Source organism: Eptatretus burgeri, chromosome 11 (assembly GCF_056783735.1).
Source record: "Eptatretus burgeri isolate ZD-2024b chromosome 11, Ebu_testis_v1, whole genome shotgun sequence".
Classification (NCBI taxonomy): domain Eukaryota; kingdom Metazoa; phylum Chordata; class Myxini; order Myxiniformes; family Myxinidae; genus Eptatretus; species Eptatretus burgeri.
The window spans coordinates 11422042-11494130 of NC_140971.1; the positions used below are offsets into that span (position 1 = coordinate 11422042).

General features: G+C 42.9%; 1 long non-coding RNA gene across 1 annotated transcript; it reads left to right on the top strand.

Moving 5' to 3' along the window:
- Positions 1–27537: 27537 nt before the first annotated feature.
- On the top strand, positions 27538–46001 carry LOC147016503 (uncharacterized). Its single transcript, XR_015049668.1, has 4 exons — positions 27538–27585; positions 41872–42133; positions 42604–42871; positions 43026–46001. It is a non-coding gene; the product is annotated as an uncharacterized LOC147016503 (long non-coding RNA).
- Positions 46002–72089: the final 26088 nt, after the last annotated feature.

Sequence of the window (72089 nt, forward strand, 5' to 3'; positions counted from 1 at the left end):
TAGCATTTATAACGGATTGTGGGGGTATTTTCACATTATGTATTATCGGGCATATGGCAAGGGCCACACTTTCGGCCACCAGGGGCCACCAGTGGCTCGCGGACCATGCAATGAAGAACGGAGAACTAGAGAGTTCATAGAACTCCTCACCCCACACAGTCATGAGGAAAAGGACATGGAAAGGGTCTTTTAGCCTCGTGCTTTGTGTTTCCCATCATGACCTAAATGAGCTTTGTTTGTGAACTTTGAACAACAGGTGTAATATCAACCAAACAAAACCGATGGGTCAAATGGAACAGACTAGAGCTGAATGTTCTGCCAACTCTTCTGGTCTTCGAGATGCCTAAAAAACAGAGGAGATGTCATTCCCTCCCCCTCAATCTCACTGTTACTCCTTCCTCAGAGCATAAATTTTGCCAAAGTACTGAAAAACTGGAGGTTTTTGGAAGTACAAGCAAGGTGATTTGTGTTCTACAGTGTTCAAATATATAATTCAATTGAAAACAAATAAAAGTTTTAAAGGTTGTAGAAAAAAGAACAAAAAAAAAAAGAAAAACAAACAAGAAAAAAAAAAAACCATTGAATTTGTTTACCGTTATTGATGCACCCTCTTTTACACCACCATATTTAACATGTTGAATTAGTTCTTTGTTTCTGTTGTTTGTGTCCTTTATGACGTCCCGAAAAAAAACAGTAAGTTTCCTGTTTGGAACGATTTTCACTTTTGTGTGATTGCCAGACTGACAGTCAGACTGAAGCAATTGCTTTCCCTTGTTGTGCACGAGCACTTGGGACAAGATTCCATACAATTATCCAAATTCAGAGCCAAAGTACTGTTACATGTTACACTGCAGGTTTGTGTAACGATTCATGTTCCGATTCGTGTTGTACGGCGTTCAAAATTTAAAATTCAATTGAAATGAAGTCGTTTCTTGATCATAGATTTCGGTCTGTCAGACAGAGTGAACCAAATGCTTAAACCCCACTTTGTGCTACACATGTGGAGTAACTACCCTTCTATGGGACTGGCCACAAACTCACACATACACTCACACACAGACTAGACAAGGAGTGTGGAGAGCTCAAATATCCTCAAGGTATCAGTAAGAAAGAATAGCATAGATTGTGACGCGGCAAAGCGTCCCTGATAGAAGAACAGAGCGTCAGATGTCCAAGGCGAAAGGTTCTCGTATTGCGGAGAATTGCAGAGGTTCTCATAGTCAACAGGTCCCATCAATAGCATGCTGCTTTGTTGCAGCAGTGGGAGGGTTCTCTCAGTGGTCTCGCTCCAGGTGACAACATCCACAGCAACGGCATCAAGGGCATATCTTCAGGCCCATGCTGACGTCGTGGATGGGGGGTTGGGTTCTAATCTTGGCCTAGCTACAAGCCGTCATCCGGGTATCTTGCAGGCACGGGTGGCATCAACATGGGTGCCATCTCCCTGATGGATATTAAACTGGGTGTCCCATCTGATAACATTAGTTGATGGACGTTAAAGATCCCACGGTGTTCTTAGCAAAGAGTAGGCAAGCAATTGGCAGCAGCACCATGAACAAATCCCAAATTCCTGCCATAACTACTGCTGGGAAAGGGATGGCAAACCTCCCAGCATGACCCCAGGCCAAGAAACTGCTTCGGCAGAACGAACGCTCTGTAACACAAAGTATGGTACATTGGGATATTTGGATATTCTCTCTTTTTCTCTGTCTTTTTCTTCCTCAAACACGATATGAAAAAGGAATATCAAGCAAGAGGAAGGAGATACAAAAAAGAACAGTAAAAAGAGAGGCGACAGAAGCAATGGAGGGTTTTCAGAGCTATCCCGTAATGCCATGCACGCCACCATGTTGGTTGTTTTCACTTCTCCAGCAACAGCAGCACCAGTATCTCTACAATCCTATGACGTTTGTCGTGTTATTCTAACTTGCTGAAATGGAAGGTTACAGTAATTCTTCTTTGTCCTTGTTAGGTCTTGTTTACCGTTTCTCACTTGTTTAGCTTGTCAACTAATACGGTGCCCAAGCACTGCATCATGGGTACTGAAACCCCTCTGGATTGACATGACACGTAAAGCAATAGTACTCCATGATTGCATATGTTTGGGAATCATGAACAGGAGCTGTGAAAAGTGGGAAGAGAGATGGGGAGGGGGAAAAGGAAGGAGATCAAAATTGAGATGGGTGCTGCCACAACCTTCCTTGGCAAAGGGTGAAGTGCAACACTGTGATATGGTGGTCAGCTGTGATAAAAAGTGATCGATTTTGTACAACAAAGAATGGTCATTGATGAATACAAATATTAGGATTGGTCGCAGAACACTGTTGAGGCAACGAGCCTCTCGCAGTAGAGCAAAGGATAAAATGTCTTGTAAATCAACCGCTGCTTACGAGTATGCAAGAAATATAATAGGCAATTCAAGGAGGAGTACTTGTATAAGATTAGCTGATAGTTTGGAAGGTAGCACAATACTGTTGTAACTAGACTAGAGAGTTCAGAGAACACCTTACCCTGCAAATTCTGCCAAACTGGAAGTTTTTGGAAGTGGTAAGAAGGCGATTTGTGTTCGACATTGTTCATGTATTTACATAATTTAATTGAAATAAAATAGAAGTTTTAAAGACGAGAAGTTTGTTTTTTTTCAGCAGTTACTGCCGTTTCTGCTCTATCTTGTACACCAGCATATTGAACGCGTTAAATTAGTTATTCGTGCCTGTTGTTTGTGTCCTTTGTGATGTCCCTAAAGATAGTAAGTTTCCTGTTTGGAATGATTTCAATTTTGTTTGATTGCCAGACAGGCAAACAGACTAAAAAAAAAACAGAAAAAAAATTAACGTACTCCTCTGTGCGCATGCACACTCGGGACGAGATTCTGTACAATTTGCTAAATTCAGTCAAAGTACGACTAAACTGCAAGTTTGTGTTCTGATTCATTTTCCGATTTGTGTTCTCGTGTTCAAAATATTAAATTAAATTCGAAATTAAGTTGTTTCTCGATCACAGACTGAGGTTTGCAGACAGACAGACAGACAGACAGAGTGAACCAATTGCATTACCCCGCTTTGAGCTTCACATGTTAATGAGGGGTTAATTATAAATTAGTCTCATAAAGAATGTTAGTACAAGTGTTTTTTAATCTCAGTTCGCAATGCTCACTATGGGATGTCTCAGAAGCTCCTTGTCACTCGAGTCCTTCAGCCCCCATCTGTCCTCCCCGTGCTCATTTATTTTCCATCTGATCTCTCTGTAATTAACACTGTTAATCGCTCACTCCCATTGAGTCGGCTTGGGCAACAGTGTCAGCTCTATGGAAAGGTGGGGTCCTGCATTTGGATTTCCCGTTGGGCCTCGGGCCTATCTAATGGCAAGTAGAACTGGTGCAGGGTGTAACACCAGATGTGCAAGAGCAGGGCTATAGAGTCCTCTGCGGTGATGTGGGGCAGTGGTAACGATTGACTGACAGGTGATAGTAGCAGAGGGGATGCTGGACCAATCGAAATTGATTTTGAAATTGTACGAGATAATTAGCATTTTAGAAAAGTGTGCGAAACTTTGAAGTTTTTCGAGATCGTATATGGGATGAATTGATGATAATTTGAGGAGTGATATGATTGGGGTGCACCTTTCTCAAACTGGAGGGAGCCTACAGCTTGTGGTCGGCTAGATAGAGGGGTTAGAACTTTTGAAACGTTGAAGCTCCAAAACTGCTTATCATTGGGCAAGGCATATTGGTAGTGGGAATCAATATAGTGGGAGTTTAAGTGTGTAGTTTGTGTGGCCTGGGAGTTTGAATGAGCGTTGTTATTGAAGGTACTGAGCATTGGGGCATCATGAGCGGTTGTGTGTTGCTGGAGATGCCAAGAAGGCAGGTTAGTTTAAGTTAGTTCAGGAATGAGGGCCCAGGCATCTTCATTTCACTTCATTTCATTTATATTTTGCAGATACATCAAGACATACCTAGCACCCGTGCAGGATTGCTAAAAAGTGAAACAAATCACTATCAAGTCGCTCTCCTGGTGTACCTAAAAGAGAGGACCAGTGGCATGCACAGTGTATACCTGGATGGACCCACAGTGGCAGCCAGGGGAGGAGGGGGCACAAGAGAGATAAAGACAGGTGAGGAGGCCAGAGTTGGGGCCACACTACCTAGCCAGATAATTGTACCAGAGCACAGAGCTCGAATTTATGATAGCCATGCCTGAATCTGTAGGATGAGGCCAGCAAGCTAAGCAGTGGGTAAATTATGGTCATTAGGACCACCTTAATGAGTTTAAAAGTAAAGAGGAATATGTGTTATCATTCTTCACGAGTCATTCGATTCGATGCTCTCATCTGCACTAGACAATGAGTGGCTGTCGCTGGTAATGACATAATGGGGTAATTGGCATCTGAGAGAGCCCATTGAGTCCCAAATTGTTAGATCAGGGAGTAGGTGCCATTCAGCCACTCTCTCTCCACCAGCTTGCCAAGTAAGGCACCACCACATCAACCTGTAAGCTTCCTGGCCACTCCAGCATTTCCTCTCCCCAGAGGAAAAATATAGATTAGAGCTGGCTGTCCTCCCCCTTTACTGCCAAACCACAAGCTGACATCCCCAGCAAGCCAGCAACACCAGGATACAAGTATGCAGCCAAGCTTCGCCACTGCAAAACCAAGACCGAACCAGGCAAGGAGCCCTTAGTAACAGGCCTGGGATAGAGCAGATAGGGCAAGAGAAGACTTCGCAGGTGAATAATTTTTTTAAGATAAAGTACTATGCTATTGGGTCAACAGCAGTGGAGGAGTGAAGATTGGCTCGGAATTTTTCCACCTTGGTGGGTAGGAGGATTTCCTGCTGGGGGGTAATCTTCTGTGAATGGGATGGAGCGGTGGAGGGGTGGAGGGGTAAATGGGTGGAGGAGTAGATGGTTAGAGGAGTGGAGGTCTACAATAGTCGAGGGATGTGAGAACTTGTTATTGTCCATAAAGGCAATCGAGAGTGTGCACAATGACTCAGTCGAACAAGAGCTATCTAAAAAACAATCTAAAATATCTAAAATTAGATAAAATAAAAAACATCAATCTTTATTTTAAAAAAAATAAGAAAAAAAGGAGAGTGAATGATTAGATGAGGTGCATGCACAATTGGCACACTTTATCATCTGCTTTAAACCTTTTGCCTGACGTGGTGAGAGACCTGAAAGATCAATCCTCAAGCATGCCCGATATGAAACTGTTACACATCAGAGGACGGAAAGCCACCAATTGCGAACGTTATAGATACTCCACAAGTTTCAGTCAGTGGGTTTTGCCTTCCAGGAGGAAAAGGAAAGCAACTTTGTAGTAATTGCCCAATCTTTATGATTTAAAACTTTTTTTTATAGGAAATAATTTTGGCTTGAGATGGAAAATGTCAAATGCTTTTCTCTAATTGTATGATTGGGAAATAATGTTTTTTTGTTTTTTTCCAAGTTAAATGTTGTCCAGATGTCCAGGACTCCGTAGAGCTATGCCATCATCAAGGTTGACTCAGCCACTCCTTCTGAGGTCGGCTAAATGAGTACCGGCTTGCTACGAACAATGAGCGAGTTGAGTATCCTGTGTCCAGGTGCGGACCCGTCCAGGATTGTGATCCCTCGCCAATGAAACTTCCTTCGCAGCTTCATGCGGGGAGTATCATCCATCCAAATGTGTAACAAATAGCACCACCTAGTGGAAGCTGGTATTTTTTTTTTTTTTTGGTATACGTAGTCGAGGCTCGTGGAAGAGCTAGAATGAGTGCACTGAATGGATCAGCATGCAACAGCACAAAAGGAACAGTAAAGAAAGAGAGGGGGGGGGATAAACACAAACAGCAGAGTTGAGGTATTGCAGTCAGGAGAGGGTTGCATGGGGTGGACAAGATGGATGATAGAGAGAGGAGATCAAAGGATTTCATTGAGTGCCAGACATTGGCTAAGAGAGTGGAGGAAGTCAGTAAGCCATGTGTGGAGTTGGCCTTGGATGCCGCAGGCAGAGAGTTTGGAAAGTAAGAGAGGATGCCAGACTGAATAGAAAGCACGAGATATGTCCAGAGAGACGGCTCTGGTCCCATGTCAGACAATGAAGGCCTCCATCCATTGTTGGGTGAGTATAAGCAGCATGTCCAAGGTGGAGGTACTTGGTCTGAAATTAAATTGGGATCTGAGATGAGGTCCTTGGAGAAAAGGAATGATTTCATAGATGATGGATTCCATGACCTTGCTGATGATTGGGAGTAAGCTGATAGATCTTTAATTCAGGGAATCAGTTTTTACACCTTTTTTTTTACATAATGCAATCATGATGTTGGATTTCCAAGCAGATGGAATATGACTTAGGGCTAATGATTGGGCGAAAAGGCAGAGAAAAGATGTGCAAGAGCAGTTGAGCAGGTTTTTAGGACACGTGAGCTGATTTTGTCCACTCCAGTTGCGGAGTCAAAGTCGAGGGTGACCAGAAACTTTCCCACCTTCTCAGGTGCAAAAGACACAGAGTCCAGGAGCAGTTGGGTACGACCGGGAAGCGTGGGTACCGAGAGCGAGGGGTTGGGACACAATATCTTGAAGCAAACACAGAAATGAGGTATTCGGCCTTCGCACGAGCAGAGTCAGCTGTGGTGCAATTATTACAAGTGATAATAAAAATAGAGTTCATAGAACAAGATACCCCACACAGCATTCAAATATTTACTTCAATTTTAATAAAATTATGATTTTTAACCCGAGATAGGTCTACCTTATTCTTCTTCTTCTTTCGGCTGCTCCCGTTTGGGGTCGCCACAGCGGATCATCCGTATGATCCGCATAGTGATTTGGCTTAGTTTTTACGCCGGATGCCCTTCCTGACGCAACCCTGGTCGCCTCTTACGACACAGGGATGTGGTACACCTATTTTAACCAGGGTATACACCGGCCCAGTATACTGGTACTCCTTTCGCCGACCTCGGAAGGATGACAGGCTGAGTCAACCCCCTGGTGTATTAATTCAGTGGCCCAACGGGGCTTGAACTCAGGACCTTTTGGATCCCAAGCCGCTGCCCTAACCATTGTGCCAACACCAGGCTTTTAGCCTAGGTGACCGAGATAGGTCTACCTCTTGTCAAAAAAAAAACTTAAAAAAACACATTATTACAGACCCGATGGATCAAATTGGTGCATGCCATCTTACAGAGAAGCCTTTTCTGCAGGTTTTTCACAACCGAAACATCTACAAATAGGTTACATGGTAAATGTAAAATTTAATTTTGGAAAAATCATGAAAAAAAAATTACCTGTCTCACATTTTCTGTGGCAGAGACTTCTTGCCAAATTCCAAGCAAATTCATACCCAGCAGAGACAATGGATACAAGTACTTCGGACAAAAGAGAATAAGCATCATTGGGTCAAGTCATGTACAGTAGTTTACACGGGTCAGGTCATTGAATTTGAGGAAAAAAACCCCGTTCAGATTGCGGCAGTGTGTGCCAGAGTGGTGCTGAGATGTCGTCCACCAGAAGGAGGTCTCCTTGGGTTAACCTGAGGCGGTCCCTTCGGGTGGGTGACTGGAATGTCCGAACCCTCAGAGAGGATCATCACCTTCCTGTCTCTGTTATAATCTGAGCTCAAGCATTTAAACATCAGTATTGCAGCACTCTCTGAGGGGCGGAGACCAGATAGTGGCGAGATCGTGGTGGGTGGTTACACCTACTATTGGTCTGGTCACTCTGATGGTTACCATGTCCGAGGAGTTGCTGCAGCTGTGTCCAATAAGCTGACTCCAATGATAATTGAGGTAACACCGGTCAACGAGCGTATTATGAGACGAAGGATTCGTCACTCCTTGGGTGTCATTTCCCTGGTCTCCGTATGTGCGAGTGATCTCACCGTGAAGGACACATTCTATGCCACGCTCGAGTCTGTGGTTCATCAGTGACCCAGGCGAAATACACTTCTAGTCTTGGGGGATTTCATCGCATCGACAGGAACTGATAGGGATATTTACGAGACATGTGTTGGTCCCCATGGGTCTGGAACTGTGAAGCAGAATCACACAAAGTTCCTTGACTTTGTAAGAAGTCATGGACTTAGGGTGGCTGGTTTATGGTTTCAGCACCCACAGGATCATCGCTGGACTTGGTATTCCAACGTTGGCGGTGTGGCAAAGGAGATTGATTATGTGCTAGTTGATGGTCGCCGGAGGATGATCCAGAACTGCAGGGTCTTCCAGAGTGCTCAGCTCCTCAATACCGACCACAGGCTTGTGGTAGCAACTCTGAAGTTGAAGCTTAAATCCAGGAGATTGGTACCATCCCAGTCTTGGCTGGATGGTGGAAAGCTCAAGGACGAGAGGATAGCTGAGGAGTTTGCGAAGAGGCTGAGTGGGGATTTGGGGGGTCTGGTGCTTTGGGGAATCATGAAGAGTTGTGGAGTGCCTGCAAGACCACCATCCTTGATGTTGCCGGAGGATGTCTTGGAACTCACCATGGGGCGAAGAAGAATTTTGTCTCAATGGACACTGGATACCATTGACCAGAGTCACAGGGCCAGGCTGAATGGCAAAGCTGAGCTGTTCAGGGAGTTGAGGTGTAAAATTGCATGTGCTCTAAGGGTGGACAAGGAGGCCTATGTGTGAGGAATCTGTGAAGCGCGAGAGCATTTCCTGTGGTAATGTGATTCTCATCCTGCCAACAGGGAATTTTTGCATTGCGTTCCTCCAAGCCCATCCCTCGGTGCAGTGCAGGTAGAGTGGAGGGTTGTAGGCTATTGACAGGGGAGTCCAAAGTGAAGGCCCAACGGGCCGGTTACTTTGCCCGGCTGTTCCACCAGCTGTTGAGTTGGATGTCAGGGGTGTTACTATCCCCATTGCTGACCCTCCAATCAACTGTGATCCATCTTTTGCTTGTGGAGACACGGGATGCGGTGAACGAGTTGAAATGGGTAAAGCTCCAGGAATCTGTGGCATCCATGCTGAACTTCTCAAGGCTGGTGAAAATGCTGTACTCGTGTCGTTGCATGCAGTTCTGTGCTCTGCCTGGAACACTGGCATCATCCCAACTAACTAGAGGAAGGGTCTTGTTTTCCCTCTCTGGAAAGGGAAGGGTGATCGCGAGGATTGCAACAACTACCGAGGGGTGGTGCTGCTCTCAGTGCCAGACAAGGTCTTTGCTCAGACAATTCTTGATCGAGTTTGCCACCATCTACTTGAGCACCAGCACCCTGAGCAGTCAGGCTTTACACCAAAGAGGTCAACAATTGACCGTATCCTTGCTTTTTGGGTTCTCGCCAAACGCAGAGAAGAGTTTCAACAGTCGCGGCTCATAGCCGATGTTAATCTCTGTAAAGCGTTCGATTCAGTGAATCGGGATGCCCTCTGGAGGATTCTTGGTCTTTGTGGGGTGCCACCAAAATTGATTAATCTGATGTCTGAACTATACTCTAGCACTGAAGTGCTGTGAGATGTGGTGTTACCATCTCTGACTTATTTGCAGTTGTTACTGGAGTTTGTCAGGGGTGTCTACTGGCTAACACAATTTTCAGCACTTGTCTGGACTGGAATCTGGGGAGGATGTCAGAGAGATCAAGCTGTGGTGCATTGTTTGGGAATGTCAAGATCTCTGACCTTGATTTCGCAGATGATGCAGTCATCTTTGCAGAGACTGGATTTCCTTTTGGAGGCCATCGAGGTACTGAATGAGAAGTCGGAGCCGCTGGGATTACAGGATCCCTTGGTCAAAACTAAGATCCATGCTTTCATTGACTTATTGTATGCTGCTATCATCTCTGTACGTGTTTGTGGTGAAGATGTTGAGGTCACGGAGAGATTCACTAACCTTGGCAGTGATATTCATGTCTCTGTTGGCTGTGAGCCAGAGGTCAGTCGACATTTGGGTCTGTCCTGGGGAGTCATTGATTCGCTGGGTGATGGGGTGTAGCACTGTATGTACCTGTGCAGGAAGACGAAAGTCCAAGTCTTCAGGTCCTTGATGCTTTCAGTCTTCCTCTACGGATGTGAGACTTGGATTCTGACCAAGGGATCTGAGATAGAGACTTCATTCCTTTGGTACCAGGTCTCTTCTGAGAATCTTTGGCTATCGCTGGTCGGATTTTGTGTCCAAAGAGCAGTTGCTGAGAGACTCAAATGAGACTTGTTACCAGCATAATAAGTGAGCATCGGCTGTGGCTGAATGGGCATGGGGCTCATTTTCCTGACACTGACCCTGTTCACCAGATTCTCTCAACGAGGGAGCCTCATGAGTTGAGGAGGCCATTGGGCCGGCCACATGCTTCATGGTTGCAGCTGGTTGATCAGCATCTCAACGAGATGGGGATGGTCCAGGCAACTGTCTGGGGGATGGCCAGACGGAGGCCCCTGGCGTCCCAGCGGAAAGTGGACGCAGCGACGCTTTGCTCTGGTGCATACTCCCATACCTGGTCTGACCTGATCTGACCTCCATGATGGCAACCATCACACTTCTTCACACCGTCCTGATGGAGACATTTCTCGGCGCACGGTCGAACAAGTGTACCTCCTCGATCACTCATGAACTTGCGCTGTTTTATCCGTCTCTGGTGTCTGATTGCACTTGTTTCCACAGTGAATAACCAGGCATACAAGTTATATAACCTTATTCATAGACATAAGGTGTTGGTGGGTAGTCAACACCCCCAACTTACCTGATATCCCAAGAAGTACTGGAGGAGCGGACGAGGCACATGGTTCACTGATGATGGCTAGTCACACACACAGAAGGTACTGAGTGAGGCTTGGGTCTGATTCACGATGAACCGTGGGGATGTGGGGTGGAGGGTGAGAGGGAATGGGGTTTCATGTGGGGTGGTGCCTACCCTCGTACACCAGTCTCAGATTAAAGGCCATTAAAAACAAAATCCGGAAGTTTGGCACGATTGAAGCAGTCTTGTTCACCCCCCCTTGTATACCACCCTATTTTCCTTATATAGCACCGAGTAAAAATATTATCTCACTCCTCTCTGCGCTTACGCGACCAGGACAAATTCAGAGCCAAAATACAGTGCTGTACTGTTAAATGGTGGGTTTGTCTTCCAATTTGTGTTCAAATTATAACATTCAATTCAAATAAGTTGTTTCTTGATCATAAATTGATAAGACGGATGGACGGACAGACATGAACCAATTGCTTTACGATGCTTTCACTTCTCGTGCGTGGGGGTAATAGGTCATATGCATCATAAGAAAGTGGGTGTGGGGGCAGAGGGACTATGCATGGGTTCTTTGCTACTTCCATATAATGTATGTATATGTTTGTGCACCATTTTATCCATCCAACAATCCATCCATCGGGACCATACTCTGTGCAGAGCGTCGGTGCTGCCGAAACAGTCTCCTTGGCTCCATGATGATGGTGACCTTGATTGACATGAGTGGGAATTAAAAGTGGGTACAATCCTGGACAGGTCACCCCTCTGACACAGGATACAAGCAAGCTGGCACTCATTTTGCCAACCTCAGAAGGATGACAGGCTGAGTCAACCCCACCTGGTATTAATTCAACAGCCAAACAGGATTTGAACTCAGGACCCAAGGATCCCAAGCCCACCACTCTAGCCATTAAGCCAACACCAGGCATACCATTTTATGTATGTACAGTGTATGTTGCTTAATATAACGTATGATTTCTGTCACCATGTAATGTATGTGTTATATGTTGTCTGTATACCATATAAGGTACTTTGTCATCATTTCATGTCCATATATGAAATCTGATCTTGAGGAACAGCTTTATCCTCGCTGGAGAAGAGGGTATTTCATTTGGGTCCGTTTATTACCCCGACGTTTGACTCTGTCAATAGGAGGGCTTTTTGAAATGGTTTTCTCCTCCTCATCCTCCCCACATTTTCGTCATTGCTGTGATTGGTCTGTGAATTAGATGAATGAAGATCAACTGTGTTTATTACACTTACGGTTGCTTGGTCACCACACTCTGTGCTATTCTGCCGACGGTCACAATCCAATGCAACAGCTGATCCAGCACAACCTAGCGTATAACCACAAGTTTACCTAGCCAATACAGTGTCAACAACAGCTTCATCATATACAGAGGACAGTGGTATCACCCGGATGGCACATCAGGCTGTAAACCATCCTTAGCATGAAGGAATCATGTCTGAACCATGACAATCAACATAACCACAACAAACTGGATCCCTGGTGCGTACAAGTACCACCGGTCATGATAGCCATCATTACATGACAAATCCCGACCAGCGTCTGGAGGTCGATGGTGTTCCCAGGACCGGCAATCCCCTTAAAGTCGGACGCCAAAGAGCTTCACCAAGAATGGTCCGAGACCATGAGGAAACCGCACAGAACTCTCCGTCTGTGCGGTCGCTTCAGTCAGCAGAGTCTAACCGCCATGGGCCTAACTCGATGGAGATCTCAACGACGAGCACTCCCACAAAATGGCTAATGTCTTCTCCAAACCGTGCACCGGAAATCCAGGCACACAATCAACCGCGCTCCCGTGCCTTGAATAATGATTACATCATCCGGCCCAAGGGGCAAACAACCCTCCACATACCAACAACAACAAGTCACGTGCCCCCAAAATGACCGGCACTATTCCTCACCCGGTCACAGTCGGCAAAAACATTTCTACTGCTTATAATTCAAAACACCTCACTGCACTGGAAAATGTGGGGACAGGAACTGCACTGTAAATGGTGGAGACTTGTAATATCCTCCCCCACCTGGAGGCGGCGCGACACAATACACATTTACATAGAGAATTTGCATTCCCTGCCTCCCCAAAAACCACCAGTAAAGATAAAACACCCCGATACACTAATTGGGATAATAGATATAAAAACACCCCGATACACTAATTGGGATAATAGATATAAAAACACCCCAATACACTAATTGGGGTAATTGATATATAAGCACCCCTATACACTAATTGGGATCATGCTTATCTGATGTCGCAAGTCTGGATGCAATCGACCCACAACTGGAGGAGGAGTAGCAGGACAAACAAACAAACACCAGCCCGTGAATTATAATATGGTTAAGGGAAGTAAAGGGGAAGTGATTGTGAATTTAACGTTCTGTCTTCATTTACTTTTAACATTGTTCTTAAGGCCCGGTCACACCTTGACGTTTTAGCCAACGTATGCCGATTTTTGAATTTTTTTTCTAAAACGCTGGCACACGTTGAATACGTTATGGGTAAGTTTTGATGACATTGAGAGCACGCTGAAAAACACTGCCATACGTCGTTGTACGTTGGCTTTAAACGTTGTACTTTTTGGTTGTCCTCAAATTTTTTCACGCTTGAAATTTCACGACGTATGCCGGCGTATGACTCACACGTTCCGCTACGCTGGCCACAAGTTGTATGCACGGTCTGCGATCGTTGACAGACGTCAACACATGCTACTTGTAAGTTAATCATAAGTTGAGACACGCCGAGGTAATGTTTAGCGTACCCGAAACTTATTTCTAACCTATGATTAACGTGTTGTTGGCACGTTACGCGATCGTTGCCACACATCGACAAACGTTACTTTTAAGTTACTCATAGGCTGAAAGACGTCGGTATAATGGATCGTCCTTGCGTCAGCGTCCACGGCCACGGCCAGGACACTTATTTGCAGCATTCTTCAAACTTTTCTTCGGCATGACGAGGATGTTCACACTTCGATGTCTATCTTGGCTATGATTCCAATTGTCCATCGGCAGCGTCTATTTAAAATAGTCGAGTTTGAGCGTTTTAACACGTTCAGAAGAAACGCTTCAAATTTCAAAACCCCAGCGTCAAAAAACATAGGCGAGTGACAGCAATTTAAATCGTTCATTGTAAACAATGAAAATAGCTGAGTGGTACCGTTTAAAAGTCGTTGAGTGTAAAAAAAATCCAATTGTTGAGGCAAGCGTCTACTTTCAATAGTGGAGATGCAGCCATTTAAATCGTTGAGTTTATCATTTAAATCGTTAAATCGTTAAACGCAAGGACGATCCATCATAACCCACACCCTCCCCCTCACACCCACCTACTACTGCCAACATGAACAAACTACTACTACTACTAATACTAATACTAATACTAATACTGATACTGTTACTGCTGACATGGACATCGACTCAAAAAGGACTCGAAAACACTGTTGGGTTCCCCTTTTATGAGCAGCATTTTTATATACCAATTCCCAAAACCGCTGGGAACACGTCTTTATATGGCAGTTGTAAGCAAGAAACACGTTTATTTATTTTTTTTGTCGACCGGAAGACGTCATTGGAATACGTCTACATACGTCGGTGTGTTGGGACTACGTAAAGACTTGGTTCAAAGCACGTCAAACATAAGTTAGAAATAAGTTTCACGTAAAAAAGACATTACCGCGACGTGTTTCGACTTATGAGTAGCTTATAAGTAGCCTTTGTGGACATGTGTAAGCGTCCACATAACGTGTGTAAAACTTATCCCCATCGCATGCGGAACGTGTGTCATACGCCGAGTACGTCGTAAAATTTTGAACATGTTTAAAATTTCTTGACGTTCTCTACTTACTACGACGTATGATAGCGTACTTTAGCGTTGTACTCACGTATACGAAACTTACTCATACCGTATTTGACGTGCCCCAACGTTTTAGACACATTTTTCTTAGGTCGGCATACGCTGGCAAGATCGCCAAGGTGTGACCGCGATGTTGACACTTCCATTTCTACGGCAGTTATGATTCGAATCGTTGTGCGTCAGCCTTTTAATAGGCTACGTCACAACATCGTCAGCGATGCGTGCAACGCGCTATGCCTAAGTTAGACTATCGTTGGGCATCGGTTGTGTAGGCCGACAACAGGTTCAGCATTCGTTGGTATAAGTTATCTATAACACAACGAAACGTTCTGTGTCCATTACCAATGCGTTATACATAAGACCAAGTCGCTATGAATACGTCCGAATCTTAAAAAAAAAACATCAAAAGTTCAACGTAAGCCAGCGTTTTACATACATTTTAATACGTTGCCATCGCTGGCTAAAACGTCAAGGTGTGACCGGGCCTTTAACAAACGGGGGCAGGAACAACGCAGGCATGATAGGCTGAATGCCCTTTTCATGTGCCAAAGTTATCTGTGTATCTTTGTGTAATGTTGTAAAGAATGAGAAGAAATGGCAAGGGGAGGACAGAGTGTTGTGGGGTGGGGGGGGGATGGTTGAAGACTTGGGGTTTGGGGCAGTTGAGGACTTGAAGCAAAAAGGGGGAGAGCAGCACAGAGTTTGTGTATGGTGTTAGGTGGGACAGAGAGAGAGGACAGGGTTGGGAGGGGGGTTGAGGACTTGGGATTGTGTGTGTGTGTGTGTGTGTGTGTGTGTGTGTGTGTGTGTGTGTGTGTGTGTGTGTGTGTGTGTGTGTGTGTGTGTGTGTGTGTGTGTGTGTGTGTGTGTGTGTGGGGGGGGGTTGGGAGCTGAAGTCACATTTTACATTGTGCAAAATTTCCATGGGTGCCAGATTGTCTCATTGGTTGTTTTGGGTACTTTAGGTATTTTGAGTTCTCAAGGTATTTTGGGTCTGAGTGGTGTTTTAGGTCCTCGTGGTCTTTTGGATCCCCTGGGTCTTTTGGGTCCTCAAGGTCTTTTAGGTCCTTTGGATCTTTTGGGTGTTCGGGGGTCCTCGGAATCATTGGGGTGTTTTGGTTCCTCGGAGTCTTTGGGGTCTTTTGGGTATTGGGGGTATTTCAGTTTTTGAGTTCTGGGTCTTCAGAGTCTTCTGGAAAACTTGGGTCTTTTAGGTCTTTGGGGTCTTTGAGTCTTTAGGGTATTTGGGTCATCGGGATCTTTAAGGGTCTTTGAGGTATTTTGGGTCTTTAAGGTCTATAAAGGTCTTTGGGGTCTTTTAGGTCTATAAGGTTCTTTGGGTTTTTTGGTCTTTGGGGTATTTTGGGTCTTTGGGGTCCATTGGGTCTTTAAGTGTCTTTCGGGTCTCCAGGGTATTTTGGGTCTTTGGGGTCTTTAAGGTATTTTGGGTCTTTGCAGTTGTTTGGGTCTTTTGAGTCCTCAGGGTCTTTTGGGTCCTTGGGGTATTTGGGTCTTTTGGGTCCTCGGGATAATTTAGGACCCCACGATCATTTGGGTTCTCAGGGTCATTTGGGTCTTTTATGTTCTCGGGGTCATTTTGGTCCTCAGGGTCTTTTGGGTCCTCGATGGGGTGGGGTCCTCTGGGTACTTTTGGGTCCTCTGGGTACTTTAGTTTAAGTATTTCAGGTTACAATTGTGGGTGACGACAGGTCAGCTGTCCAACCAACGGGTGAAGATTCCTATATACATTTAGACCCCTTCAGAATCCTAAAGACCCTTTAGACCCCTAAGATCCTTGAGACCCCATACACCCCTTCAGATCCATAAGACCCCAAAGATCCTTCAGATCTCTAAGACCCTCAGATCCCAAAGACTTGTCAGACCCCTAAGACCCTTTAGAACCATAAGACCCTTTGGAACCATAAGATCTTGTAGACCCATAAGACCCTTACACCCCTAATACCTTTTCACCTCCGCCACCGAAGGTGAAGGTGATTATGTTTTCACCCCTTTCTGTCTGTTTGTTTGTGTGCAGGATATCTCAAAAAGTTGCAGACGGATCCGGATGAAAATTTTTGGAGAGATTCGGTGTGTGACAATGATGAATTGATTAGATTTTGGTGAAGATCCGGATCTGGATCCGACTACTAGAATTTTTTAAGTTATTCTTCATCATTGAGAGATGGGGCCAAAAATTATATACAGTACGATGTCTCAAAACGTTGTAGACGGATTTGGATGAATCTTGGTGGACATGTTGGGTGTCTGACAAGGAAGAGTTGATTCAATTTTGGTGAAGATCCGGATCCCGATCCGGATCTAATAATTTTTTTAAGTGATTCTACACCATTGAGAGGAAGGGCTAAAACGATATATAACATGATATCTCAAAAAGTTGTGAACGGATTCGGACGAAACTTGGTGGACACGTTGGGTGTGTGACAAGGAAGAATTGATTCGATTTTGGTGAAGATATGAATCCGAATCTGGATACGAGAATTATTTTATTTTCAAAGAGATTCTTCACCGTTGAGAGATAGGACCAAAACGAGATATAGCATTATATTTCAAAAATGTATTGGGCCCGATATGTTCTCGTGGATCGGGCATTGCGTTGCGGAGGTATGCGCTCTACCGCGTGTGTCCTTCTAGTAGATCCTGTTATACCCTTTAGACCCCTGAGACTTCCTTCTACCATTTAGGCCTTCAGACCTTCAGACCTTTTAATACCCTTTCGACCCCTTCAGATAATTTTGACCCTTTAGACCAGGCGTCGGCAGCCTAAACCAGGCCGCGGGCCACTGGGCCACGTTCGGGCCACCTCGCGGGCCGCACCCCTCTCCCAACCCCAAAAAATAACAAACACACCTAAAATCAATGATAATAAATGTAATTGTAAATTGAACCTTAAGACCTTCAGCCATCTGAAACAACAACGAAAAAATATTTAAGACCAAGTTGAGTGGACTCGAAGCAAAAATAATTTATTGTGACGTCCAGAGACTGTGATATATGTGGAAGAATCATATGTCCACATATGTTAAATTTGCCGTCGGTTCAGAAAAATGTTTCGCGGGCCGCACCTAATGGAAATCCGGACAAGGCGCCGCGGGCCGCACGGGAGGAGCTCGCGGGCCGCTTTTGGCCCGCGGGCCGCAGGTTGCCGACCTCGGCTTTAGACCTTAAAATGCACCCTTTTGACCCCTTTGACGTTTTAAAACCATTGAGACACTATCGACTTTTTCAGACCTTTAGACATTTACACCATTACAACTAGACAATTTAGACTTTTCATTTGCAACCAATGACCTTTTATTAAGTACATCCTTCCATTTATTATACCAACCAAAACAAGTCCTGACGAGGGTCTGCAATCTCTGATTGCTCTTTCTACTCTAGATGTATATTTGTGTCGTTTAAATAATCATTTCAACGACACAAACGCTTTCAAACAGAGTGAGAATTGCTTTGCAATACATGTCCCCGACCGGTCCCAAAGGATGCGCGGGAGATAATTCGTCTGTGTTTAACGCATGCTCAAGCCGATACCCGAACCGAAATGTGGAAGAAGAAACTCTCTCACAATCCGTGTTTTGGTCTATTCTGCAGAATTAAAGGAAAAACAATTTTCATTTACTGCTATCTTTTGTGGACTATAAACCAATAAAGACAACGAGGATAAGAAATAGGAGATAAAAATTAGTTTGCTACAACCTTCCCTCCCACCCCGATACTGGAACCCAAATGAAGAAGGAGAACCTTTCTTACCCACCATGTTTCGTTCCTTTCTAGGCTTTGCCTATTTCATATTAAAAATTACACTATGTACATACATGAAGCAAAAAAATACGTACGGCTTATGTGTACATATTGTTATGGCTGTGGAAATTCGCAGAACACCATAAAGGTCCGTAGTTCAGTTAGATCGATAAGTCTGTGTTCAGTTAGATTTCCCCACCATTGTTTAATGGGATTTATTCGTGTCACAGGGCTGTGATCCCTTAAGGTAGGTTTTTCTTTTTCTGTCGTTATTTTGAACCAACCACAACCACACCTGCCTCTCAACAACCACGCCATCCTCACCACTCCGCCAGCAACCGTCAACATCTCCACGCCACAAACATCGCCTCACCTTCGTTCCCGAAACGACGCCATCTTTGCGCCAGCAGCGGCGGGATCCGATCAAACGGCATCGCTGCAGGGAGAGGCAAGGGTTCTCTCGCCGTGCAGTGCAAGTCTGGTGATTTCTACCACATCCGCTTTGTGTGGAAGCTTCGCCTCGAAAAACAGATCACAGGAGAGAAAGGGGCGGGGCCTGTGGGGGTCAAAGGGTGTTGATTTCTACCACGTCCGCTTTGTGTGGAAGCTTCGTCTCGGAGAATCGGATCCAGAGGCCCGGTGATCTCGACCACGTCCGTTTTCCGGTCAGAGGTCAAGGGTCAGAATGCAAAGGCCAAATCTCGTCCCCCCGGCCCTATATAAGGGCGAGCAGAACGGAGCTTCGAGGCAGTCAAGACGGGTCTGGAGAGTGGCAGTCTGGAGGGGTCGGAGAGCCGAGTGGAGCCCGAAGTCTGGAGAGAGTCAGTCGGAGAAAGCCAAGGAGCTGCGTGGAGACCACAGCCAGGGAGAGCTTGCCAGCGCCAAGGTGGTCCAAGGTGATCAGACCTCGGCGCAGTTCGCGCATCGCTGAGGAACGGACGGGGTCTTGGAGCATTCGACTCTTATAGAGCATCAACTCTGACAGAGCACGAAAAGACCCGTTCGTTCCTCCAAACCGCGTTGCCGGCCGGGGCCCGGATCACCTCGCCTTGTAAGGCCGCAATTAGGCGCGGCTGTCCTTGTGGCCGTGGGGAGCAGACATCGCAACCTGCCCATCGTTGCACCACAGGGGTGCGGGTAAGCCGCATCAGTCTCGCGAGCCCATTCGGTCAACCAAGGCTCACGCACTATAAAGGTCCACGGACCCTGTCTGCCACTCTCGTCTATGAGAGTGGCCCTTTCCTTCCTTTTGAGTGAATCTTGTGGCGCCGTGTCCTGACAAGTAAAAACTGCCTAAGTGACTGTACATTTATTAACTATATTTGGTCGTAGTGCTGTTCCTTTGCATACGTCACGTGATTGCTTTTGTTTGCCTGCATGATTGACTGTATATGTGTACGTGTAAAATAAATGTGCTTTGTTTGAATGTATCCCGTTCGTAGCATCCTCTTTCCCCTATTGAAAATGCCATCTTGCATCGCAGAATAAATAGTGGGGTTTCAAACACCCTTGAAATAGAATCGGATCCAGCGAGGTCGGTGATAATACCCGCTCGGTTATCACTGAAGAACGGAACGGACCGCTTAAGCGGTTCGTGTCCCAAGCCGACCTGCGTCGAGGTACGGCTGCCCAGTCGGCTCCCCACGCAGGTACTTAGGTATATCGAATTCGGCGAGTGACCCTATCTTGCGCGGGTAGACAATTGGCACGGCCGTGGTGGGGTTGAAGACCCACCCGTGACAGGGTTCCGGCGTTAGCTCCGGAAAGTCACGACTGAATTGTCCGTCCGGTGGGCGACGCGGTTGCAATTTACAGTATATCTGTAGTACTGATGTTCACTCATTTAACTGCAGCACTGATGTTCACTCATTTAACTGTAGTACTGGTGTTCACTCCTTCAGCTGTAGTACTGATGTTCACTCATTTAACTGTAGTACTGGTGTTCACTCATTTAACTGTAGTACTGGTGTTCACTCCTTTATCTGTTGTACTGATGTTCACTCATTTAACTGTAGTACTGGTGTTCACTCCTTTATCTGTTGTACTGATGTTCACTCCTTTATCTGTTGTACTGATGTTCACTCATTTAACTGTAGTACTGGTGTTCACTCCTTTATCTGTTGTACTGATGTTCACTCCTTTATCTGTTGTACTGATGTTCACTCATTTAACTGTAGTACTGGTGTCCACTCATTTATCTGTTGTACTGATGTTCACTCCTTTATCTGTTGTACTGATGTTCACTCCTTTATCTGTTGTACTGATGTTCACTCATTTAACTGTAGTACTGGTGTTCACTCATTTAGCTGTAGTACTGATGTTCACTCCTTTATCTGTTGTACTGATGTTCACTCATTTAACTGTAGTACTGGTGTTCACTCCTTTATCTGTTGTACTGATGTTCACTCATTTAACTGTAGTACTGGTGTTCACTCATTTAGCTGTAGTACTGATGTTCACTCATTTAACTGTAGTACTGGTGTTCACTCATTTAACTGTAGTACTGGTGTTCACTCCTTTATCTGTTGTACTGATGTTCACTCCTTTATCTGTTGTACTGATGTTCACTCATTTAACTGGAGGACTGGTGTTCACTCATTTAACTGTAGTACTGGTGTTCACTCCTTTATCTGTAGTACTGATGTTCACTCCTTTATCTGTAGTACTGATGTTCACTCCTTTATCTGTAGTACTGATGTTCACTCCTTTATCTGTAGTACTGGTGTTCACTCATTTAACCGTAGTACTGATGTTCACTCCTTTAACTGCAGTACTGGTGTTCACTCCTTTATCTGTAGTACTGATGTTCACTCCTTTAACTGTAGTACTGATGTTCACTCCTTTATCTGTTGTACTGATGTTCACTCCTTTATCTGTAGTACTGGTGTTCACTCCTTTAACTGTAGTACTGATGTTCACTCCTTTATCTGTTGTACTGATGTTCACTCCTTTATCTGTAGTACTGATGTTCACTCCTTTATCTGTAGTACTGATGTTCACTCCTTTAACTGTAGTACTGATGTTCACTCCTTTATCTGTAGTACTGATGTTCACTCCTTTATCTGTAGTACTGATGTTCACTCCTTTATCTGTAGTACTGATGTTCACTCATTTAACCGTAGTACTGATGTTCACTCCTTTAACTGTAGTACTGGTGTTCACTCCTTTATCTGTAGTACTGATGTTCACTCCTTTAACTGTAGTACTGATGTTCACTCCTTTATCTGAAGTACTGATGTTCACTCATTCAACTGTAGTGCTGATGTTCACTCCTTTATCTGTAGTACTGATGTTCACTCCTTTATCTGTAGTACTGGTGTTCACTCCTTTATCTGTAGTACTGATGTTCACTCCTTTAATTGTAGTACTGATGTTCACTCCTTTATCTGTTGTACTGATGTTCACTCCTTTATCTGTAGTACTGATGTTCACTCCTTTATCTGTAGTACTGGTGTTCACTCCTTTAACTGTAGTACTGATGTTCACTCATTTAACTGTAGTGCTGATGTTCACTCCTTTATCTGTAGTACTGATGTTCACTCCTTTATCTGTAGTACTGGTGTTCACTCCTTTATCTGTAGTACTGATGTTCACTCCTTTAACTGTAGTACTGATGTTCACTCCTTTATCTGTAGTACTGGTGTTCACTCCTTTATCTGTTGTACTGATGTTCACTCCTTTAACTGTAGTACTGGTGTTCACTCCTTTATCTGTAGTACTGATGTTCACTCCTTTATCTGTAGTACTGATGTTCACTCCTTTATCTGTAGTACTGGTGTTCACTCCTTTATCTGTAGTACTGATGTTCACTCCTTTAACTGTAGTACTGATGTTCACTCCTTTATCTGTTGTACTGATGTTCACTCCTTTATCTGTAGTACTGGTGTTCACTCCTTTATCTGTAGTACTGGTGTTCACTCCTTTATCTGTAGTACTGATGTTCACTCCTTTATCTGTAGTACTGGTGTTCACTCCTTTATCTGTAGTACTGATGTTCACTCCTTTATCTGTAGTACTGGTGTTCACTCCTTTAACTGTAGTACTGATGTTCACTCCTTTATCTGTAGTACTGATGTTCACTCCTTTAACTGTAGTACTGATGTTCACTCCTTTATCTGTAGTACTGATGTTCACTCCTTTATCTGTAGTACTGATGTTCACTCATTTAGCTGTAGTACTGATGTTCACTCATTTAACTGTAGTACTGGTGTTCACTCATTTAACTGTAGTACTGGTGTTCACTCCTTTATCTGTTGTACTGATGTTCACTCATTTAACTGTAGTACTGGTGTTCACTCCTTTATCTGTTGTACTGATGTTCACTCCTTTATCTGTTGTACTGATGTTCACTCATTTAACTGTAGTACTGGTGTTCACTCCTTTATCTGTTGTACTGATGTTCACTCCTTTATCTGTTGTACTGATGTTCACTCATTTAACTGTAGTACTGGTGTTCACTCATTTAGCTGTAGTACTGATGTTCACTCCTTTATCTGTAGTACTGATGTTCACTCATTTAACTGTAGTACTGGTGTTCACTCCTTTATCTGTTGTACTGATGTTCACTCCTTTATCTGTTGTACTGATGTTCACTCATTTAACTGTAGTACTGGTGTTCACTCATTTAGCTGTAGTACTGATGTTCACTCCTTTATCTGTTGTACTGATGTTCACTCATTTAACTGTAGTACTGGTGTTCACTCATTTAACTGTAGTACTGGTGTTCACTCCTTTATCTGTTGTACTGATGTTCACTCCTTTATCTGTAGTACTGATGTTCACTCATTTAACTGTAGTACTGGTGTTCACTCCTTTAGCTGTAGTACTGATGTTCACTCCTTTAACTGTAGTACTGATGTTCACTCCTTTATCTGTTGTACTGATGTTCACTCATTTAACTGTAGTACTGATGTTCACTCCTTTAACTGTAGTACTGATGTTCACTCATTTAACTGTAGTACTGGTGTTCACTCATTTAACTGTAGTACTGATGTTCACTCCTTTATCTGTTGTACTGATGTTCACTCCTTTATCTGTAGTACTGATGTTCACTCCTTTATCTGTAGTACTGATGTTCACTCATTTAACTGTAGTACTGGTGTTCACTCATTTAACTGTAGTACTGGTGTTCACTCCTTTATCTGTTGTACTGATGTTCACTCATTTAACTGTAGTACTGATGTTCACTCCTTTATCTGTAGTACTGATGTTCACTCCTTTATCTGTAGTACTGATGTTCACTCATTTAACTGTAGTACTGGTGTTCACTCATTTAACTGTAGTACTGGTGTTCACTCCTTTATCTGTTGTACTGGTGTTCACTCATTTAACTGTAGTACTGATGTTCACTCATTTAACTGTAGTACTGATGTTCACTCATTTAACTGTAGTACTGATGTTCACTCCTTTATCTGTAGTACTGATGTTCACTCCTTTATCTGTAGTACTGGTGTTCACTCCTTTAACTGTAGTACTGATGTTCACTCATTTAACTGTAGTGCTGATGTTCACTCCTTTATCTGTAGTACTGATGTTCACTCCTTTATCTGTAGTACTGGTGTTCACTCCTTTATCTGTAGTACTGATGTTCACTCCTTTATCTGTAGTACTGGTGTTCACTCCTTTATCTGTAGTACTGATGTTCACTCCTTTAACTGTAGTACTGATGTTCACTCCTTTATCTGTTGTACTGATGTTCACTCCTTTATCTGTAGTACTGGTGTTCACTCCTTTATCTGTAGTACTGGTGTTCACTCCTTTATCTGTAGTACTGATGTTCACTCCTTTATCTGTAGTACTGGTGTTCACTCCTTTATCTGTAGTACTGATGTTCACTCCTTTATCTGTAGTACTGGTGTTCACTCCTTTAACTGTAGTACTGATGTTCACTCCTTTATCTGTAGTACTGATGTTCACTCCTTTATCTGTAGTACTGATGTTCACTCCTTTAACTGTAGTACTGATGTTCACTCCTTTATCTGTAGTACTGATGTTCACTCCTTTATCTGTAGTACTGATGTTCACTCATTTAGCTGTAGTACTGATGTTCACTCATTTAACTGTAGTACTGGTGTTCACTCATTTAACTGTAGTACTGGTGTTCACTCCTTTATCTGTTGTACTGATGTTCACTCATTTAACTGTAGTACTGGTGTTCACTCCTTTATCTGTTGTACTGATGTTCACTCCTTTATCTGTTGTACTGATGTTCACTTATTTAACTGTAGTACTGGTGTTCACTCCTTTATCTGTTGTACTGATGTTCACTCCTTTATCTGTTGTACTGATGTTCACTCATTTAACTGTAGTACTGGTGTTCACTCATTTAGCTGTAGTACTGATGTTCACTCCTTTATCTGTTGTACTGATGTTCACTCATTTAACTGTAGTACTGGTGTTTCATCCTTTATCTGTTGTACTGATGTTCACTCCTTTATCTGTTGTACTGATGTTCACTCATTTAACTGTAGTACTGGTGTTCACTCATTTAGCTGTAGTACTGATGTTCACTCCTTTATCTGTTGTACTGATGTTCACTCATTTAACTGTAGTACTGGTGTTCACTCCTTTATCTGTTGTACTGATGTTCACTCCTTTATCTGTTGTACTGATGTTCACTCATTTAACTGTAGTACTGGTGTTCACTCATTTAGCTGTAGTACTGATGTTCACTCCTTTATCTGTAGTACTTATGTTCACTCATTTAACTGTAGTACTGGTGTTCACTCCTTTAGCTGTAGTACTGATGTTCACTCCTTTAACTGTAGTACTGATGTTCACTCCTTTATCTGTTGTACTGATGTTCACTCATTTAACTGTAGTACTGATGTTCACTCCTTTAACTGTAGTACTGATGTTCACTCCTTTAACTGTAGTACTGATGTTCACTCATTTAACTGTAGTACTGGTGTTCACTCATTTAACTGTAGTACTGGTGTTCACTCCTTTATCTGTTGTACTGATGTTCACTCCTTTATCTGTAGTACTGATGTTCACTCATTTAACTGTAGTACTGATGTTCACTCCTTTATCTGTTGTACTGATGTTCACTCCTTTATCTGTAGTACTGATGTTCACTCCTTTATCTGTAGTACTGATGTTCACTCATTTAACTGTAGTACTGGTGTTCACTCATTTAACTGTAGTACTGGTGTTCACTCCTTTATCTGTTGTACTGATGTTCACTCATTTAACTGTAGTACTGGTGTTCACTCATTTAACTGTAGTACTGATGTTCACTCATTTAACTGTAGTACTGATGTTCACTCATTTAACTGTAGTACTGATGTTCACTTCTTTAACTGTAGTACTGATGTTCACTCCTTTATCTGTTGTACTGATGTTCACTCCTTTATCTGTAGTACTGATGTTCACTCATTTAACTGTAGTACTGACGTTCACTCCTTTAACTGTAGTACTGATGTTCACTCATTTAACTGTAGTACTGATGTTCACTCCTTTATCTGTAGTACTGGTGTTCACTCCTTTATCTGTAGTACTGATGTTCACTCCTTTATCTGTAGTACTGATGTTCACTCCTTTAACTGTAGTACTGATGTTCACTCCTTTATCTGTAGTACTGATGTTCACTCCTTTATCTGTAGTACTGATGTTCACTCCTTTATCTGTTGTACTGATGTTCACTCCTTTATCTGTTGTACTGATGTTCACTCCTTTAACTGTAGTACTGATGTTCACTCATTTAACTGTAGTACTGATGTTCACTCCTTTATCTGTAGTACTGATGTTCACTCCTTTATCTGTAGTACTGATGTTCACTCCTTTAACTGTAGTACTGATGTTCACTCCTTTATCTGTAGTACTGATGTTCACTCCTTTATCTGTAGTACTGATGTTCACTCCTTTATCTGTAGTACTGGTGTTCACTCATTTAACCGTAGTACTGATGTTCACTCCTTTAACTGTAGTACTGGTGTTCACTCCTTTATCTGTAGTACTGATGTTCACTCCTTTAACTGTAGTACTGGTGTTCACTCCTTTATCTGTTGTACTGATGTTCACTCCTTTATCTGTAGTACTGATGTTCACTCCTTTAACTGTAGTACTGATGTTCACTCCTTTAACTGTAGTACTGATGTTCACTCCTTTATCTGTTGTACTGATGTTCACTCCTTTATCTGTAGTACTGATGTTCACTCCTTTATCTGTAGTACTGATGTTCACTCCTTTAACTGTAGTACTGATGTTCACTCCTTTAACTGTAGTACTGATGTTCACTCCTTTATCTGTAGTACTGATGTTCACTCATTTAACTGTAGTGCTGGTGTTCACTCCTTTATCTGAAGTACTGATGTTCACTCATTTATCTGTAGTACTGATGTTCACTCCTTTATCTGTAGTACTGATGTTCACTCCTTCATCTGTAGTACTGATGTTCACTCCTTTAACTGTAGTACTGATGTTCACTCCTTTATCTGTAGTACTGATGTTCACTCCTTTATCTGTAGTACTGATGTTCACTCATTTAACTGTAGTGCTGGTGTTCACTCCTTTATCTGAAGTACTGATGTTCACTCATTTATCTGTAGTACTGGTGTTCACTCATTTAACTGTAGTACTGATGTTCACTCCTTTAACTGTAGTACTGATGTTCACTCCTTTATCTGTAGTACTGATGTTCACTCCTTTATCTGTAGTACTGATGTTCACTCATTTAACTGTAGTGCTGGTGTTCACTCCTTTATCTGAAGTACTGATGTTCACTCATTTATCTGTAGTACTGATGTTCACTCATTTATCTGTAGTACTGATGTTCACTCCTTTATCTGTAGTACTGATGTTCACTCCTTTATCTGTAGTACTGGTGTTCACTCCTTTATCTGTAGTACTGATGTTCACTCCTTTAATTGTAGTACTGATGTTCACTCCTTTATCTGTAGTACTGATGTTCACTCCTTTAACTGTAGTACTAATGTTCACTCCTTTTGGCCAAGGGAATGAAAGTCCTGGAATACCGTCCACCGCCCTCATGCTTCAAAAGCTGCCGCAATAATTTTCATTATTTCAAAAAATTTCATTATTTGCAAAAAAAATAAACCCTTGACTCGAGTTGATCATCATTCTTCATAGAAATCACCAAAAAGGGTGTTCTTGTTAACCATAGTCTATCCCCTTCTTGGCGCCAAGCCGAGAAATTCCGAATATGTCCGAAGTTTGAAGTTCCAAAGTGATCGACCAATCACAGCGCACCTGTGACGTTCGTTCCATCTCGGCTTTCCATCATGGCGGTGTCAATTTTCTTGTCGAATCGAGAAAAATTGGAGTCAAAAAGGTGAGAATTTAGTGTAAGAACAGGGATTTTTAAACGAAATAACATATCATATCGATTCATAAATGACCGATTACACTGTTTGTTACTTGTGTTTGAATGGATGACCAAGATTTACATGAGATATTTGAAGATGTTTTCTCCGATTTCTCGTCGAATGTGCGTCGCATTTAACAGCATCATGATGAATGAACTGCTGCTGGTCGGTCATGATCGAATGAACCACTGAGCTGGCGTTGTGTTTCTTCAATGTTCTTCTAGAATGCACGTCAACAGACCGTCCGTAGTCCTACATGCCATACCTTCCCCAATACCTGCACGATTTTGTCCTGTAGTCCATTGTTTTGAGCAGTCACGTCTGTCTGAACATGTTATGCGCATGCGCAGTCTTTCTGGCGGGATCGTACTAGGCGTTGCTAGGCAACGACACACATGCTAATAATTTTAGCCTCTGCATAGCAGGGTTTCTTGCATGGAAATGGCGGATTTTTGTACTTTTTCTGAAATAATGAATAATGAAAAAAAGCCTCATGTATTTTTAATTTCATAAGAACGGTATTCTAGGACTTTCATTGCCTTGGCCTTAGTGGAAAGCGGCCGATCGCACGCCGGTGGGTGCGAATTTGTAACAATATAATACATCGTGGTTATATACCTGGGATCATTCCAATTATTGCACTGAACCATTGTCTAACATCCAGGCCTTAGGCCTGAGGCCTGGTGATCTGTGCTGCTTCATGCATGCGGCAGCACATGATTTTATTGGGGTGAAGTGAGGCCAGCTGTCCAGCCAATGGGTGTAAAGCAGTGGGGTGGAGGTGGGCCAGCTGAACACTGATGCACGTATAATGTGATATTTTCACAGTTTAAAAAGGGCATAACTCGGTGAAAAATAAATAAATGATGAAACACCCTGAAACTCAAATTTGTTCTCTAACTTATCATGATAAAGCCACATGCCAAGTTTCAGTTGAATATGTTGAAGGGTGTGGGTGAAAAAAGTCTGAAAAAGCACAGGAGGAACGGACAGACGGAGAGCGTATAGTCCTCTGCAGTCCCCAGTAGAGTGAAACTAATGTCACAACATGAAAAAAAACTAGAGGGGGAGCACTCGGTTGAGTGCAAAACCTCCGCCGCCAATACTGCTGGGTCACTCAAGTGAACCTTATATCTTATTCATTAAATATGTCGTCAACAGTGCTGACAGAGTTATAGTTCTTTTCTCCAGCATTTTTTTTTGGGGGGGGGGGGTTGGAAATCACTTAAAACATGTAGAAATGCAAAAAAAAAAAAAATTCAAATATTTTTTCAAAATGGCCGCCATAGCGGCCATATTGGATTTTGGACCGGGTCCAAAATCTAATGACATGATCCTTGGACCATACCTAATCCCCCCACCAAGTTTCGTCGAAATCTGTCCAGAGTTTTTCCGTAATACTGTTCACAAACAAACAAACAAACAAACAGAAAGGGGTGAAAACAGTAACCTCCGATCTTCGATGGCGGAGGTTAATGAAACTTTTCTTTCTCATCAAGACGATCATAATCAGATCGTTCGTTATTTGGATTTGATCTTCCATGGTGAGTTTTTACTCCTGAACCTTTACTTTTCTACTATTCTCTGTCCTCTCCTATCATCCCCTTTCTCCCACATCTTACTCCTTTATTTGGCTTTTCACATTTTTCTTTATCTCCCCCCATTGCCCCCCCCTTTCACTTTAACCCCCTAAATATGACACATCCAATTCCATGTCCCCATTTTATTTGATTCCAAACCATACAGTATCAAGTTTTACACATGACAGACAGTTCAATATTAAACCGAAAGAAAGATCTCGAGTTCGGAAACAATCCGTGAACAGGGACTCCCTCTACAGGGGACAGACAAACTTACCCCAACACAGGCAATCCGCACAAGCAGCTGAATTTGCACAATCTCTCGCAGTTGTGTTGGAATATTCGAGCAAATTGGGAAATTCATCTTCACACATTGTGACTTTAAAAATACTTGCAACATTCTTATATTTTCCGCTGTTCAATGCTGCGCTCAGTTTTATATCTATTATATTTAATTACATCATGCCCTGCACTCGGCATGAAGCATGGCATCGCCAAATGGACCTTTCGTAAAACAGTATAAGAAGCTGACAATGTGTATATTATTTAATTTAATGTAAGTACAATATGAACTTGTTGGATTGTAAAGTGACATGATAAGATGGCCGGTTGAAAGAGAAAGAGTGGATGGAATTGCAGTACAGAATGATATTTCCAGAACTTCAGGTAAGAATGATGTGGATATCGGAACAGTGGGAACACTCTCAAGGGAAGTAAATAAACACATGATTGTACCGGAAACACTCCCTTTGTATGTGAACTGTTTTTGAGTGCCTGTTTTGTGTTATCTGACCCACTCTTCCCTCCAGGGCTTCAAGCAGGAAGTCAGTGTACCGCCATCTTGGCTAACAGCCCCATTCTAATTCACAATCTTAATTACCCCTATTAACCCTTCTATCCCAATCCGATTAGGCCAAAAAAAAAAATGTTGCATTGGCGTAACCCGCCCGACCCTAAAAATTCCGCCGACCCTACGTTTTTTTTTTGTTTTTTTGCTATCGAAAATTTTTGCCGAAAAAATTTGAAAAAAAAAAAAAATTATTGCTATTTTTGTTGTTTTGCTATCGTTTTCAAGTATCTTGTTGATTGCGATCGCGATCGCAAAAACCGGGAAGTGTTTCGGACAGAACCCGCTGACAAAAAGGGTGGTACTCGAGCCGGGGGAGATTTTGGGAGGGATTTATTAGGAAAAAAAAAAAAAAAAAAAAAAAAAGATCCCGACCGACCTACCCTATTTTTCAGTGACCCGTTACGCCAATGCAACATTTTTTTTTTTTTGGCCTTACTTCCAGGTTGTCTTGTCTATCCCTCTCTCCTCTCTCCTCTCTCCTCTCTCCTCTCTCCTCTCTCCTCTCTCCTCTCTCTCTCTCCTCTCTCTCTCTCTCTCTCTCTCTCTCTCTCTCTCTCACTCTCTCTCTCACTCTCTCTCTCTCACTCTCTCTCTCTCTCTCTCTCTCTCTCTCTCTCTCTCTCTCTCTCTCTCTCTCTCTCTCTCTCTCTCTCTCCTCATTCCGTTGCTTGTTTTCCAAGAGTTGCCCTGCTCCCCTCCTGTCCATACCTTCTGTCACCTTGCTCTGCGATAAGCCTCGATCTAGTGGAGAAAATAAATGAAAAAAATTTAATAAATACAAAAATAAGTAAGTCCGTATAAGCAAATGAATAAATCCAAATATTTTTTTGTTATCTTTTGTTAAATATATATATATATATATATATATATATATATACATATATATATATATATATATATATATATATATATATATATATAGATGTGTATATATATATATATATATATATATATATATATATATATATATATATATTATATATTTATGAGGTGAGTTCTGAATTCTGTATTATATTGCGGATGATAAAGTTTTAATTAACATTGCTGTTTCGAGGTGATACGGAGTAAAAACTGTGATGTAAAATGTTCAGTTCCAGGCCAAGTTTTCTTTGAGTTCAACTGACGTCAAAGCTATGAAACATCCTCACCAGCAAGTTCGATGGAAAATAAACTAAAAAAACCGAGTGTGCTTATTCTGTGCAAGAAGTTGGGATAAATTCCATATTATAGTTAGATTACACAGCTTAAAAGTTCCAAAATCGACAAATTGTCAGGAATTTACAGTCTGGCCAGTGTTTGGAATGACTATTCTGGCACAAAAAGGAATAATTTGAGTTGTCTTCAAAGTTCAACAAACAATTGAGTGGATCAAGATTATCATTATTTCAAAACAATACTTTGGAGAACCTCTTCTGATGTGGCATGGTTCATGAATTAAAAAAACACAAAACGGTGAAGAAATGTTATTACCTCCACACAGCACTGCTCGTTTATCAGTGGGATCCATACTATAGTGTCCCAGGTAGCGAACCTCATTCCTGAACAACTCACATTTAGCGGATTTGAGTTTGACTCCCTTGTCACTCAAGCGTCTCAAAACGGTTCTCAGATGGAACATGTGGTCCTCAAATGTGCCGCTATACAACAACGTGCCGTCAAGGTAGGTTTTCTCCCTCAGGTCCTCCAAACAGCTCTTCATGAACTGCTGAAAAGTTCCAGGTGCTCCCAAAAGTCCAAATGGAATACATTTCTTCTGGCATAAGCCCCAGGGTGTTAGGAAGCGAGTCAGGTGTTGGCTCTCTTCCTTAACAAAGCCCCAATGATAGGTTTTGCCTTGATCCAACAAGGAAAGCCACCGATTTCCACCAAGTGTGTCCAGGGCATCCTGCGTCCAAGGTATGGGCTGTCTACCTGGCATTGTTTTGAAGTTCAGCTGTCTGTAGTTTAAACACAGATGAAGACTACCATCTTTCTCACGACCACATACAATGCGGATGGAGTGTGATGAGGTCGACGTCATAATCCATCCCCTCCTTTTCAAGTTCGTTAAATAAGCTTCCACTTCCTGATGGTCACCTTGATGATTCAATCACATTGGTGTCCATTGGCAAATCTGGAACACAACCAATGTCGTCATCATCACGTGAAAAGGCATTGTACTCCTCTCATGGCACCGAGTAGATTTGCTGTTTCTGTCGTTCACTAAGATTATTATCCTCCAGACTGACGGGCAGCTCCCATTTACCATGTCATTCCAAGTCAATTCCTGCCACAAGTTCGGTACACTCTTTGTTACGAGGCTCCACATTGACTGGGTGGTCTCGGGTATCACCGATTTCACTTCCTGGAGGTGTCCAAGGGTGGCATGATGAGGGATTTCCAGGTCAAGGAGGAAGTTATTCTCTATCACCATGCTTACCCGACTGGAAGATCACCGTTGGATATGTACTAAAGTTTCTCACATTTCCAATCCCTCAGGCCAATATGTATTCAAATCTGGAATAAGCATGGTGGTGCCAGGGTCTTCTGGTATTCCAGAGTGCACTTGACATTTCACAATCATAGATCCTCCTCTCAATTTTCACTGGACGTCTTCCTTGACACTTGACAGGACAGAGAGTATCTTTCCCCCCTGTTCTTATCAGATTCACCAAGGCATTGACATGTTTTTGTTTTTTTGACAAGGCTGGTACAACACTTTCAAGGTCCTTTATGAAAGCAATGGCTTCATCTTGCAGATGCTTGACGACATTATAGCCCACTATTGGCACATCAAAGTCTCTCACATCAGTGACCAGGAACGGAACCATCATGCTTTTACCCTGCCATCCAAGTTGCAACTTGAGGTCAACCATCCAGCATAAGGGATTGATGACCCTTTGGCAGCATTGATGGTCAAATCTTTATCCAATAGTTCACTGATGGGTTGCAGTTTCATCTCAGGTAAGTTTCGTTACAGCTGCCAACGAGGAAGAGTGCAAACTCGGGATCCTGTGTTCGACAATACATTTACACTTACATCGTCATTTTTACATTGCATGAGACATTAGGTACCAACCTGTTTGACCAGAGATTGTTGCACCTATGGGCTTATGTGGTACATATTACCCTTCCTAGCTACCGCAATTACTTGTCCCTTTCCATTTGAAGTGGTGCAGGGCGAATCACGAGCATACTTGATAGCCTAACCAATGGTACCCTCTGCCTGGTGTTGGCTTAATGGTTAGGGTGGTGGGCTTGGGAGCTGAAGATCCTTAGTTCAAATCCCCTTCACCTGTTGAATTAATAACAGGTGGGGTTGACTCTGCCTGTCCTTCTGAGGTTGGCAAAATGAGTGCCAGCTTGCTGGTATCCTGTGTCGGAGTAGCGACCCGTCCAGGATTGTGCCCAATTGCCAAGGAGACTCCACAGGCAGCACCAATGCTCTGCACAGAGTATGGTCCCAATGGATGGATGGAACTTTGATTGGTCATGATGATGGAAAATTTTAAAATATTTTGTCCAATTATTGCTAAACAGAAGGGTTTTGAAAGTGATAAAAGGAGATATATGTTCATGGTGATCAAGTATAAAATTCAAATGAAATAAAATATAGATTTTAATGGTCGTAGAAAAAAAACTACATTTCAGATGTTTACCAGTGTTGATGCAGCATCTTTTGCACCACCTTATTTAATACATTACATTATGTTTTTTTGTGCCTGTTGTGTGTGTCCTTTATGATGTCATTAAAAACAGTAGCGTTCATTTTTGGAAATATTTTCAATTTTGTTTGATAGACAGACAGAGTAAAACAATTATCTCACGCTTCTCTGTGCATGCGTGATTGAGACGAATTCAGAGCCAAAGTACTGCGAAACTGCAGGTTCATTTTCGATTCATGTTCAAAATATAATCCACCCCAGAATACACACATACTCTTGTGTGCAGCCTTGTGGCTGCTGGTTGCATCACTGGTCAGGGACGTGGCTGTGCTGCTGATGCATTGCCCCGATTACCAGTACACCGGTGCTCATTTCTCAGACCTTGGAAGAATGACAGGCTGAGTCAACCCCACCTGGTGTTAATTCAGCAGCCAACGGAGCTCGAACGCAGGACCATAAGATCCCAAGTCAGCCATCCCTAACCATTAAGCCAATGCCAAGCATCACCCCAGAATGCTTGCCACACATGCACAGATACCCCTACAAACAGCGGTCATTGGGGCATGTTAATGTATATCATGTATGCGAGATAAGGATTTTGCTCTAAAATGTCTCACAAAGCTTCGAGAAGAATCCCAAATACTTGGAAAAGTACCTGAGAGAAATGACTGTTGCTCTGCACAACGAAAGAGTTGGGGAACTTTCTCACACATCCTCCACCCCATCAAACATGATTAATAGTCAGTCATCATTTTTAAAAAGTTGATTTTAAACTTACCCTGTGTATTCACAAGGTCCAGATATGACATTCCCATTAGTGTTCAGAAGCACCCAAATCAGATACGACGTCTCCCTCAGGGAAGCTGCTTGATAGTCTCATAAACTAAAGAGTTCATAGAACACATTACCCCGCACTATCTTGAAAAACAAGGACATGGGCGGGGTCTGTGAGCGGAAAATTTGATTGGTCGAGATGACGACAAATGCCATAATATTTTGTCCAAGTACTGCTAAATGGAAGAGTTTTGAAAGTGCTAAAAAGGTGATCAGTGTTCATAGTCCTGCAGCATAGTCTGATATTTCAGATCAATTGTTCAAATTTGCATAAAAGCACCAAAATTGGTACACATGTAGAATAATGTTTTCCGAACAATTCTAGATATGGAGCCACCCGAGATTGTGCGCCAAAGCTGATAATAAGATAAAGGAAGATGATTTCTATTACCGAAAGTGGCGCTATTTCCACCACATGTCCATTTTGGAGTTTCAGTGACATCCACGTTTGCTCCATTATCGTGAGATTTTAAAATATCTGAGTTAGTGAAATTGTCTAAGCAATTTCAATGATAATTACTGGAGTTCTTTATTACTTTCAATCGAACTGAATCAGTCCTCAAGTTTACTGACTTTCTCGGTTCCAGAGGATATATTGTTGAGTCTCGAATCGTGTGTATTTTTCTTCCAGCCTCGAAGTTGTCATCACAAACATTGTCGTAATCGCCAGAAATAAAATCTTTCCTTGAGATAATCTGGACCCATAACTGACTCAAACTCTCATCTTTGGGAGAACTCGGAATGAAAGCCCTTTATGGTTTCTGCCCTGCTGTGGAATGAAAGACCTCCGCGAGCTTGCACCTGTTGCTGTGATTGAGCCTGCGGAGTAACTGCTGAAATCTATCTGTCCGGGTTCTTCCCGACATCTTTGTTCTTTGTTTCTTTCACATTTCTCTCTATTCATTCTAATTCTTGCTTTTTTATTTATCCATCTCTTTAAGGAGAAGTGAATTCTTGTAGAGTAAGGTTCACTTGGCTGCGTCTGGGTGGGTGTGAGGGTTGTGGAGTAGCGGCTAAAACCCAAATCCTATCCAGGTTCCTCCTCATGACTCCGATGCAGTATTTGGTCTTCCATTTGATTATGACAGCCTGGAATGAAACAGTGTTGCTTTTTTTTCCAGCCTGGTGGTACATTCTGAATGTATAACTGGTAACTTACCTTCCCAGCACGTGCTGTCCGCTTTGCCTTCATATCATTTCACATAATCCCATATTGCCATTGTTGATTAATTTTTCCATAATATTCAAAATCACTTCATGGACATGATCAGAACATCCACAGGCAGCAGTATATCTACAACTTTCAGAGCATGGACCGTTTAGTAACTTCACTCCAATGTCATAAATAATCCTAAAAATAACTCACCTTCACTGTAAAACTCTATGCTGGGAATTAAAGCACAAAAGGCACAGATGAGCAAACATAATGGATGGAATTAGGAGCTCTTTTCCGTTTTTAACTCTTTCTGAAGATCAAATTTAAATTTAGTGGGGCTGCAACGCAGCATGCTTAGGTCAGGGTGACATAAAGCAGCAGGGAGACCCGACTCATGGTTGCTCCTGTGAAATGGAGAAACCTTCTCGTTCCCGATGGCTTAATCCCTGGCTGGCTGTATAGTAGTCCTTGAGTCTCGACAAGGCAGAAATCCAACCTGTGGGAAATATTCACCTTGGATTTGTCTCAGTCATTCCTACGCACAGCTTTGGCTTCGGGTGATTAAGCTCGCATGTCCCCGGGTTTGGTGCAAACTCCACCAAGCTCCCAAATTGGCATCAATGTTCGCCAATTCGATTAAATCCCAGTGCAACTCGAGTGGAACAGCTTTGGGATTTCTTTTAATCACAAAAATATTATCCTGAGAGAACCTCTTTTCGCAATAACAAAAAAAATATTTCAAAAAAGATCGTGCAACGAGGCCATGGACGTGCAACCATTCCCTTGTGCTCGCTCACCGGAACCTTCTACACAATAATTCAATCCCCCCCTCCCCCTACGATGACTTTTGTGACTGCGAATCATTAGAATGTTAGAGGTAGGGAGAGAACTTCCAGTAAACCTCTTCATTGTGGTAAAATGAGACGGTTATCTCTTGTTGACGTCTGGTGACATTCATGACCAGATTTCTCCAAACATCCCTATCCTGCATTGCTGCCCAAAGCTCTGGCAAAGACAGCTTGATTGAAGCCTTTACCTAATCCATCCAGCACAAACAAGGTCTGTCTCTTCTTCTAATTCGCTCAACCTTATCCGGCATGGATGATTTCTCCAGACATTCATTTTTGGTGTGTATGATGCATCCAAAGTTTGACAGTTTCTGTTTTATCATCAGCGATTCTAATGTACATGGTGCTCTAATTTCTTCCAACACTGATTTGTTTGTTGTTGTTGTTACAGTCCATGAAATTTCTAATATTCATCTCCAAAACCACATTTCAAAACTGTCAATCTTATTCCTTTCTTTATTCTTCACTGTCCATGAATCACATGCATACATTACAATTGGAAACATTCAAGCATCCACCAGCCTTCTCTTGGTTTGTTTTGTCACATCATTGACTTTCTAGATATTTGTCAATCCTGACATTGCTGTTCTCCACAACGTTAGTCGTCTTTTCATTTCTCCTCCGCATTCTCCACTCACGTCAATATTAGAATCCATGAAGTTGAAACTTTCCATTATTTCCATGTGATCGTGTCCCAATCTGAACATGTCGATCTTCTCAGTTGACACAATGTTAGTCTGTTTTAGGTTTAAATATAGATCAGCTTTTTCACTTTCCTTCGTTACTGTCTGTATTGGTTTCATCAAATCCTCTTTACAGCCTGCTAACAGAGTGATATCATCAGCATACCTTTGGTTGGTGATACATCTTCCTCCAATCCTGACTCCAGCCTTGATATCATCCAAGTTACAGTTCCTCATTATGTACTCATTATACAGATTGAACAAGTAATGGGAGAGGATGCATTCCTGTCTAACTCCTTTTACAACTCCAAACCATTCTGTATTTCCATACTCTGTTTTCACTGTAGCTTCTTATCAGACATATCAGATGCTATGACATACCTATTTCTCTAAGCATAATCTACTTCAATTAATGATCAACAAAATGGAAGGCTTTGCTCAAATGTATATATGTAGAGATATGGAAACATTTGGAGTGTGACGAGCACTCCCCTGATCCCTATTGGACATAGTCCTACAAAAAAAGCGTCACCTCCAACCCAGAGGCCTTAGCCCGGCGACTCTGCCAAACAGACAAAGATTACGTGGTCAACATTAGTTGAACATCAAACGGAGCTGCCTTGCCAGATTTCGGGCTTGTTTGCCCTCATCAAGATGGCATACCAATAAATATATAACCAATGATGACCACATTTATCATTTACACATCAGACGCACATCCTGACTGTCATGGTGAGTATCGCCATGGAATATGTCTCATGTTGCAAAACCACCCACACAATTCGCAAAGAGCAACCATCCGTTTGCCACCCAAACAATTGTTCCCGCTAATGCAAACCATTCAACCAGAAGGCACGTGATGTGATCGGCAGGTAAATCGAAACATGTGAAGTGTGAAGAGCATCCCCAATCCCCATTGGACATAGTCCTACACGAAAGCGTCACCTCCAACCCAGAGGCCTTGGCCTGGTGACTCTGTGAAACAGACAAAGATTACATGGTCAACACCAGTTAAATATTGTTGTGGTTACCAAATTCGCAAACCACCATTCAGGTCCCTTAGGTGAGATATCTCGGTAAGTACATGTGTAGTTAGGCCCAAACCCGTTGTCTAGTGGGAATACATGTCATTTATGCGTGCTGCGACTCTTCAGGATAGCCGTTTTTCTTTTACTATCTTTATTTTGGACCAACCGCCATTGTTACCACCACCAGTCACAACATCAACCACCAACCACAACGCCGCTTCACCACAACCGCCACGACCTTCATGTCACACCTCGCAACCGTCGCATCGCCACCGTTCTTGCGCCGCCTGTGGGTACCGGTGTTGGACTCGTGCAGGGCGCGCGCCGAACAGCGTGTACAAAATCACGGATTTTGTGCTTCAAAAACGGATCAAAAACGACACACGCCCACTTTTTGCCGTCCAATCGGTGAGCGAGGGGCGATTTGGCCCCGCCTCCAGGGCGTTGGAGGGCGATCGATATATGCAAATTTATGGATCAAAAAGCATTCACGCCCACTTTTTCTCGGGCCAATGGGGAGCGAGGTGAAAGGTCGAAGGGAGGGGGTCAAAGATGAGAGGGCGAAGCTACGGGGCTGATAAAAGCGACCGTGCTCGTCAGTCCAGAGAGTAGGAGAGTCGAGAGGGAACAGAGAGTCAAGACTTCGCGGGCGGTGGAGTTGGCAAGAAGGAGCTGGTCGTCGTGTGCGTTGGAGTCGGAACGGAGGGGACGGAGCTGTGGAGAGGCGGCGAGGGCAGACGAGGGGGTGCTCGCGTCGTGCAGGGAGCTGCACCCCAGGGAGGCCGACAGCGCGACCTGGCCGAGGTGGAGACGCTCGTCGCGGGACAATAAAAATCCTCTATACCCCGAGCATCAGCAACCCCCTCCTGTTTCCCCCCGCGCTGAGATAGTGCGACCAAGGGGGCCCCTTTCCCACCCCCTACCAGACACTGCCCGCGAGGCCCGCGGAGTTGAGGCACCATCGCCGCTCCGCGTCTCATCACCAGACGGGTAGGCCCGACCCGGTCTCGGCCTCAGGCCCGCCTCATCCTTGAGGGTATTCTTTCCTTGGTTTTGGGTATGTGTTGTCGGCGCCGTCTGTGAAGTAAAATTGTATAACTGTTGCCGTGTGCTCGTGTAATCGGTATTAGATCTGCATTGTCGCATTTGCTTTTTGTGTAAAATTGCATTGTGTTTCTTTTCCTTTTCTGTGTGCTTTTGGTGGAATTGAATATGTGTGCTTTCCGTTCGTCGCGAATAAATGTGCTTTGTGTTGAACTGTTTCCCGCTTCGCTTCGTCATTTCCTTCATTGAATCCTCATCTTGCTTCACGTAAAGGGTTGGTAGTGGGCTGAATACGCCCGATAATTAATCGAACCGTCGAGGTCGACGAATAACACCGCTCGGTTATCCCGATAGTACGGAACGGGTCGCTTAAGTGGCCCGTGTCCGAAGTCGACCTGCGGCGAGGTGCGATCGCCCGGTCTACCCTCCGCGTGGGTACTTAGGTAGGTCGAATTTGGCGAGCAACCCTATCCCACGCGGGGGCTGATTGGCTCGATCGCGGTGAGACCGAAAGGTCCACCCGTGACTGGTTCCCGGCGTTAGTCCGAGAGGGTCACGACTGGATTGTCCGTCCGGTGGGCGACGTGCCGCGATTCGAGTTACGTGGCCGTCAGCACGCCGGCGGGCGCGAATCCGCAACAATATCAAACGGAGCTGCCGATCCGGCATCAGGCATACTGATAAATATCTCACCAATGATGACCACATTTGTGTTTAAACATCAATTATCAATATATATATATATATATATATATATATATATATATATATATATATATTATATATATATATATATATATAACTGTGGTGTCTGTGCTTGTATTTGTCTGTCTCCCGTTTACGACAGCTTCTTCCCACACTCAGCATGCAGGCAAAGCTCAACATTCACTTTTGAAATGACGAGAGAACAGGCATGAATAACATTTATGCCAAACTTTATTTCACGAACACAAATCCAACCTCCCCATTTCACGGTTTGTGGTAGAAGTAGCTCAGAACTTTGGCTCTGAGGGAAACCTGGAGTGCAACACAATTAACCTTTTTTAAGTCCATGAAATAATTTAAATTAATAAATTAACATAAACTCTCCCCATCACTGGGGACCAATACTTTTGCTAGTCATGAATGAAATAGAGATGACACCTTCCTTCGGTATTCCGTTGCTTTTTCCACTATCCACCTCGGATTTGTGATGTGATCTCTAGTTCCTCTTCTCTGACCTACTTGCTCAACGGGCATTTCTCACATCATGAAGTCCTCTATTCTGTGTTGAATGATCTTTAGTAACGTCTTGCTAGCATGTGACATCAAGGCAATGGTTCAGTTGTTTGAACATTCTCTTGCATACCCTTTCTTCGCCAATGGTACGTGGACTGACTTTTTTCACCTTTTAGTACATACAATCCTGCTCGAGATCTTTGTACAGATACCTGTAAAAATCTTAATTGCCTCCTTCCCAAAACACCTTGAAGAGATATAGATGCGAGATATTGTCGATTGCGAGCAGCCAATTTGTGTGGCGATATCTGACAGTGACATCCCATCACCGGTGATTCCCTTGACCACTAGTTTTGTCATGTCAGAGATGTTGTGCTTCCTGGAATACAATTCAAATACCAATTAGTCCTGCTGATTGTATTACCATTGAAGTGTAACGCTGATGCAGTCAGCGTATCCTTTAGGTTTGGGCAGTAATTTGTTGAAGTGCTGGTGGGAACTCACAAACTCTTCATCGAAAGGCATTGGGATATTTAATGTCCACAAGCTAATGTCAGCCGACGTTTCTGAGCTTCACGTCCATCTGATGCATGCCGTGCTCAATATTGCAGTACCCTGCTGGTGAAGAACCAATCTAACAGTTTATAGTCACACCAGGAATCAAACTCAGAGGAGACAGCTCAAAGGCAAGTGTGCTGCCTCTGTGCAACCCTGTTGGAGCTGTCATAATGATAGCATGGAATAATGATCACCCAATTATAAAATAGTCATCAGTATGCTGTGTTTAATCAAAAGTGCAAACTGCAAAAATGCCACTTTTAGTTTGGGGTTATAAATAATGAAAGACTGGTCGCTTTTTGGTTCGTTCAGTTGTGCACAAGCACAGACTTTCTGAAATGTTTGAGAAGAAAGAGCTTTTTGAAAACCCCGGTTGCAATGTGTTTGCAGGCAGGTAGTTAAAATTATTCAATGAATGGCTTTAAAAATATTGCCTACTATCCAGAAGTTTACAAGAAACATGTGGACAGGACCTCACAGAAGGGTTTGACTTGCCACATTTATAATAAAAACAAAACAAGCTTCTTTGAAATTAATTCAATTGGCCAAAGTTCCCATTGGGCTGCAAACCTACAACCACGCACGCCGCACACGGACCTCAATACAGATGGGCATTCTCAAGGTTTTAAATCAGATTCAAATTTCCTCGCCTCGATCCAAAGTGCATACATCATTGTAATGACGGTACTGTACTTGGATTGTTGAGTTATCATGTACTAAACGAATGACGACAAATAATACTTATATAACTGATGCCACAATGATTCCTCACCTCCACTCGTTCGTTCCTCTTTTTTCTCCCCCACCAGTGGAACCAACTTCCACATGCTCTTCAATCTCATCCTTTCCTCCAGGTCTTCAAGACAGCTGTTCACCATCATCTCAGATCATCCACAATTCAAAACCATGATCTTTTCTACCCATCAACCACCACCACCACCAAGCCCTCCTCCTTCCAACTTCCCAGTTTTTCCTTCATGAGAATTTGCTTCTGCATCCATCTTGTCCACATCTTCACCACATCCCTCATTCATCCGTCTCTCTCTAATTCATCGCTCGATTCTGCTATTGGTGATTATTATTGATGTCTTTTATTATCTGTAGATCATTAGGGTCCTCACCAACTGACAGACTTGTGGTATACCTCTGTTCCACCCCTATAAAATAATCAACACTCCCAAGTCATTATCTTCTGACCTGCCAGCCCGTTCATTTTTCATTGCCCTGAAAATCACTGCGCAATTTCAGTTGATTGCTCAGACATGAGTTTGCTTCCAAAAATGCACACCAGCCTGATCGCGTGATGAAACGCGTGATCCTGGAAGTATACAAGGAAAACAGACACAGGTGGAGGCCATTCAACTCATCATGCCTGCGCAAACACCATACTAATTTAAGGCCACAAGATATAAAGAAGAAAATGCAAAAAAAAATTTAAAAATCGATTTATTTAAAGTTTTTGTATTTTTTATTATTTATTTCTTTTTTATTTAATCTAATTTTATTATTATTTTTTTTATTTTTCTTCTTCTTACCCTCAGGGGAGGGGGCATGGACTTGGTTAAAAACACACATCAACCACACAACACCCCTTAATGAGTGCTCCGTGAAGCCTTGGGAGCGGAACCGTTACAAACCTTTCAGTTGGAAGAAAAAAAAAGCGGTGTTTTGTGTTGTCCAACGCTTCAAGATGGCCATAATCTGACACACAGTCATCACAAGCCTTCACATGTGCTTCAGCAGGTTATATATCAGCATCCAACAAAGGCTCAATTCTGGGTCTACATTGGCAGGTACCAGAGAAGCATGGTAAGTCTTTTGAAATCGGGCTTGGCCTGACCTTCTGTTTTGGCTCAGCTTGACCTTCGCTTTGTGATAAACTGCGCTCGACCCGATCTTCCCTTTTTGGGAACCTCGACGTCTTCGTTTCACCTTGAAACTTTTTACCTTTTTCATGCGACAGGTTTCTGGCTGGTGCATCCTTGAAGGCATTGAACTTCCCGGCACTAGATTGTTAAAGTCTTGTGGAAATATCTTACCAGATGGCTCATTCATTTGTCGAATTCTACTTCCTTGTGAGCGGTTAATACTCTATGCTATTGATATGCCGGGCAGCTTGGAAAACACATTTGTCTTTGTGTGTCTTTATTTTCCCTTCATTTTTATTCGTTTCATTTGCTGTCTTCGCTCGCTTCCTAATTTATTCTCTGTGTACTTTTTTTTTCTTTCTTTTCTACATTTACTTCTTTCAATCTCTGCCAGTGAAGTTTTTTTTTGTGTGTTTTCATTCCCTTTGAATTCATGGTGTCCTTTGGCTACAAGTCAAGGTGCTATATCACCACCAACCCTCTCCTAATATTCATATTAATTGTTAATCCTGCTGATGTAGCCATGAAGGAAGAAAGCACTATCCAGCAATGGTGTAATAACCTGAGTAAATCCATGTGGTCATTACACAATTTCCTTTTTGAACGGTGTTCAATGGTAATGCCTTGTGGAGATCTCTTATAGGGACATCTTGCACCGTATCCATCCAAATGGACACAAGCGCAGAAAAGATTGTGAACCAGGAATTATGTTTACTTTGGGTTGGGAGCAGTCTTTAATGAAGGACAAACCTTCAGTTGTTAAAGCCAGGAAGTCCTTAATGGTACTTGGGGTTAAGAGGGAAAGTGACACAATCTTGATTCGAGGGAAGGGGGTGGTGTAGAACCATGGCAGACACCCGTTAGGTACTTGACGAACGGTGCGCCAGATTTTGAACAATTCAATGAAAGAGACTTTCACATCCTTTAGGTTCTGTTTTTGTCTTACACACCCACTTTCTGCTCAGGATCTGGGGCAAAGGATATATGTGTGGCACTTCCTGATCCCAAAAGGGTTTCTTTTGGATGAATACTAGTCTTGCATTTCAGCACAAGTCAGTTTTTCTCCCCAATTTGATCACAAACAGAAGTCTTTGAAAACGGGAAGAAAGTTAATGGAATTAGTCAGAAGCAACATCAATAAAAAGAAACCCGTTACTGTGTACTCAAGGAAACCTTTTGTCTATAAGAGCAAGCCCGGAAACTCTGGCTTGTCTAAGTCTGCCAACCCAGCATCTGCACCTAATTTCCCACTAGGCTTGGACAAGTGCTCTGCCTGCCAGCTCGATGCAGTCGGCTCTGAATTGGGAAAGAAGCTGTCCTCACAAGCACCCCTGGCAAGGGCGTTCCAGCTGGGCTACGTTTATAAATGGCCCTTCCTCTGGCTATCCCCTGAGCCGTTGCCAGATCCCAGCGCCGCACAAAGACATACCCTGTTCTAAATCATATCGACATGCCAACTTCTACTTTTATATGAAGATGTAACTAGGGCATTAGACAAACAATTATTTTATTTTGTACATTGGAGTCAGAAATAATAATTAACAATGTTCTATTGTATCAAAACATTTATTTCGAGAACGAGTCAATTTAAGTTATGATTTCCATTTTCAGTAAATAACAGAAGTTGATTTTCGAGATTTTTCGGATCGTGCTTTGCCTTTCCGGGTATCGGGGTAGTTTATTAAATGATGTGGCTAAACTAAACCGATATGAGCAAATTTGGGGACCTTCAAAACCTGGTGTTGATCAGTCGTGCTACTAGTTTAAACAGAAATGGGTGAAAACATTGTCAGTTAACTTGTTATCCACGAACAACCTCAGAAAGAAGATTGCAAATGTCAAAAAAAAACAAAAAAATACATGTTATCTAGTTTACCCCACCAGATGAAATCGCAAGACTTGTCGCCTTGCAATGACGTTCCATTCGAAACAAAAATACCAAGCAAGACTGATCCGGTGAGAAGTAACAACTCGGTGAAGTCAAGCTATCACGGGTATACAGAGCATGAGGAAACCGAGTGGTAAACTTTGCTGGATGGAACTAACCCTGGACAGATCACCACTCCATCGTAAGGTGTTGTCGTTTATGGAAGGAATTTCGAAGTTTGAATCGCCACCAGCGAATGCTTAATAGTTGTGTTCACCCAGTTTGACATCCCTCTGAAGGATCACGTACACTCAATGATGAAATGCTCTGGCTACGAAGCATCAGGGAGACAGTTTATACTCAGATCAGAAGTTAAACCCACATTTGACAATTCAAAATGCAAGAACTTTACTGATGATCCCCACTCAACTACCCCCAAAACTCACAAATAATAACAAACTTAATTTGGTCAAACTCAGACTCACTACCTCTGCTGGTTGGAGAAGAAATTTGCAATTTGTTCAGGGTGCTGGTGATGGCTCATCGACTCATCGTGGGACCGTTAAAGTCCACCAACAAATGCTGGCAGACAGGGTTCCTGTTTCACATCTATCAGAGGAACAGCACACACATTGATGAATCACCCTGCCTGTGAAACGCCAGGATGGCAGTTTACAGCTGGGTCAGGATTCGAACCCAGGCTAGATAGCCTGATAGCTAAGAGGTGAATGTGCCTACCTCTTGGCCCTCCTGTCACTCTGATCTTAGCATCAATGGCCTACATTTCCTGCATGACTAACAACTGGCCATTGGAAGAGTTAATACAGATAGGAAAAGGAAATGATGACGTTTACAATATTGTGAATGAAAAATGTTCATGTGAGTTGTAAAGATCGAGTAGGGTTAGTGTCGTGACATTGATTTTGTTCGTAATATGTAGACGTGTATGTATTATTTAAAATATGTCCTTAATATGGTTGCTGTTTGAGATGTCATTGTGTACCTTGCCATTGTTTATTTTGTCTTTTGTGTGGATTTTATGATGCAGAAACTAAAAAAGATAATTATATTTGAAATGCGGGGGAATTGCGTTCATTGTTGCAAGCAGCTGCTTTGCCAGCTGCTGTTCCTCTGTATTAGTAATAATACATATTAATGAAAACAATTACAGACTTTAATATCCGAGGTGTTATTCATCGTCTGAAGCAGATGGGAAAATATTTGTTTCGCAATGCGGAGTAAAGTGGTTGCATCGTTAAGAGTGAGACGTGCTGGTGCGCTGTCCCCACCATGGGCTATTACAATTTCTTCAGGTACAAGATAGCCAATGGGGGTGGTTGGAAGTTATATGATGATCTCGAACGTTCTAGCCACATGGAAACTTCTGATTGGGTGTTTGGTTTTTTTCCATCAAAGAGGACCCCATGTAGCTGTCTGCAGAGAAAGCAGAGCCGTAGTTTCGTGGAGAGTAGCAAAACGGAGAGCCATGTCGTAGAGGAATGGGTTGGAAAGCACAGTGGGGTTCAAAAAGGGTAGCAAAGCGAGAAATGCATGATGCAGTCAAATGAGATAATGAGTCAGAATTGTGTGCCTCTGATTCTGGGATGACAACATGGACGATTTTGGGGCTCAAAAGTGGTGTTTTGCGGGATCGAGGGTGATGGAACAGAATACGTACGTAGGTACCCTTTGGGCTGTGGCCAAGAATGAGATCACCTATATGATTAGCCACGGAAGCCATTATCCATGTCACACCAATCAACTGGAACAGCAGTTGGTGGAGAGCCTACCTCCACCAGGCTGAAAAGTTCACATTGTGTCGCTCACTGATAGGCCGGTTCTGGTTCTGGACCTTAACCAAAATCGAATCGGCTTGTTTACCAAACCCATTCACCTCGTTTTGTCATAATCCATCCACAACATTTTGTAACATCATGCTTGGGCACATTTTTTTTTGTATAGTTTTTGGACCCATTTCTTAATGGCGAAGATCACTTTAGAAATTAAAATTGATCGCATCCAAATCTTCACCAAATTCTCATCAATTCGTCCTTGTCACACACCCATCCTGACCACAAAGTTTAGTCTGAATCGGTCCATAACCTTTTGAGATACCCTGCTCACAGACAGACAGGGGTTAAAACATAACCTCCGTCCACCAATAGATCATGTACCAGGCTCTGTACAGAGCCGGTGCTTCTGAAGCAGTTTCTTGAATAGGGTTACAATCCTGGATGGGTCACTACTCCGACACATTGGATACTCGACTGAGTGTAAAGGAATTTGGGACTTCTTCAGGGTGCCAGCTCGAGCTCGCCGACTAATCATGAAAGACACAGTGGGATATTTAACGTCCACCAACTAATGCTGCCAGATGGGATGCCTGGTTTAACGTCCTTCCATGGGACGGCACACACATTGACACACAATGATGCCTAGCTCCACATGCGAGACACCAAGACGACCAGTCAAACCACTTACATTAAACATGCCCAGCTTTATGATGTTCAGAAAAACACCTGAACAGGCTATAATTTTGATTGAAGTGAGAAATAATTATCAACTTAATGGAGTTCCCAACATCATTGTTTGTGTGTCTTCTTTGTGTATTTTGTCTTTCAGTGAACATATTTCTCTATGCAGAAACTTATAGGAACACTCAGTACTCATTTTTTTGTGTACTTAGTCGAGACTATTATAAGAGCCAACACACAGAAGATATAACAAAGGGAGCAGGAGACAAGAGGGGGCGAGAGAGGGAAGCACAACAGGAGGAAACAGGGACATCAGATCTGTGGAAGAGAAAGAGATGGGGTGGGGTACATGGGGTAAACAAGATGGACATTACAGGGACTTTCAGAAAGGAAACAGGGAATTTGAAGGAGGTTGGTCTGGGGTGGATTCATGGGATAGAAAAGATCATGGTTTTGGATGGGGGAAGACATGAGACGGTGGTGAACAGCAGTTTTGAAGACCTGGAGGGAAAAGTGGAATTGAAAACATTGTGGGAGTTTGTTCCAGAGGTGGGGGAAAAGAGGAATGAAAGAGTGAAGGTGAGTAGTAATTCTTGATTTTGGTAGTTTCACCAGAAGGGGGTTGCTGGCAGACCTTGAGCGCCTTGCAGAAATATGGGGAAGAGGGGGGGGTAGATTCCAGACAGAACGGGGAGGGGGGGGGCAAGACTGACAGCGCAAGCAAGAAAGATCACCGACCTGCCTGCGGTGAGAGAGTGAGAGACCCAAAGACTCAGCCTCATCGCGGGAGATACCGATGATCCTAAATTCCTTGGTTTCCACAGCATGAAGCCGAGCTTGGTCTGACGCAGGAGCACCAGCCCAGTGGGGAGAGCAGTACTCCATCAAGCTGTGGATGAAAGCCTTGTAAGTGGTAACGAGCTCAGGTGTGCCAAAGAAGGACCTTGCACAGCGGAGCATGATGGAGCTCTTCATTGTTATTTCATTATATATTGGGTAAATGAGTTTTATTATTTTTGTGGTTAATAATTTTATTGGAGCGAACTCCAGGCTTGTGCAATGATAAAATTAATACTTGTTGTCAAAGTTAATTTTAACAAGCTTTAACTTTGGATGTGGAATGGGAATTGTAGTTTAAAGCAAATCCGGCATCATTCAGGTAGAATAATTTATGCGGTAAAACCAGGTTCCACATACTTGGATTTCAGAAAGGAAAGGATGAGTGGTCAAGAAAAGTCACTCTCATATTAGGTCGGTCAATTGGAGACAATTCCAGTTAATTCCGTTGCCGTTTTTACTGGGAGGCCGGATACCTGCCATCCGGTTGCCAATTAGACTTTTCTTCAATTGTTAGGAGTATGACACCAGCACTTTTAATTAAACAAGGTCACCACATGTAGGTTGACATCTTGTCCCCACAAACCCAGTAATGTATGCTAACACATTGACCAGGACAGGTGCAGCAGCCAATGAAGATGATAATGAGATCGAGTACTCCTCTGCCTTTGACAATCATACGGAGTGAGATAGACTTTGACTAATATGTGACACTTGACTAGTAAAATGATCATTAAAACTAGAAGGTTTCCACGGCAACCGGCTCATTGTCATAATTATGTTCTGTCACGGTGCATATGAGTGATTTCTTATGGTCAGTGGGATTATTTATGTACTTGCACCTCACTTACAGTAACCTTGGCAATGACCGAGTGGTAATTTCACTGTTTTAACAAAACGATGGGTAATGAGAACATCATTGTGAATATCTCCATAGCAATCCCATGCCCATGACAACTGTTGGCATGCATGAATATAAGAAGGCTACTGCCAACTTGCTGGAGAGATAAAAGTGGCTTAATGATCATAATACAATATGTATAAGGTGAATCACAATAAATATGTATTACAGCACTTTTTCTCCATTTTGGAGAAACATCATCACCTGTACCCATGGTAACGTGAAGACATACGTACATTACCTTTCAGTGTATGTGTCCACCCTGTGAATACCTATATTTTGGTATCCCACATGTGTGAGCAGCTGCTACATGTTTAATGAATGTGCAAATTTTAAAAAATGTCTTCTTTTTTACACATGAGATGTAAATATAATTAATTTTTTTTGTCATTTTTCATTCAAAATAGAGAAGTTGTGCCAATCGAGAAATGGATTTTTTTTCGATTCAGAATAGAATTCTGATTCAGAAATCACTCTCTCAAACCTTTTGGCCTCGGATGTGCAATTAAACGTGCCCTAGCTCTCAGACGAGTAATCCTCAAAGGGTTTCCTTAAATAGCAACAATCAGCACTGCTGTCAATTTACATTCCCCAGGGTTTAGCAAAACCTTCGGCTCCGAGATATTTCCGGAAATATGTGTCAAGGGTAGTGCAAGAGGAACATCGTGATCAGGGTTGGAGGATGGTGATGTTCGAAGCATGCTGGAATATATTTCGTTGTTTGTTGCAGTCGAGCCTGGAGTTGGCTTAACGGTTAAGAGAGACTGGATGAGGATTTTAGGGTCCTGAGTTTGAGACTCTGTTATGCGATTAAACAAAACCAGATGGGTTGACTCAGCCTGTCATCCTTCCCAGGTCAGCAAAAGGAGTACTGGCTTACTGGGAAGAATGAGTCATTCGAGTACCCCGCAACATCTGAGTGGCGACCAGTTCAGGATTGTACCCCCTAGCCAATGGAAAATTACCTTGGCAGCCATATGTGTCTAAAGATGTGAAAGGAGTGGCTCTTCTTAAATCATTTCACAATTTGCAGCAGAGCTTTGGAGCAACGACACAGAAAATGCCGCCAGTGTGGTTTGTGAAGTTTTAATCTCCTCGACACTTGACCTTCCTTCTGATTGCCAATTCCCACATGTTGGAGCATTACTCTATCTGGGCCTTTAACCCCCATGATGGAACAAATAATTCCCCTTCGAATGATGTTTAAACAGACTGAGTGCAGACTATTCATCAGACCCATTTCACCTGAATGCCAGTGCTCCCACGGAATCTCCTCTTGGTCCACTCCTGTTTTTCAATGTACAGGTTTCGAGACTCATGTAAGAGGAGACCAATGAGGGCATTGAAGCAGAAGTTTTTGTTGTAACTCTTTCTCAGCATTCGAAGTTCATTATCAGCAAATTTGAATGTAAGCTTTCAATTCGCAGATCGATTTCTCCATTCGACCTGATGACAAGCTCTCTTCTGCATTTCTGACTTCCTGTCTCTCTTCAAATCAAACGTGGATGTCCATGAATGTTATGTTCTCAAACTCATTGCTGCTTACACTGACATGCTGATCAGTTGCTCTTCATCTGTTTTTAAAGATAATAAACTCTAGATAGTGCAATTTTAGGATCATCACCTGATGCTGAGCTTCCACAGATTGAAATTTTGGTGTCACTATGGACCCGGCGCTTTCTTATGTTCTAAACATGATTAAAATCACTACATCTACAGTATTTTCTTTTAGTGCAATATTGCTCAAATCCGTTGGTGCTTAAAAAGAGGACAACGGATAAGCTTTGTTTCTTGGTCTCAAGAAGTCATACCTGGGCTGGATTACTGAAACTCACGACGAGCAGGCTTACCTGCCCTTCTCCAACCCAACGTAATCACAAGATGGCAGTCAGGCTCATAAATTTTATCACCACCTTCAGTCCTCAAGAAACTTCACTGGCTCCTTGTAAAGAGTGTACAGATTGTCAATTTTTGTTGATAACCTTCAAAGTTAAAAAATAAATTGGCTCCTTCCAAAACTCCTGATTTGATCACATCGAACACCCCTGCAGGAGCATTGTGCTTTCGCAATGACAATCTCCTGGTCGTTCCATAACTTGGATAAGGACTTTGGGCAATTGAGTATTTTAAGATATACTGTGTCTTTTTGTTTTCGTGTAGCCTCATTAATTCCAGGTTTAAAATATCTTCAAAATCCTGTATTCTGAAATTGCATTTCCTTAATTAGGCTTTTAAGATGAAGGTGGAAGCATATTTACCTCCACCACCAAAGGTGAAGACTGTGCTTTCACACCTTTCTGTCTGTTTGTCTGTCTGTTTGTGTGCAGGATATCTCAAAACGGAGACGGATTCGGATGAAATTTTGTGGACAGGTTGGGTGTGTGACAAGGCCGAACTGATTAGATTTTGGTGAAGATTCGAATCCGGCGACTAGAATTAAAAAAAATGATTTCACCATTGAGAGATGGGGCCAAAAATGATAGAAAGCACGATATCTCAAAAAGTTGTGGAACGGATTCGGACGAAACTTGGTGGACACGTTCGGTGTGTGGCACGGACAGATTTATTCGAATTTGGTGGAGATCCGAATCTGGATCCGGATACGATAATTATCTAATTTGTGAAGTGATTCTTCACCATTGAGAGATAAGGCCAAAAACGATATATAGCAAGATATCTCAAAAATGTATTGGGCCCGATATGTTCTCGGAGATCAGGCATTACGTGGCGGAGGTATGCACGCACTCTACCGAGTGTCCTCGTTTTCTTGCTTGGATTATCATTCATTTATTTCCACCAAATTTTGTCACTCATATTTCTCAGACTGATAATACACAGATACACTCAAAGGAAACTTAATTTATAGGTTCGTTCGAAGTCATCAGATCTTGTACATACCTCTGAGCAACCTGATTGGTCAATGGATTGGTGGGTCATCTTAGATGAATGAAAATTTTCAGTGATTTCAAATATGTTCTCCAGAATCCCTGAACCAATAGAAACAGAACTTCATTTTTGTTGAGAACTACCTCTATAAAATACTAGCAGGGTGTGCTTACACATTGTAAGCAATAATGAAATGTGCTTCCCCATTGTCTCAGGTCCCCACCCCAGCCACCCTCACAGAAGTAAGTTCTATTTTTGGGAATATAGAATGGTGAGCCACAGTTTCCAAATCTCCATCATCAGGAGAATAATCGAGTGGTATTCTCTGAATTATTAAATTGATACAATTGTAGCATTTTGATGGTAAACGGATAGAAAATGACTTCCAGTGAATTCCAGTGACCTATTTAATAGACACATCGCACACACCACCCAAGTCTGTAGTGACGTTCAATCAGATACAATGACCTTAAGTTATCACAAAATAATATCCCCCCTCCCCAAGGGTTTTTGTGATGTGTGATATTACCTCTCCACCCCTCCCCCCCCCCCCGACACCCTCACAAAAGTAAATTGGATTTCTAGGAATTTAGAATGGTGAGGTATGGCTTCCAAATACGGAACACCTCGGGTCTTTTGGGTATTCTGGGTATTTGGGGTTTTTGGGGTCCTCGGGGTCATTGGGGTCTTTTGAGTTTTCAGGATGTCTTGGGTCTTTTGGGTCAGTGGTTCTTAAAGGGTCTTCAGAGGTCGAAGGGGTCTTAGCAGTCTAAAGGGTTGAAAGGAGCATTCCAATAGTATGTCATTAATGGACGTGTGTGTGTATGCGTGTGTGTGCGTGTGTGTGTGTGTGTGTGTGTGTGTGTGTGTGTGTGTGTGTGTGTGTGTGTGTGTGTGTGTGTTTGTACAGATGTTTAAGCAGTACATAATTAATAGACATATAGTCACATGGCTTCCTGGCTTCACGGATGGACGGACAGTGTTTTTCGTTCTTTGTATGTACTGTATAGATATGCATATAGATCAAGTGAATCGGTTGAAAATTGACCATTTATGTGACCTTGACCTTTTGACCCGTTGATCTCAAAAACAAATGGCTTCCAGGTTGTCACTACCTCTTGCAGGTGGTGAAGTTTCATGAAGATAGGAGTGAAAATGTGACCCTGTAGGCTGCAGACACACAGAAAGACAGATGCACAGACAGACAGGGGTGAAAACATAACCTCCATCCACCTTTGGTGGTGAAGGTAATGAATGAATTAATGAATCGATATTCTCAAGCTCTTTCTCCATTTTTTTTCGTTCACAATTGTTATCGTTTCTAATTCTCTAATCATCTGCATCTGTCGTGGATGGTGTGCACATCTGTCGTGGATGCTGTGCACATCTGGCATGGATGGTGTGCCTCCATTTCTGTTGTTCACTTTTCTTATTTTCCTTCTTTCCAATTTCTGCATTCTGTCACCACCACTCACACCAATGAGGCACTCATCAGTGTGAACCTTTACTCGCACATCACACTTCATTTTGCTTCAATTTCTGTTTTTCTTATGTTTCAGGTTAAATCAATCTTGTTTGATTCTATACTTGTTCTGACGTGTTGGCATCATGAAAATGAGGCGTTAATTAATATAATTTCCTTTCTGGGCACAGAGAAAGACAGCTTGATGTGAAAACGGACACATTACAATGGGCGCAGGTTCGGTGCGCTGCGCTCGATGGAAACAAAATGGCTTCTAATTGCAAGCTGTCACTACTCCAAGAATATAGGGTCACATTGTCCTCCCCCCCCCTTCCCTTTATCTCACTCTCACTTCCATTCTGCTGTTGGTGTTTCCCCCCTTTCCATTCTGCTCTCGCTCTTCCACGAGCCTCCATCGTGTATACAAAAAGTGATCTCGGCTTTGTGAGCTGTCGTTCATTTCTTCTTAGATTATATCCAGAAATGCACTCGTAAGTGCATAGATGTAGGCAGCCGCAAGACAACACAGGGAAACAGTCATGTAATAACTTTGGTATTCACGTGACAACAATGCAAGCACTGAGTGCTTGGTAAATTTGCCAGATAGTGAGTTGTTTGGAGAGTATTTGGTGTAGAGAAATCCAGGCTCGTGGTGGAGCGAATCGACAGAGGGTAGCAGGTTCATGGCCTGACAGCTGATGAAAGGGGAGCAGGGAGACAAACACGTCACACACGAGTGGATGAGTGGGATGAAGCAAATGAATTGTAAATTATGAAGCCTGAAGTGCATCCTTGCCTCCAAACAATTCTCATTTGGTCCAGTAGGCCGTATATTATGCACCAGACATGCCGAAATGGCAGCAGTGTATCATTTCATTTTTAAACCAGCCCCTGCAGTGTCATGGTTCGGGCGACCGCTCTGAGTCTGCTAGGTGAGTGGTTTGAAGCTCGGGGGAAACATCCCGAAGACTTGGAAAATGGTACGTGCTGCTTCCTTGTTTGATGTTCAACATTTAAAGCAGAAGTTGTTAATCATAGTGCAGGCTTGGATGACCCGATTCGTGGCCTCTTCCTGCATCGAAGTCACTTGAAAGGGAACTCGTATTATTATTGTCGCAAAGTGCTAGCCCACCATGGGATTAGCCTTTCTAAAGGATTGACATGTAATCAAACCAAGGATCATTCAAGGTCATACCTAATGAAGTTTCTTTGCCAAGAAGGCAGAAAGTGAAGAGAGCTTCCATCCATCCATCCATCCATTGGGACCACACTCTGTGCAGAGCGTTTGTGCTGCCTCAGCAGTCTCCTTGGCTTGTGGTCACAATCCTGGACGGGTCGCCACTCTGACACAGGATACCAGCAAGCTGGTACTCATTTTGACGACCTCAGAACGATGGTAGGCAGTCAACCCCACCTGGTATTAATTCAATAACCGAGCAGAATTTTAACTCAGGATCCTGGGATCCCAGGCCCACCACCCAAACCATTCTAGGATCCCAAGCCCACCACCCGAAACATTAAGCAAACGCCATATCCTGGCATATCCTGTATACTGTTGCAGAAATGACTTATTGGGGCTAACAATGTAGAGGTTAGAATAACTGTTTCACTTGAATCATGTTTTAATGTATGTGGTGAAATATACTGGAATAGGAATAGGTGTCGATACTTGTTCAGACAGCATGTCATCTCCCCTCACAATGGTTTCGTCTCAATCCACTTTTTCCAGAATCCCTTTTTATTGTGTTATCCCTTGTAAATCTGTCCTTTATGTTCTCTTAAAAAAGACAGCGGCCTTGCAAGAAGGCTATGGTGTACGTTTAGGTCTGCTTGGGCTTGAATTAGGACCTTGGTGAGGCAAGGTGCCTGGTGTGCCACCCGGTCGGTGGGGTCTTAAGGCATTTCCTGGGTAACCTCACTGGGGTCTGAAGCCGCCACGTTTTTTGGCCTGCTCAACCTTGCCTTGACTTGGAACAGGCCGCAGCAATTTCTCAATGATAAAGTTTGTTTTTTCACTTTCCTCACTCATATTATCGAATGCCTCTTCATCATAACTATGAATCCCTGGGTCCATTACAATGTTTATAAACACCGAGAGATGTCAGCGTTCATTGCTTTATTTCATTTCTGCATGTGCGATCACCATGAGTATCTCATAAATTAAGCAGAATTACAAAATTTAAGCCCCAGAATCGAACTTATAAGCAGTTCCGACTCCAAGGAAAGTGTTTATTTGTCCAATTCGGACATATTTGACATTTCGGGCATCTCCCGGATGTGTATGTTTAATATTACGGTTCGGTAATTGTTGATTGCGTACCAAGTGAGCCGTTTCTACGTTTCCGCCTGTGTTGGATTCCACGGTGCCGTGCGGTTGGTGCCTTATCCGCTGAAAATGTGCAAATTAATTTTTACAGGTCATCGCTTTGTTTAACCTTTTGTGCAATCAAATGAAATCCACTGATCACTTCAACATGGATACATACATAAAAACAATAAAGTCCATCCGACCAGGTGTTTTCCGTGATCTCGCTGTGAAGGCATAGATCATAGATCGACATTTTGTGTTCTGTGGCTTGATATCTTTTTGAATTGAATTTCGCTAATTTTCCACTTGAATTCCTCTTTTAAAGAACTCTGTTTGAAGGTTAATCTTTGTGTTTGTCTTTTTACGTCGTTTATGCATGTGTTACATTTGTTCCCTTTTGGTTCATGTTCCCACAATTTTTTTGGAACTGGAATATCAACAATTGCAGATGTGCTAGCGGATTACTTTACAAACTCTGTTGTGATGTTGTGTGTACAGCTGGTCTGATATAGATATGCTTGGTGTTGGCTTAATGGTTGGGGTGGTGGGCTTGGGATCCAAGAATCCTGAGTTCAATTCCCACTCAGCTGTTGAATTAATACCAGGTGGGGTTGACTCAGCCTGTCATCCTTCCAAGGTTGGCAAAATGAGTTCCAGCTTGCTGGTATCCTTTCTCAGAGTGTTGACCTGTCCAGGATTGTACCTAATAGCCAAGGACACTGCTTCAGCAGCACCAACACTCTGCATAGAGAATGGTCCCAATGGATGGATGGATGTTCTGATATGTTTTTGTGTGTGTGTTTTGTCATCAAGCATCACACATCATTCTCTTTGCTAATGCCACTTCCACCCCTCACCTTTTTTTTTTTCCTCCCCCCCCCACCCCCCTCTCTCTCTCTCTCTCTCTCTCTCTCTCTCTCTCTCTCTCTCTCTCTCTCTCTCTCTCTCTCTCTCTCTCTCTCTCTCTCTCTCTCTCTCTTTCTGTCCCCTCTTCGCTCCCCCCTCCTAATAAAATGCAGCACTCTCCTCCCACACCTGTTGCTCTCATTGTCTTTGGCTATCTGTGTCTGTCTCTCTCTCTCTTCCTCTCTCAGCCACCCCCTCCTCACAACCCTACCTCCCGCAGTGGAGAGCAACGAAGAAGGTGTCACTCTCCCCACCTCCCTCCCTCTCCCCCCCTTTCTCGCTCTTTCCTCCCCCTTCGTCATTATTTCTGCATTTCCTCCACCTCTTTCCCTACATCAGCCTCCTCTCTTTCTCCCCCCCCTTATTGTCCCTGTTAGCGAAGTGACGGGTTGTATTTGTTTGTAAATCAAATAAAACCTGCTTTCAATTCCTACCAACTCGCTTTTCGCCGCCTCTAACTTGCCATGTATGTACATGTTCATCATGGTACTTGTTACGACTTTGAAAGCATACTTTCCATGATTTAGATATACCATATGATGGTTGCTTATCCATATTTTGCATTACTTCCAGGAGCCTTTGTAGACATTTCTATAATATTCAAGATTTTTTGTCCACCTGAAATCATTCCTTTTCTGTTTACAGATTTACTGAAGCTTGGTTTATAGAATCTCCTCCTCCATGTACTACAATGTCTAATAAAAATATTGTTCATTCTTGACATTCTGATAAAATTGGTGGTGGAGTTGCTTTGTTTATTTGGAGTTGTTTGAAATTTTGTACACATGACGACCTCATGTCGTCTTCTGACAGCTATGAAAGCATATTTATTGAAATTGAACGTGTTTTCCTGTAATTTTGTTGGAGGTAACGATTATTGGGCTCCTGTTTGTCATCCTGAAAATTTTCAACGATATCTTGATGCTGTTGCTCGAGAAAGGAAACTGTGTTATTTAATGGGAGATTTTAATTTCAACTTGCTTAATTGTTCTAATCATCAACCCACTGACGACTTTGTTAATACTTTTTACTCATGAATTTCATCATCTGATTGACCAGCCAACTCACATTACCCCTCAAAGTACTACCCTTATTGATAATATACTTACCAATAACGATGATGATATTTACGCAGGTATCCTTAATAATGACATTTCTGATCATTTACCTTTATTCCAGATTACTCCTTCACGCTTTCTAAATTCTACTTCGGTTCAAAAGAGTTATATCACCAGGGATGTCAACATAAACACCATGTGTTTGTATTTTTGTTTTTACTGCAGATATCAAATCCATGGATTGGGGGGAAGTTTATAAATCCCATCAAAGCTAACTCTGCTTATGATATTTTTCTTTCTCTTCTCACTAACTCTTACAGTTGCTATTTCCCACTTATTACTAATAAGAGTGGAAGAAGAAAGACTAATTATCCATGGCTCACCCAGTCCATTATCAACTCTTGTAATTACAGAAATAGCCTGTATTTGATTCTTACATGATCAATCTGAGAATAATGGGCGAGATAAGAGTTAACCCAATCTATTAAAACTTACCAAAAAAATTATTACATCAATAAGTTGAAAGTGAAAAATAATAACATTGAGAATACTTGGCGTGAAATTAATAAAATTATTGGCAAAGGTAATGAAGCGGATATTCCAGAAAATTGCTCCAGTGGGCAGGAGATTTTCTACAATCCTGGGGATATTGTTAATTCCTTCAATTCTTAATTTATTAACATCGGTGCATCACCAGCTAATAAAATCTTACCAACCAACATGAACTTCAGGGACCATTTGCACAACTCCAATACATCATCTTCTTAACTTGTACCAACAAATTATTTTGAAATAATTGAGATTGGCAGGAAGTTCAATAGTGCCACTAGTTGTGGCTTTTATGAAATTCGTTCTTCTGTGATAAAGTCTGTCATCTATCTAGATATTACTAAAACTCTCATCTTGTATATATGTATGTATGTCTGTATGTTCCCGAAATACAGTCAAAACGGTACACGATAGCACAAAATTTTTAGGGCCACCTTACTCAACATTCGTCTGTGGTGTGCAGTATCAAGTTTCGTTCAAATCGGGCAACAAAAATTTTTTATTAAAAAATCAATTCCCGATTCAGTCAAGTACTCTTCGGGAGTATTTGATCAATGCAAACAACCTCAGCAGTATAGTTCGCTGGAGCTATCTTTTTGTTCTTTTGAAATGATTTTTTTTATCCACCACTGTCACAACGGGGACCCATCGGGTTCATGGGTCATCTAGTTTCATTTATTTCTCACCCCTTAACCCATCTGTTCAATCTATCTTTTCTCACTGGTTCTGTTCCTCTGAATGTGAAGGTTGCTAAAGTTACTCTCATTTTCAAGCTAATGATCATCAGGCCATTCACCATTGCAGAACCATATCTGTTCTTCCGTGTTTTTCTAAAATTTTGAAGATACTTGTTTATAACCATTTAACCAAATTTCTCTCGAAATTTAACATTACTTTCGATCAGCAGTTTAGCTTTCATGGTGAACACTTTTTCTTCTTCTTGTGTATGGCAGCTTGGCTGCTGGGTAGCTATCATTTTGTCAGGGCACTGCTGTTCCGCTGATGCTGTGCCCTTATTACCAGTACACTGGTACTCATTTCACCATCGTCAGAAGGATGACAGGCTGAGTCAACCCCACCGACTGCTAATTCAGTAGCCAATGGGGCTCAAACTCAGGACCCTAAGATCCTAAGCCAACCACCCTATCTGCTAAGCCAACACCAGGCTTTTTATAGTAAACACTCCACAGATAGCTCTTATTCATATGACAGATTTAATTTCAAATTCCCTTTTTGACATTGTATTCCACTGCTGTTTTTATTGACTTGTCCAAAGCCTTTGATACGATTGATCATAATTTTCTTCTCTCCAAGTTTTTATGGTGTTCGAGGTTGTGATTTCCAATGGTTTAAAGTCTATCTTACTCATAGGTGACAATTTACAATTGTTAAAATCTCTAATTCCTCATGGAGAGTTATTGGCCACGGAGTTCCCCAAAGATCTATACTTGGACCTCTTCTTTTCCTATATATATATATATATATATATATATATATATATATATATATATATATATATATATATATATATATATATATATATATATATATATATATATATATATATATATATATATATATATATATATATATATATATATATATATATATATATATATATATATATATATATATATATATATATATATATATATATATATATATATATATATATTTACATATATATATATATATATATATATATATATATATATATATATATATATATATATATATATATAGCAAAATGGAGACAGTTGGTCCGCTGTGGCGACCCCTAACGGGAGCAAGCCGAAAGAGGAAGAAGAAGATATATATATATATATATATATATATATATATATATATATATATATTTATGATCTACATACTAGTTCTTCTTTATTATCTTTTTTTCTCTTTGCTGATGATACAACTATCATCTATTCCAATCCTAGTTTCGACTCTTTGATCAGTACTCTTAATAGTGAGCTCATTAACGTTTCATCCTGGTTTAAATCAAACAAACTCTCCATAAATCCAAATAAAATCCACCAAACCTCTGTCTGACACCATTTCTTTTCTCTATATAGACAATGAATCCATTACTTTTGTTCATTCGATGAAATTTGTAGGTGTTTCCTTGGATGACAAACTTAGCTCAACTAATCACATTTCATCAACTGCGAAGATTATTTCTCGAAACACGGGTGTTCTTTCTCAACTTCGTACCTTCCTTCCTCTTTGTATTTTATTCTCCCTGCATAATTTACCTTAATTCTTCCTCACCTGAACTAATGTACACATTAGTAACAATGTAACAATTAGTAACATTAGTAACATTAGTAACATTGTCTGGGCACACACTAGTAACAATCAGCAACATTCACTCTCAGTTATTCAAAAGCGCACTATAACGATCTGTACATCCACATCCCTTTCTCATCCACAGGAACACACTGCACCTCTTTTCACCAGACTCAACACAATGACACTTTTTGACATTAATAAATTACATACAGGGATATTTATGGACAAACATATCAACAATTTTCTTCCACAAGTCTTTTTTATCTTACTTTACAGCAGTCCATGATATCCACATTCAATTCACTAGATCATCACAATATAACTTATTTCTACCTTTTACTCGCACATCATACTCTATTAATACACTACGTTATGATGAGCCACGTCTTGGGAAGAGTATTGATGGAGGAATAAAGGCACAGTCGTCAGTGGGTCGGTTTAAGTCTTCTAATAAACAAAATTTAATCTCCTGTTATTAAAAGTTTTCTTTCTTACACATTGATTTGTTATTCCCTCTTGCAACTCCTCACCATATTGTTATTTCATTCCTTAAAAAAAATTGTTAACCTCCGCCATCGAAGATGGACGGAGGTTCCTGTTTTCACCCCTGTCTGTTTGTTTGTTTGTTTGTGAACAGTATTATGGAAAAACTCTGGACGGATTTTGACGAAACTTGGTGGGGGGGTTAGGTATGGTCCAAGGATCATGCCATTAGATTTTGGACTTGGTTCAAAGTACAATATGGCCGCTATGGCGGCCATTTTGAAAAAATATTTGAATTTTTGTTTTTGCATTTCTACATGTTTTAAGTGATTTCCAACCCAAAAAAAAAAAAATTTGTTAGAGAAGAAAAAAAACAAAATTTTGCAACTTTTTTTCAAAGAAATTTCGATTTTATTTGAAAAATATTTGAAATTTTTTTTGCATTTTTACATGTTTTAAGTGATTTCCAACCCCCCCTCCCCCCCAAAAAATTTGTTAGAGAAAAAAAAATTTGCACCTTTTTTTCAAAAAAAATTCGATTTTTTTTTTTGGCATTTCTACATGCGCGTCGATCTAGTTTAGTTTATTAAATCGTGGTTCAGTAGAGTCTGATCCGTTTTGACCTGCAATGAATAGGATATCAGGTTCACTTAAGTGACCCAGCAGTATTGGCGGCGGAGGTTTTGCACTCAACCGAGTGCTCCCCCTCTAGTTTATTCTTGTTATTCCAAGTATTCTTTACCATTTTTCCTTAATTTCAGATGAGTCCCAATTTGCTCAATTTTCTGACAGTGGACATGTATGGGTCTGGAGACTTCCCATTCACGAGTTTTCTTTGAACCGATTGCAGCCAAATGTCAAACATGATGGTTTATCAGTGATGGTGTGGGGAGCAATCTGGAGCTCTGGTCGGGCAGAGCTTGTGGAGTGTGTTGGTAACATCAACTCTATGATACAAATTTCTATCTTTGAGAATGGACGTCTCCCTGCATTCTCCACTGGTCAGATAGTCAAAAACAACACTCTGTTCATGGAAGATGGAGCTCCATGCCACACTGCCAAAAAGACCAAAGAATGGTAGAACAGAAATGGGATCAAGCAACTTCCATGGCCAAGTCAGTCCCTTGAGATGAATTCCATTGAACACCTCTGGGCCATATTGGATCGACCTGTGTGGAAAAGGTCCAGGAAACCAACATCATGGGCAGAATTGCTAAATCTTTTGTGGGAAACTTGGGCATTAATCCCACAAAAGAACATTTCAGAACTCGTTGGTTCTATGCCTGAAAGAGTAAAAGCATTGAAATCTGCAAATGGCAAGTCTACCAAATCCTAGTGTACTGTATGTATTAAAATGGATCAAATATACTTCAAATGTGAAATATATAAATTATTTTAAAATCATGGTGTCTTGTTACTTCTGTCATGTCTCTGAAAAGACTTCAAAGATTAATCATGACTTTTCTTTCCACTGCATTATGAAAAGGTACCTTTTCTTTCTATTCTTTCACACATTGTTCAGTTTTTAAATGGACTCGGTAATCCTCTTGATTGGACAGAAGCTTTCATTGGGCAGTGTATAGTTAGACCGCTGCTTTGATCGCTTCCAAAAATGATCTCATTTCCTCTGCATGATTTGAAATCATAACATATCTTTATTTCCTCAAAATGGACCTTTATTTCATGATTAAAACATACTGCCCGTCGCTTCGCTGATGGGAATATTAAGACGGGGGTGGGGGAGAGGAGCAAGGAAGTGGGGGGGGGGGGATGAAGGAGGGGGAAGAGCAATGAAGGAGGGGGAGTGGAGAGCGATTCCTCACCAAACGTTGTCGCGATACACTTTGGAAGGGGGGAGGGGTGGTTGTGGAAGCAAGGACTCTGGGGGAGACAGGAGGAGGAAGTGGAGAGGGGGTTTGTGACGAGGTAAGCATGAGGGGAGGGGTTCTCAACTTATGTTTGGAAGTGGGACTTGTGGAGAAAGGGGGAGAGGGAGAGGGAGGGGGGTAGTGCAGGATTAAATGTAATAGGGTAACAGCACATTAATACAGCATGTGGAAACGTCTGAGAGATGTCCATGGGGGTGGAAAGTGGGGGAGTTTGGGAGGAGGTAAGTGTGAGGGGAAATCAGTGTGAGGGGTGGGGAAGGGAAGGCAGCGTGAGGGGAAGTGGAGGGAAAGCAGAGTGCGGGGTGGGGAAGGGAGGGCAGCATGAGGGGTGGGGAAGGGAAGGCAGTGTGAGGGGAAGGGGAGGGAAAGCAGCATGCGGGGTGGGGAACGAAATGGAGCATGCGGGGATGGGAACGAAAGGTCGCACGAGGGGAAGGGAAGGGCGATAAAATGTTCCCAAACAGCAACATTTTCCTTTTAACCGCCGAGTTCGATATAAAACCGGGCGGGAGCATTAAAAACCCACGATATCTATCTGGCAAAGGCCTGCCTGCATGTATGCCCGGCTTGCTCACACATGAGAAAGAGTGACCTTTGCAGCCCTCTGGTCGGCTCACTCAGAATCTGATTCATGAGTGCCCAGAGCACTTGAGCATGAGTGCCCAGAGAAGTCAGGCTTTACACCAAAGAAGTAAAAGATTGACCGGATCCCCACCGACCGTAGATGAGAGTTTCAGCCTATGTTGATCTCTGCAAAGCGTTCCATCCAGTGAATCGGGATGCCCTCTGGAGGATTCTTAGTCTTCATGCGGTGCCACCAATAGTCTTCGTGGGGTGCCACAGAAACTGATCAATCGGATGTCTGAACTATACTTTGGGACTGAGAGTGCTGTGAGATGTGGTGATACTGTCACGAATTTGGAAGCTTACTGCACACAACAGCCAGAGTCCCTATATATCAGTTATATCGGTAAGTATGTGTTTCTAGTTGGAATCCATCCCCTGTGTCTAATGGGAATTAAGTGTACGTGCGCTGTGGGATATTTTATAGATAGGATTTTTTTACATCTTCACTTTCACACAACAACACTCTGCTCACGCCATTCTTCGCGTGCTCGCCAGCAAACGCGCATGGGCGGAGTCTAACATAGGCATGGCATCCCTCTTTGGCCAATCGGCAAGGAGCGGGCGTCTCACCCACTCCGTTTCCGACTCAACACCATCGCCATTACGCACGTGGCCGGAGGTGAGGAAGTCGGTGGAGCCACAAACGCCTCTGATCGGGACTCCGCCCAGAAGGGTGGGAGTTGCCCCACCTACCATGGGCCTGCCCAATGGGAGACGGCCAGGGAATCGCGTGATGGGTCCGACAAATCAAGAGGCGAGTGGCCAGGAGAAGAGGCCCCTCCCTCCAGAAGAGAAAGAGTGTGGTGTTCGGGTCCAGAGGGAGGAGATTGGGTCCCGTGTGCTCGATCACGTCTTCTGTCTGGTCTGCGGCCGACCGCGCATCCGAGGCATCTCGTCCGGCACAGTACGACAAGCCATCGACCAACTCAACACGGGAGATCACCTCGTCTCGCCTCCTCTGGATTCGGCTGCCCTGGTCCATCCTTTGGCGACCGGAGCTCCGGGAAGGGGTGGACGACTAGCCACGCGCTCGCGGCCAGGTAGCCAGCCGTCCTGACTCCCAGCCGAACTATTCTCCTTGGCTGGAGAGCCGAATAAAGACCCGCGAGGTCCATCTCTTTTCTTTGGGTGTGCAGCCCTGTTTTGTCAAGTAGAATTGTTTAGTGCTTTTGCTTGTACATCATTTACATTTCTTATTCGGATAACTCTGCTCTTTGTGTGTTCCCTTCCCCCTCCCCCTTGTAAATAAATAGCCCTATTGTTGAATGTCCCAGCTCGTTTCTGTGCTTCTTTCATTGGCTTAGCTCATTAGCGTGTTGGGAAATTGGGGAACGGTAAATTGTGCATTTGGACCGACGGGCCTCGGTAACCATCCGCTCGGGTTACGCACGGTTTGAGCACGATAACGGCTCAATCCGCTCGAGGCCTGCCAAGGGTGTGAATTCCCCGGTAGCTTTGCCACGTGGATACTTAGGTATATTGAAGTTGGCAATTAACCCTATTCCACGCGGCCGAATTATTGGTGATTCACGGTCCTGTAAGGGACCCGTGCCTTTCGGAGTTCTCCGAGAAGCACGACCTAGATTCCGGGTGTTCGGTGGAGCCGATTCTACTGCTCCACCTTGTGGTCGTGCTCGCCGCCGACACCCGGCCCCACAACAATACCATCTCTGACTTATTTCAGGGGTGTGTACTGGCTCCCACACTTTTCAGTGCTTGCATGGATTGGATTCTAGGGAGGATGTCAGAGAGATCAAGCTGCAGTGCATCATTTGGGAATGTCAAGATCTCTGACCTTGATTTCACAGATTATGCAGTCATCATTGGGGAGACTCTGGAGATCCTTTTGGGGGCCCTCAAGGTGCTGATTGAGGAGTCAGAGCCACTGGAATTATAGGTTTCCTGGGTCAAAACTAAGATCCATGCTTTCAATGACATCTTGGATGCTGCTATCTTGTCTCTATCTGTTTGTGGTGAGGATGTTGAGGTCATGAAGAGATTCACTTACCTTGGCAGTGATATTCATATCTCTACTGGCTGTGAGCCAGAGGTCAATAGACGTCTGGGTTGGGCCTGGGGAGTCATGGATTCACTGGATCATGGGGTGTGGTGATGTTGGGAGCTGTGCAGGACAACAAAAGTCCAAGTCTTCGGGTCCTTGGTGCTTCCAGTGTTGCTCTTCGGATGGAAGACTTGGACTCTGACCAGTGATCTGATACAGAGACTTAATTCCTTTGGTGCCAGGTCTCTTCGGAGAAATCCTTGGCTATCGTTGGTCAGACTTTGTGTCCAACGAGCGATTGCTGAATTGCTGAGAGACTCAAATGAGATTTGTTACCTGCATAGTCCCTGAACATCAGCTGTGGCTGCATTGACATGTTGCTTGTTTCCTGATGCTGATCCTGCTCACCAGATTTTCTCAGCGAGAGAACCTCGTGAATGGAGGAGGCCAAAGTGCCGACCTCATGCCTCGTGGTTGCAGCAGGTTGATCAGCATCTCAAGGAGATGGGGATGAGCCAGGTATCTGCCTGGGGGGTGGCCAGACGGAGGTCCCTGGAATACCGGTGGAAAGTGAACGCAGTGAGGCGCTGCTCGGGTGCATGCTCCCAGACCTGACCTGACCTGTTCAATATTAAATGCATTCAAAGTGAAGTGGAAAAACATATCTGCAAATATTAATTAATGTGTGCACTGATACTGTAGCCCCTGGCGATGAGGATTAAATGTTTAGTTTTGCCGCCAACTGGGCATTTACCCTCATGCCAAGTCTTTCCTTGACAAAGCCAAAGTTGAAACAAGCTGCAAGGCCTTTATTTGCAGCTCAATGGAGTAATGCTCTTGGCTTTTGGCTGATGCCCCTGCGTCACCCCTTTCACATCTTGATACCATGGAGATCTCGGCCCTCAAAATTCTAAGAATGTTCCGCTATGAAGCTGAATCTCTGGGCATGTTACTCCCTCCATGCTGAATGGTTGATGGCCCCTCTGCCTTCCACCACTACCTTTCTGGTCTTGCAACCCCTGCCCTTTGCATGCTCTGCTACTGCCCCCCACCTCTCCATGTTCCTACAGTTAGCTTGTGATCTGTCAGTAACCCAGTTCTCGTGAAACTCCCCACATCCAGACTAACTGCTCACCTTTACCAATTTGTTGTTCTTGTCTTTTACCTTTGAAACCAACTTCCTTGGTCTTTTCATCCTCATTCTTCCCTCCAGTGTTTCAAGATGGTTGTTCACCTCTCCTTTATTCCAGTGAGTTTATGTGAGTGAGTGAGTGAGTCAGGCAGTCCGCAAAGACTTCAGTCATTATCGCTTGAATCAAACATGCATTTTTGATGAAACTTGGCTGCTCACTTCATATCTGATGCCTAATGAAGGTCTATCGACCACATCAAAATCTGCGCTCATTACAGGGGTTTACGTGGGGGGGGGGGGTTGACCCCTCCCCCCAAAATAGGTATTTGTTCTCTTCTCTGAAACCACGTATTCAGTTTTGATGAAACTTGACCACAGCCTCCATCACCGGTGATGTACTAAAGTTTGTTCAGAGCATAAAAAAAAATCAGGGTCTAGGGGTGTCTGCAGGGGGTTTGAGCCTCCCAAAATAGGTATTTTCTCTTCTCCGAAACTACACATACAATTTCAATGAAAGTTGACCACAACCTTCATCACCCATGATCTACTAATGTTTGTTCATGGCATTAAAAAAAAAATCAGGGTCTAAGGGGTCTACTGGTGGTTTGAGTGACTGTTGCTCCTGATCCAGGTGAGCTTCAGGATGCACAGTCCTGTCTTTACTTTCACCCATTTTCCCTCCAAGTATACATTTGTTGTATTGCGTCCCTGTACCCTGGTGTTGTATTCAGGTTCATAATGTACAGATCAAAAGTTGTTCACTTTTTTGGAGATTTGCTATCCTATGCATTTTTCGAAACCAGTGTTTCCTTTTTTTGAAGTCTGCATGGCAGCCATCTTAGATTTCCAAAATGCCGACTCCCGATAACTCATCTTGTCCAATTTCATCAAAGAGGCAAGTCAAATACAGGCCGAGAACAAAGTGTGCTGGCTTTCGATTTCAGCATGCTCGAGAAAATCACCAAATGGTAGGATTGGCACTGGATGTTCATCTTGAGACAAACCACAAGATGCTTGTGGATCTCCTCAACACCAATGATTGCTGTGTATCATGCAGCCACACCCTGATGATGGAAACAGTGCTTGCCAATGCTGTCGTGGAGAACACGGAACACTTCCAAGGGTTGTATGTGCCACCATTCCTGAAGAAAGGCACATTTGTCTTCTTCGCAGCAGACAATGCTGATTTTGCTGAGGACACTGCAGATGGTAAAGGTACCACACACAGGGCAATGCCATCTATCAGAAAGCTGATGCCCCTGGAGAAACAATCAAACCACCCCTTCATGTCACTGATGCAGGGATGATCCTAAACCACACAACTATTATGCCACGTGAGAAGGCAAAGCAGATGCCACCAGGTCATGAAAAGATGAGGGAGTTCACCGTTGATAGGAAAGGTGTGAACAGTATCAACCAGCTCACACATCTGGGATTGGTCATCGCCTCAGCTGTTTCTCAGTTGAAAAATGGAGACTCGAATCGAATACCAGGATGGGCAGGGTATTACTCACTACTGTCGACAAATAAGCACTTGACAGAGGTTGGAGTGCTACCTCTTCTCCCAGAAGTCACACACGAGTGGCCAACATGGCTGTCCTTTATAATGCAAGCCCACAAGTTGAAAGAGTTACAGCTGGTGACGAGTACCTCACTGACATTTCCTTTGACATGACACTCTACGAGAAAGCAGCGCAGCTGGTGGATGCTCGACCGGGCTGGAAAGCCAAATTTCCAATGAGACTGGGTGAGCTACATGCCATCATGGCTGCTTTGAAAGGACTCGGCTCTTTAATCAAAAACTCTGGAATAGATGACGCCTTGATTGAAGCCGATCTGTATGGTTGTACCATATCCAGACAGATTCTCAAGTGCACACACTACAAGCATTTGCTGCGTGCGCAATCTACTCCGACTCTATTAACTGGCAGTGGAGCAGTTCCTGGAAGAAACCCTCAGCTGAAATTTATATGCCAAGAAGTCGGTCCAGAACAAACACACCGAGGCTGAAACTGTGAACCATGCCCATCTGCTGCAAGTCTTGACCAGTGCTGATGTGATCAAGTAGATGCAGGACTGGGAACATAGAAATCAAAGAATGTCATGTTTCGAGCAATGATGAACTACTCTACCAGTCAAAAGTTTTAGAACACCCCCATTTTTCCAGTTTTTACTGAAATGTATGCAAGTTTAATGTTTCAATGTACTCTGAAATTAAAGCATAGAACAAATAAACAATTGCAGATAAAAAATAAATCATGGAATCGTTTTGTTAAACAAAATTTAATCTAAATTTTTGACTCATCAAAGTAGCCACCTTTTGCAGATATAACATCCGAACATACTCGTGGCATTCTTTCTGCAATGGAAATCAAATATTGTTCGGAAAGTTCTTCCCAACACTGTTGCAGAAGTTCCCACAAATGTGCTGCACTTGTAGGTTGCTTTGCTTTCACCCTTCTGTCCAGTTCATCCCAAACCAGCTCGATGGGGTTCAAGTCTGGAGACTGTGCTGGCCATTCCATGATTTGATGCCTACCGTCTTGTTCTTTTCTTCTGAGGTAGTTCTGACATAGCCTGGAGGTATGTTTTGGGTCGTTATCTTGCTTTAGAATGAACCCCTGACCAACTCGGCATAGACCAAAGGGTATTGCATGGCGCTGCAAAATGCTGTGATAGCCCTTTTGGTTCAGGGTGCCAGTCACTCTGTGCAAGTCGCCGAGTCTGGATCCAGCAAAAGAGCCCCCAGATCATCACGCTTCCTCCTCCATGTTTGACAGTTGGTGTCACACACTGAGGAACCATCCTTTCGCCTTCTCCACGATGTACAAAAACCCTGCATGATGAACCAAAGATTTCAAATTTTGATTAATCGGTCCATGAGACCTTCTTCCAGTTTTCAGTCATCCAATGGTGGTGCTTCATGGCACAGGCAATCTCTTTTTCTTATTTTGCCATCTTAGCAATGGCTTTCTGACTGCCACTCGACCTGTCAAACCTGCAGCTCGAAGTCTTCTCTTCACAGTTGAAACTGAGACTTCCTTACTTCGACCAGTGTTAAGCTGTGTGCTTGAAGCTGCTGTTCTGTGAGCCGCCTATCTCACAAGCTGTTGACTCTCAGAAACTTGTCTTCTGATTGTGTTCTGGGTTTGGGTCTGCCAGACCTCTTCCTATCAGTGTTTCCTCCAGTTTCCAAGTGCCTTTTGATGGTGCAGGAAACTGCACTCACTGACACCTTGGCTACCTTTGCAATTTCTCTCAAGGAACGACCTACACTTTTAAGGGTTATAATGGCGTGTCTGTCTTCCTTTGTTAATTGTCTTTTTCTCACCATTATACCTGCAGCAATATACTACCTCCTGCAGTGCAATATTTTTCAAACAATGCTTCAGAGGGTGCAGCAACACAGTCTGTTCCAACACTGCTTTTATACAGACAGAGGGTTTGTAACTAATCAACAAAAGTTGGGACAACTGTAGCAAGTGTTTGCATCAACTTTCAAGGCTTAATTTACTTCCATTGCTGCAGAACAGCTGCAGTTGCTAACCCATTACTTGTTCCCTGAAAAGGGCCTTTTTTAACAACTCTGAAATTTACATTGTTTTTCAGTTTTTGGTGACCTAAACTTTGTTTTTTAACTTCTGGCAGTTTCCTGCTTAGCTTTGTGCCATTTCCAGTTATTCACTGGACTTGAACTGCTTAAATTTCAGTAAAAAGAGAAAAATGGTGGTTTTCTAAAACTCTTGACCAGTGGAGTCCCTGCACCGAGTGGAGACGATTCTGTACTTTGTAGTAGCATCCCGGAATGCTGATCTGAACCTTCATCTTGAAGCTGGAGAAGCTCTCGACAAGTTGTTCTTCGCAATGGACAGGATCAAGTCCAAGTGAATCTGGCCAGGCTACATTGCAGATATGCATGCACTGAAGATTGACCACCCAGACACATGGAGGGAAGTTTAAGAGGGCAACATCTCATTCACTAAGACTGCCATCCCATTTGTGTCCATCGGGGTCGACCATGCCTGCGAGCATCTCAACAAATTCATGAAGGTCTATGTTTCGCTCATTGGAATCTCCAATAATTCAAATGCACGGCAACACTTCTTCATGACAGTTCCTGAGCTATCCTGCCTGGTAAGAGTTCAAAGGCCAGTTCGATGTTGGAAGAAATTGAGTACCAAAATGCTGCTGAGCACCATGACTTCTCCACAACTGCAGTCAAGCGCGAACTTGGAGCAGTTGGCAAAATCAAGGGTGCCATTCTGAGTCACAGCAATTCTTTTGTAGTTGAAGATGACGAACTCTGCAACCTGATAACCCATGCGTATATCCAAGATCAGAATGTGCAACAGATATTGAACATAGATGACACTGGACAGAAGCTGTACGAAGACTATGTCGCTGAAGAGATCAATGGGAAGGTGAGCATCTGGGCACCAGTGAAGAGACAAAACTATAAGATGTACACATCTGGCAACAAGAGGCTGGTGGTCAATATTCCTGACAAGACCACTGACATGGAGACCAAAGACCTGTTTGGCAGACTTGTAGTCCTTGCCAGATGAAGCCGAGACATGGACCAGAAAGAAGCTATTAGCAATTACGAGTTCATCATGATGGCAAGGGCGCTCTTTGCCCCATGCGGGGACACTTGCCATGCAATGACAAATCCAAGCTCATCTATGTCCTTGAGAAGTTGGCATCAGAGGAAGCAGCACAAGGTGACTCACTGCCAAAGAATTGAAGTGGACAATCTCCATCACAGCAAGGTGGTTGCGATCGTAGACAGAATGGTGTTTGTTCAACAGCTGACTAAGAAACCAACAGCAATGGTGACAGTGAGGGATCTCAGCAAGTGTTTCAATGACACATTGATGAACCTCACGCAGAACTTTGATGAGGTCATTCTCGTGTTTTATGCATACAAACCAGATTCCTTGAAGAGCACAGAAGAGACACCAGGGGAAGGACCCAGTCCAGTACCAAGTCAGAGATGAGATGAGCATCAAGCACATAACGATTAGCAGATTCCTATCACATGCTAATATGAAGGCAAATTTAATGGAGTACTTAGCAGAGAAGACTCTGGACTATCGCAGAAGTTCCTCCAAGCTGGTCATCACTTCAGCATCTGGCCGAAGCAGGAGCAACAAGGATTTGGGCCCCTTTGACAAAAAAACTATGAGGAAGCTGACACATTGATGATACGTCTTGTAGTATCTGAATCAAGATACAACCCAGGAGACATACAACTAACATTTTTCTCGCCTGACACAGATGTTCTGGTCCTGGCCATAGTCAACTATAATTTGTTGCCAATGAACACCTCCATCTCCATAACATCAGGTGTTTTACAAATCCAACCATTCTGGGAGGTCCGAGGTCCAGAAAAGGTGAAGGCTTTGCCAGCATTCCATGTTTTCTCTGGCACTTACAACACTGGGAGGTTTGCAGGAGTAGGAAAGGCTACATGGTTCAAGATATTCCAA